Source organism: Argopecten irradians, chromosome 3, assembly GCF_041381155.1.
Source record: "Argopecten irradians isolate NY chromosome 3, Ai_NY, whole genome shotgun sequence".
In the NCBI taxonomy this organism is placed as follows: domain Eukaryota; kingdom Metazoa; phylum Mollusca; class Bivalvia; order Pectinida; family Pectinidae; genus Argopecten; species Argopecten irradians.
Window position 1 is genome coordinate 54946983 of NC_091136.1, and position 72089 is coordinate 55019071.

Below are 72089 nucleotides of genomic sequence, written 5' to 3' on the forward strand. Positions count from 1 at the left end.
AGTATTACACATGTAGAGTTGTACTAGGTTATGGCGGACTCAGTGAGGAAATCGCCACCAGCTTCTATGAAAACCCCATCCCGGAATTACATTTAATGGTATGCTGCATCCTCCATACTCCAGGGGTTCCGATCGCTTACGATCTCTACACCCCTGGACAATCTCATAATGAAATTGAAGGCAGTTCAGCAGAAAACATTTGACCAATCACAGGCCTGCAAAGATTTCTTTTGAAGACTACAGAGAGAGCGACATCTAACATCAAATCATCAAAGTCACAGTCAACCACAGTATACCGTTATACGGCTCTTTTGATGTACATCAAATGACTAAATTACCTGTTCTATTCTGTTGCCTCTAGTTTTTCTATGAGATAGTCCAGGGGTGTAGAGATCGTAAGTGATCGGAACCCATGGAATATCGAGGATGGGTATGCTGATGCCAAGTACACATCGAAAAGGCAAGAAACAAAACAAAATATTAAAGAGAAAGATAATTTATTATGGCGTTATGTCTGATTCCACGCTGACACTGATGATGATGAGGAGAGTTATAATGGATATGAATATACATGGTTATTATGAACAATGGTTATCTATTCTCTCACTACAATGGCGTAGTACTACATAATGATGATACATAGCGATACATTTATCATTTACGCAGACGCTGTTACTTCACACCAATTACACCTTCAAGGCCAAGACAAAACTACTCACTTTACACCCTTTACGAAGGATTACATTGAGTTTACGCACTTACAATACATTAAGGAGATTTATTTATCCTACTGTTTTTGAGTCTGTGTAAACTTTTGCACCTCTTGTGGCTGCTGTAATTTTTGGAATTCTTCAAATTGTTTTAATTGTTCTAATGATGGTGTATTCGGTGCCGGCGGTACACCAGGTGGAGATGCAGCTCCTCCTTGTGGCGGTTTCTGTCCGGCTGCCATTTGCTGTTGCTGTTGCTGTTGTAGTTGCCATTGTTGGAATGCTTGCCATTGCTGCATCTGTTGGAACTGCTGGGCCTGCATGCTTTGTTGGTGCATGGCCATCTCTCTCTGGTAGTTCTCCATGTCTCGCCTGCGGCCCTTGATGTACTCGGGGTAGGACACATACCCGTCCCGGTCGTGGTCGTCCTGGATAAGGACCTTGTCGATGATATCTGTAACATAGGAATGTCGGTATTAGAAAAGAATGGAAATTAAATGATTATATAGATGTCAGAGACTATTTATTGCTTGGCGTAACAAGCTGGCATGTAATGGTGGTGTCGCCACGAAATCGAGAATGGAGAACATTTTCCTTACATTCACATGGTGACCTTGTTGGAAAAACATATACAATTTCTTTATTAAGAATATCACATTGTCCGTTAATACTGCGGCAACGATCTTGACTGCAGGATTGCAGTAATTTAGTGAGAACTGAAAAACTGGGTTTCGTTTGCAAGTGCAAGTTTTATGAATGAATCAAATTTAATTATTCGAATAAACGTAAAAGACACTGTTTGATTGGAACTTTGATATATAGTTCAAGTTCACAGTGACCTAGCGGCAGTGTATTGTCCACACCTGTGAAATATTTGATGGCCTTCTCGGATCGCATTTGTTCCATTAGCTGTATCTGTTCTTCTGTCTTCCCTGCCTTTTCCTGATCACTGACTTTAGACATCGGTACCATGTGAGATAGGGCCGACAAGATCTCCAGACCGTCCAATTTTGTGTCGTTGTTTGAATCGTGTAACCTGCAATGATAAATAAATTGGTATCAAGAGTTATTGCCCTTTAACATTGCCACTAATCATAATTCAATGGCATTGTGAAATATATAGAGAATGGTTTCGCACTCCATAAGACGGACATGTAAAAACTCTACCCATTGCCTATTTTTAAGGTCTACTTTCCAAAAAGACAATGTGCATCGGGATCTTTTCATCTCCCATCTTTCTAAACGACACTCGTCTTTGACGCCAATTGAATTCAGCCTACAGTAGCTAAGAGAGGAGTGGTTCACCATTGTCAGTTCAATAGGAGGGAACGGGATGTGCTACACGGTATCTTCGACAATGTATATATTTCAGTCAGATAACGCTTTGAAAATAATAAAGGGTTCCGCTATCACAAGAAGACACAACATATCACAGTCCCCACAACGCATACAGAGGGAACGTATTGATAAATTAGGTTGATTTGACATTTAATCTAACTAATATTAACACGTACAGTAGTATACAGAAGTTCTGACTATTATCGATGCTTACCTGAAGTAATGGAACTCCATCTCTTGAGGTGTCATCTGACGGTTGGTGTTTATCTGGTCCTTCAGATGCTCCTTTAAATGGCTGAAAGTATGGAAAAGAAGTTTTTATTTGAGCAGAGATCATTAAGTTGGCTAGTTTGAGAAAAGGCATGGTGCTTCGTGAGACAATAACTTTAAATTCTCAAACCTCATTGGCATTACATGTACTATAAAATAAGTGTCGTGGCAATTAATACTAGCAAGCTCACAAATGCCGATAATCATCCATACAGGAAAAGACCGAGGCTTAGTAAACAAGAGACCTAAGGAGCCTTAAAGGTCATCTGACTGTTAACACAATATAAAGTAGAACTGAATCGAATTTTGAATGAAAAGTTTATGCACGGCGCACTACGACGGACGATGCATGATGACAATTATCCAGACCATTCGGATTATTAGTTATACTTATATCTGATCTTTCCTGTCTGTAGAACAACCTGAACATGTTTATATTTTGTGCCTGATTATCACGAAATTCAAGTATTCCTATATTGAAATGTCAATTGGAGTTATCGCCTTTCCATCGTCTAAGAGGATACTTTTTGCATGTTATTTCTTGTATAATATTCATCATTTATCAATCTTATACTCACGCTTCGTCCTGTGTGATCTTGGGATCATGAAAGTCCGTAACAGCGACACTTCCTCCACTCTGGTGACCTCTTATAATCGGGGTCAGACAAAGCAGCAACAGCACCAGTGACGTCATGGTGTCTGGGAGTCAACGTGAACAATGTTACAATGTATGTCAGTAAACATAAACAATATTATAGTGTATGTAGGTCAACATGTACAATGTTTCAATTTCTGTCAGTAAACATGAACAATGTTATAGTGTATGTAGGTCAACATGTACAATGTTTCAATTTCTGTCAGTAAACATGAACAATGTTATAGTGTATGTAGGTCAACATGTACAATGTTTCAATTTCTGTCAGTAAACATGAACAATGTTATAGTGTATGTAGGTCAACATGTACAATGTTTCAATTTCTGTCAGTAAACATGAACAATGTTATAGTGTATGTAGGTTAACATGTACAATGTTACAGTGTATGTAGGTTAACATGTACAATGTTTCAATTTCTGTCAGTAAACATGAACAATGTTATGGTGTATGTAGGTCAACATGTACAATGTTTCAATTCCTGTCAGTAAGCATGAACAATGTTATAGTGTATGTAGGTCAACATGTACAATGTTTCAGTGTATATAGGTTAACATGTACAATGTTTCAATTTCTGTCAGTAAACATGAACAATGTTATGGTGTATGTAGGTCAACATGTACAATGTTTCAATTTCTGTCAGTAAACATGAACAATGTTATAGTGTATGTAGGTCAACATGTACAATGTTTCAATTTCTGTCAGTAAACATGAACAATGTTATAGTGTATGTAGGTCAACATGTACAATGTTTCAATTCCTGTCAGTAAGCATGAACAATGTTATAGTGTATGTAGGTCAACATGTACATGTTTCATTAAGGTAACATGTACAATGTTTCAATTTCTGTCAGTAACATGAACAATGTTATGTGTATGTAGGTCAACATGTACAATGTTTCAATTTCTGTCAGTAAACATGAACAATGTTATAGTGTATGTAGGTCAACATGTACAATGTTTCAATTTCTGTCAGTAAGCATGAACAATGTTATAGTGTATGTAGGTCAACATGTACAATGTTTCAATTTCTGTCAGTAAGCATGAACAATGTTATAGTGTATGTAGGTCAACATGTACAATGTTTCAATTTCTGTCAGTAAGCATGAACAATGTTATAGTGTATGTAGGTCAACATGTACAATGTTTCAATTTCTGTCAGTAAGCATGAACAATGTTATAGTGTATGTAGGTCAACATGTACAATGTTTCAATTTCTATCAGTAAGCATGAACAATGTTATAGTGTATGTAGGTCAACATGTACAATGTTTCAATTTCTGTCAGTAAACATGAACAATGTTATAGTGTATGTAGGTCAACATGTACAATGTTTCAATTTCTGTCAGTAAACATGAACAATGTTATAGTGTATGTAGGTCAACATGTACAATGTTTCAATTTCTGTCAGTAAACATGAACAATGTTATAGTGTATGTAGGTCAACATGTACAATGTTTCAATTTCTGTCAGTAAACATGAACAATGTTATAGTGTATGTAGGTCAACATGTACAATGTTTCAATTTCTGTCAGTAAACATGAACAATGTTTGAGTGTATGTAGGTCAACATGTACAATGTTTCAATGTCTGTCAGTAAACATGAACAATGTTATAGTGTATGTAGGTTAACATGTACAATGTTTCATGTAACTAACAAGTATGTGTTGTAGGTCAACATGTCAATGTCAACTGAGTACATGACTGTTTCGGTGTATGTAGGTCAACATGTACAATGTTTCAATGCATGAAGGTCAATATGGACAATGTTTTGGTGTATGTAGGTCAACATGTATAATGTTTCGGTGTATGAAGGTCAACATGAACAATTTTTCAATGTATGAAGGTCAATAAGGACAATGTTTTGGTGTATGTAGGTCAACATGTATAATGTTTCAGAGTATGAAGGTCAATATGAACATTTTTTCAATGTATGAAGGTCAACATGAACAATGTTTCGGTGTATGTAGGTCAACATGTACAATGTTTCAATGTCTGTCAGTAAACATGAACAATGTTATAGTGTATGTAGGTCAACATGTACAATGTTTCAATTTCTGTCAGTAAACATGAACAATGTTACAGTGTATGAAGGTCAACATGAACAATGTTTCGGTGTATGTATGTCAACATGTACAATGTTTCAATGTCTGTCAGTAAACATGAACAATATTATAGTGTATGTAGGTCAACATGTACAATGTTTCAGTGTATGAAGGTCAACTTGAACAATGTTTGAGTGTATGAAGGTCAACATGAACAATGTTTGAGTGTATGAAGGTCAACATGAACAATGTTTGAGTGTATGAAGGTCAACATGAACAATGTTTGAGTGTATGAAGGTCAATATGGATAATGTTTTGGTGTATGAAGGTCAACATGTACAATGTTTCAGTGTATATAGGTCAACATGAACAATGTTTCAGTGTATGAAGGTCAACATGAACAATGTTTGAGTGTATGAAGGTCAACATGTACAATGTTTCAGTGTATAAAGGTCAACATGAACAATGTTTCGGTGTATGAAGGTCAACATGAACAATGTTTCGGTGTATGAAGGTCAACATGTACAATGTTTAAGTGTATGAAGGTCAAAATGAACAATGTTTCAAAGTATGTCGATATGAACAATGTTACAGTGTATGTCATGAACAACATTACAGTATCTGTCGAAGAATAAAGAACTATATTGTATGCTGGCAAATACATACATGCAAATCGATGCAATTTTAACTTTAGAAGTTTATTTGTATCAAGTGTAGAATATATTTGCAGGATATATATTACATGATCATTGCCTATGTTCCAAAGGTCCAACGTTTGAATAAAGCTTAATCTATACATATATTGGTAAATACTTATAAAAAGTCTGTTGGTCCGTAGCACATTTGATGTAATAAATGTCTTAATGATATTTGCTTTATTTTTTACCATAGTTTTTAAATGGTATCTTTTTAATGAAATTAAAAAAAAAAAAAAAAAAAAAAAAAAAGGTCCTGAGACTTTCTGTAAATATTTATCATACATGGTCAATTGAACATACATGTATGAGGCAAAGCGTGGTTGTCGTCACTTTATACCATAACCAGGTGATCCATTAGTAAGATTCTTTAGATATCTTCAGTATGACAAGATCGCCACATAATGAGATATATACGTGGATATCAACAGAAAATCTGTTAAATTAGAACTGATGACATACTACTGATTGTTGTTACTGGACGTTGAAGTGTGGATGTTTCTCATTACAGGCGATCTTACATCACATCAGTTGGACACAACATAGAATTACACAAATCATCACAAACGTTTACTTATCATGTTAAATGTTGATTAAACCTAGAACAACAGAATATATAAGTAAATGATTCGTCCCAGTAAAACCTTAATCTCTGTGTTAAACAACACGTCAGCACTACAAGCATGTCCCGAGGCTATGTAGTGTAGAATTAACATACAGTAACATATGGTCCTGTAAATATCTCTATTACCTCCGACATACTATAGCAAATTAATTATACAGAAAACAATCATGATTAAACAAAACAGAAAATGTGTTAATCTCGTGAGTAAAGAAACTCGGATTATTTATGAATGAGTGTTGATACACGTGGTTCGAGGCGTCGATCTTACTGATAAGACAATGACTTCAACATCCTAATTAGCCTTCGTTCCGATAATGATAATAAGTCCTTCCTTTTTGTGTCACTCTATGTGTATTCTGTGATACTTACCACCAATACCGATACACAGGGTATATGGTAATGTAAGTAAAAAGAGGATGATTTGAGGAGAAAACTTACCTTATTGTGTGTTGGTCCTAAACTGGCACTGTTTTACCTGTACAGGTGATGTAGAGACACCGGTAATCACTCTCTCATTGTGACAGGTAACAACATTATAGGTACAGCCCGGGGCCCAGGGGAGCTTACTGCTCCGGACGCACATCAATTACACAGTAATGACAACTTTATTGACTTGTCGCCTCAAACAGTGACCATCGAATGTACACGTGTAATCATTACATATTGACCAAATAGGCAGTAAACTTTATATACAATTCCAAACAAATCTGGGAAGGGGGTCATCGGTAGCCATGAGACTAATCTTTCCATGCATATTTTCGCCATCCCCCGCAGTTGCCTAGTACTTGTCATATAGGTCGATGATTTTCTGTGGATATTCCAGCTTTTCTTCATCACCAAATCCTGATTCTCAGTATGTGAATTCGCATATTACTTAAGTTGTTTAACTCTTTTTTTTTGGATTAATTACCATATACTGCAACCATGTGGTGATGTGTCAACATCTATATGGCGACTTTATCGTACCTGATGATTGCGAGAGAGTCTTGGTATTCGGACCCAAATCTCCATATTTCGACAATGTCATGATATTAAAGTTATCGCCCCTTACTTCAATCATTTCATATTAATGCAAGCTACATGTAGTCCTATATAACGACTGTATCATGATCATGTTTGTGGTCTCCTTATTTCGACTCGTGTCTTAATGCTATACTCATATCTATACATCTCTGTTTTACATCTAAATATCGACTTTGTCACGGAGTTGTATGCAAACATCCCTCTGTATTACGACCAGGCAGTTTGACTGTTTGTATGCCATCCTCGAAAACATAAACATAATTATGTATTTATCTAATACTGTGGCTATTTTATTATTTAGTAATAATTACATACAAATTTTGTGAGCCTTTACGTTACTTTATATTATAAGAATGGGTTCCATTTGTTAATTTATGTATATGTAACATCTGTGTTGTGATCTGGTTAATTACTGGAGCTCAGTGTGGCACATATCTATGTAAATTATTTTCAGTAAATATAATATTTGAATGACAGATTACAGTCGTTCATAAAAGAATGGATATACGTTTTCATAGTTATAACAATTCCGGTGTGAATACTGAATACTTTGCAATACAGTTCAAATTATAAGATTACATTGTGGAATAGGTGGACCGTAGCCAGTGAGCTACGTTTTCATTGGTTGGCGTTTACTGTTTGTTATGTAAATGATACTAGGGTAGACCAAGGCACGTGCTTTAGTCTAAGCTCTTTTGAAAACGAAACGACGACACAGCAACACGAATTGAACTGACAAAGGCAACGAGTATTTTATACCAAGCAGAGAGTAACGCCAACACAATGTACGTACATGTAATATTACTTTTCCCCTCTGTCCTTATCTATAATTGTGTTACATAATATTTTTAATCAACTTCATTAAAGTGTAAAGTTCGTGTAAAGCTGTTGGTTTTACCACGTGTGCAGTGTCACTATTTTGTTGTTTTGCAGGGTTCAGATGAAGAAATAACATTTACATTGAGAACTACAGGTTGTGGTTTTGTCTAACAAATACTTTACACAGGGATTTTATAATTTGTCTGGCTAACAAATACTTTACACGGGAACTGGATAATGCGTTATACAGTTTTCTGTTTTTGGGTACCGATTGTATATATCTCTTCATGTTTGTCCATGATAAACACATCTCAATAGTTAGTTTGTACATTCTAGGTTTTATTGTTACATTAGCAGATTAATATCAAAGCTAATTCTGCACTTTTAACGTTTAAAAACACCCATGTGATAATATATTGTCAGGTCCCTGTGTCTAAGTAATGCCTAGCTGTTGGCGCTGCTGGCAATGAGTAGAATTACTGCAAAGGTACAAAGTGTTAGGTTATTGTGACGAATCAGTTGTGGCAACTTCTAACAGTATTACAACTGGACGTAGAAGGGGGAGTGAGTACAGTTCGGACACTGAAACCCTCAATTGTGTCTTTGGAATAGTGGCCCTGATGTAAACAACATGCACAGATTGTCCATTTTATATACAATTCAATTATATTTATTTAAAGTCGCATATCAGGTACAAGTGACATTAGCTCATATTAATAGTACGTATGCTAACGTTAAAGCAAAGGATAAACATTGACCGAATATGGTGTACAAAGTTGTAATAATACAAAGCAAATGAGCAAAGACAGACCCCCACATGATATTAGGTTTTATGTAAACGAGACTAAGAGGATCTGAATGACAGAAATTGTACAGCATAACTGTAGTATTAATATGTTAATATGGCCTGTGTTGTACAATGTACAGATAAGATAATGCTTAATTGTAGTAATGTTGAGTGGGGTATATCTGTAAGTGTCCAAGAGCTATGACAAGGAAATTAGAGATTATATATTGGAAACAATTGATTAAGGACATTTTCATTTCTCATTTGCTGCAAGTAGGTAAGGAATATAGTTCTTAAGAAATCAACTAAAATTTTGTTTACTTAGTGTTACCTTGATTAGCACAACTGGGCCCAGGGTTACTGTATTAGGGAATGATGGGTTCGTGTGAGTGGAGTGATTCAGGTGTGTCGACACGTTACCACTAATATGACTAACCGTGTTCTACCTTTTCTGACATAATTGAATGAAATTTTTCTACTTACTATTTTGTAGTCATTGCAACCTGCATAACGAGGAAACCTGACTATACAGACAAAAAATATGTTGGTCCCGATGACATACTGTATTGAGTAATAATTCTTTAGTTGCATCGTAGTTTTATCATCAAATATGTTTTGTAGATTTTAGCAAGATTGAAGAAAACTTTCATAGACAAAATGCTTCAAACAAGGAAAGGATTAGGCAGGGCCGAACAAAAGGTAACGAACGCCCCTAAGAAGGTCCACAAGAAAGTCTTGACCACAAGTGACCGGGCTAAGGAGAATGTGGACGGGATGGAATACAGCCCCACTCAATGTATGGAAGCCCCAGTCCGGTGCTGCGGGGCCTTCAACCACCAAGAGAACATAACACGAGGGAAGAACAACGGCGAGAAAATTGTGGGTGTCATTCTGCTACTCATGAAAACCTGTTTGTGATGTAAATATTCACAAACAACGACATTATAAAATGTATGTAAATGCTAGAATAAATACTGAAAATGCTGTAGCACTACAAACGGAAACGATTGATCATTTTCATTGATGTGACTATTATGTGTCGTGATTGTTTAATTGCCATGTAGCTTTTGTGGGGATGATTTGTAACGTGAAAGTCTAATCCACGCAATGATTGTAATGTGTAAGCAGAAAAATCACGTTTATGTATGTATTAATACGATGTTTCAGGGGAAGAAGGTTCTGGGTTTGAAGGTTCGTAATATTCACCATCAAAACAGGATCAATGGTGAAACCGTGGATGTGATGCCCTCTGTCTACATCGCAAAAATCATGAGGGAGAAAAGCCACAAGTCGTCAAAGGTGCCCCTCATTCTGTCTGGTCCAGGCCATACACCCAGCACAGGTTCAGGTAACGTCCCCTTATTCTGTCTGGTCCAGGCCATACACCCAGCACAGGCTCGGGTAACGCCCCTCATTCTGTCTGGTCAAGGCCGTACACCAAGCACAGGTTCGGGTAACGCCCCCTCATTCTCAATGGCCCGGGCTATTACCCAGCACAGGCTCAGGTAACGCCCCCTCATTCTGTCTGGTCCGGGCCATTACCCAGCACAGGCTCAGGTAACGCCCACTTATTCTGTCTGGTCCAGGCCATACACTCAGCACAGGTTCGGGTAACGCCCCCTCATTCTCTCTGGACCGGGCTATGCACCCAGCACAGGCTTGGGTAATGCCCCCTCATTCTGTCTGGACCGGGCTATACACCCAGCACAAGTTCAGTTAACGCCCCCTCATTCTTTCTGGCCCGGGCTATACACCCAGCACAGGTTCAGGTAACGCCCCCTCATTCTCAATGGCCCGGGCTATTACCCAGCACAGGCTCAGGTAACGCCCCCTCATTCTGTCTGGTCCGGGCCATTACCCAGCACAGGCTCAGGTAACGCCCCCTCATTCTGTCTGGTCCAGGCCATACACCCAGCACAGGTTCGGGTAACGCCCCCTCATTCTCTCTGGACCGGGCTATGCACCCAGCACAGGCTTGGGTAACGCCCCCTCATTCTGTCTGGACCGGGCTATACACCCAGCACAGGTTCAGTTAACGCCCCCTCATTCTTTCTGGCCCGGGCTATACACCCAGCACAGGTTCAGGTAACGCCCCCTCATTCTGTCTGGACCGGACTATACGCCCAGCACAGGTTCAGGTAAAACCCCTCATTCTCTCTGGCCCAGGCCATACACCGAGCACAGCCTCAGGTAAAGCCCTTCATTCTGTCTGGTCCGGGCCATACATCCAGCACAGGCTCAGGTAACGCCCCCTCATTCTGTCTGGGCCGGGCCATACACCCAGCATAGGCTCGGGTAACGCCCCCTCATTCTGTCTGGTCCGGGCCATACACCCAGCACAGGCTCAGGTAACGCCCCCTCATTCTCTCTATCCCGGGCCATACACCCAGCACAGGCTCAGGTAACGCCCCCTTCATTCTCTCTGGCCCGGGCCATACACCCAGCACAGGCTCAGGTAACGCCCCCTCATTCTGTCTGGTCCGGGCCATACACCCAGCACAGGCTCAGGTAACGCCCCCTCATTCTCTCTATCCCAGGCCATACACCCAGCACAGGCTCAGGTAACGTCCCCCTCATTCTCTCTGGCCCGGGCCATACACCCAGCATAGGCTCGGGTAACGCCCCCTCATTCTGTCTGGCCCGGCTATACACCCAGCACAGGCTCAGGTAACGCCCCCTCATTCTCTCTAGCTCCGGGCCATGGCCATACACCCAGCACAGGCTCAGGTAACGCCCCCTCATTCTCTATGGCCTGGGCCATACACCCAGCATAGGCTCGGGTAACGCCCCCTCATTCTGTCTGGTCCGGGCCATACACCCAGCACAGGCTCAGGTAACGTCCTCCTCATTCTCTCTGGCCCAGGCTATGCACACAGCACAGGCTCGGGTAACGCCCCCTCATTCTCTCTAGCTCCGGGCCATGGCCATACACCCAGCATAGGCTCGGGTAACGCCCCCTCATTCTCTATGGCCCGGGCCATACACCCATACATAGGCTCAGCCCCCTCATTCTGTCTAGGCTCGGGCCAACGCCCAGCACAGCTCCCCTCATCATCTGTCTGGTCCGGGCTATACACCCAGCACAGGCTCAGGTAACGTCCTCCTCATTCTCTCTGGCCCAGGCTATGCACACAGCACAGGCTCGGGTAACACTCCCTCATTCTGTCTGGTCCGGGCCATACACCCAGAACAGGCTCAGGTAAAGCCCCTTCTTCCACCCCTCACCTTGCATCAGATTTATCCATCATACCAATGTTCATGGCTACATGAATGCTGCCAATATCGTTCCTCCTAGAAGTATAAAGTAGTCTAGTCACAGTTACAATCTTCTCTTACTTCCATGGCACTACCTATGCAAATAAGATAATTCCCACATTTTCATATTCTTCGATATTTGGATAGAAAACTATCTATCATAGTTTGGCTTGTTCCACGCGCTGTTGTGACCTCACATGATATGGAATCGTTTACAGATAAAGAAAAAAATACTTCAGATGTACCAAAGAAAGCAAAGAAAGTGCATCATCAACACCACTCCCATGGTCATCACGGCCATCACCATGGTCACCATGGAGAGTTTGGGTCTCTGGGTATGCTCAAGAAACACCACAAGTTCCATGTTAACAATCCAGAGCCATCTGCAATTATGGATGATGGTAAGTATACTAGGTAGTATAGTTAGATTGCAATCTTAATAATTTACCTGTGCGTGATACGACCGCTTGAATTGGAGTGATGTTGATGGATGGTAAGGTCAGTGTTCCTCTTAAAGTTTTGAAAATGTTTGTTGCATTATAAGCCTTATAACAATGTAAAATCGTAGATTGCACTCACAAAGCGTTGATCGTGATGCAATAGCTATCGTTGATCTCATTTACTTTTCATATCAGTCTACTTTCAGTTTCAGAATTGGCAATTAAATTGAACCAGTATTTCCTTGCAGTAATGAGTGATTTCTTAAACAATATCAGGTAGTCCATTTTTGCCACCCAAACCAATAAATACCTAGAAGCACCTTCACGGCAACACTGACCGACTACATCGTTTCTCATCATTCAGAAAAACATTTGCGAGCACCATTCAGAAAAACATTTGCGAGCACAGTATAATATCGTTATTGACACACAGGACCAACAATTATGTTTCAGTAACAAGCATTTTGCCAGACACCTCTGTTAAGATGTATCACTAGACTCACGTCAGGAGATTTTATATAAGGGACTGTTTTCTTTTTACACTTTTGTAGATTTGTTGTTTATGGAAGTAGACTGTGACCCCGCCCTAAAGATCCGGGACATACAGACCCGTGTCCCCCTGGGGGTGGAGGATATCGATATCAGTCACACGACAGATCCACTGTGTGTCCCCGAATACGCCCAGGAAATCTACCATTACTTACAGGTACGTACCACTCCTGGGGCGCCAATTCTAAATGGACATAATTATCATAGATCGGTGGTTTTCACAACGTACTCTTGTTTTAACCGACATCCATAATCTTGCACTCCCGAGCCGCCCAACTCTTGCTGTTGATTGAACTAAAACCCAAAACAAATGTAGTCTTTAACTACATGTACTTGTATATAAATACATGTACAGGTGTTTGGTTGAGGAATATGAAGTATTAACTGTCCATATGATTCTTATTTCTTAGAAAGGTCACATAAGAACACCACCATCAGGGGCGTAGGAAGCGGGAGGGGGGAGAGGGGGTATAATATACACATCTTAGCAATCATGCCACCAACAAGGGCAACAGCAGAAAGAAGCTTAGTGTTCTGAAACGCCTTAAAACCTGCGAAAACAAAAATAAACGCGGATTCTCAATGGGGGGATGCGTGCGTGGGGCAACTAGAAGGTTAATCGAAAATGTCAAGATCGAAGGAAGGATTGAGAGTAGCAAATCTTGAGGACCCCCCCCCCCCCCCTCAACAATTACGTTTCATCTTCCGCTACTGACCATTGTATGTTTCAGAGCGTTGAGAACCGTCACACCTTATCCGAGGACTTCCTCCATAGTAATCCTAAGGTCACCCCTCACATGCACGCCGTCCTCACCGATTGGCTCATCCAAGTACAGGTAAAACAAAAAAGACACGATCAGAGAAAGCAAGGAGACGGGGACCAACAAGGAATGGCGGCGGAAAGAATTCCATCCAAATAGTAGTCATGGACAATTCAAGTTGGCAATATATTCAAAACCATTAGAAGATTGGTAAAGAAGGGGCAAGTCACAAAGATGTTAAATGTCCGATAGAGGATCAGTTATTTGATAATAAAATGAAAAATCATTAAGCATTAATGAATGACATTACGATTTCTTGCACAAGATGTTTTATTTACACAGGTACATCAACAGATGTGTCAACAAACTTTACACCTGACCGTGGCACTCATAGATCAAATCCTCAACAGAGTCAAGATTTCATTGGCTGTTCTCCAGCTCCTCGGCATCACGTGTATCCTCATAGCTGCCAAATATGTAGAACGCTATCCTCCAGAGGTTTGTATCAAATATGCCGCTATATATAGCTTCTGCATATTCGCCATTCCCAGAGGTTTGTAAATCGTGTCCATACATGTATATAGCCGCAAAATGAGGAATATATTAATCAATGTTTTATGTTTTGAAACTGTATCAGTACCTCACTATATCTATTTCGAATACAAATGGGATATTCAATCTATTGTTATTTGTTTTCAGATTGTCCAACTTTGCAAGCTGACGGACAATACTTACGAACCAAACCAAGTCCTAGATATGGAAAAGTTTATCCTGAAGGAGCTTCGATTTGATCTTAACATCTGCGAACCAATCATGTTCCTTGACAGGTTTTTTGAGGTGGAAAAGTCAGATAATGAGGTAAGGAAGTAGAAATTAATTACGTTTTTGTCTTTTTGTTGCTGTTGTTGTTCAAAATAAATACCTCATGCATAATACATAATGTGCATAATTGATAGTTTTGAAAGTCCTTTGGGGCGTTCCACAAGTTTTTCCACTTCTGTTTAGTATTATTTCAACCACGATCCAAGCATTTCTTTGAACGTTCTATTTTCGTTTCACTAAAATTTACTGAGACCGTTCAGGTCTGTTAAATGTAAAACGTGTGGGCCATATTGTTGTGATTTTTGTTTTAGGTAGAAGAATGATAGAATCTGACATGGGTCAGGTGGACATAATCTCAACTCGAGTGGAAGATTTTGACCGGTTAAGACACACTAAACATAAAGACTAGACATTAGTCCATAGTGGCTCTTTGACTTACCAGCGTGCTTAATACTTATAGTCAACACAAAACTTGCCCAGTGTTGCAGTTGACATCCAAAATTGTCCACGAGTGTTGATATATCTCTCTCCATCTGTCCATATATGATTACCTCGTATACTCTGTAAGATTTTGGCCGACCAACACTCGGCATGCCTTATGATGTTCAGCCAAAATCTTATCTCTGGGGTTGCGATTTCCTATCTCGCCGCAAAAGGGTGAAAGATTCTATTAATCTTTTCCCAGAAATAATATAACTGTGGAAGATATTCACTGGAATTGTGAATATCCTCGTTCACGTTGAGAGAACACCTAGTCCATGTCTTGTGTATTTTCTATTATAGGTAGAACACCTAGCACAGTATCTCCTAGATCTGTCGCTCACCTCCGTTAACTTCACCGTGTATGTACCATCCATGATGGCTGCCAGTGCCCTGCTCATGTCCAGGAAGATAATGGGGAAGAAAGGCTGGACCACGGGACTCGGGTATTACACCATGTACGCCGAGAAAGACCTCGTCACGTGTGGCAATGCTTTATGTAAACAGCTTCTCCGAATCCCATACTCAAAGTTCCAGGTAGGTAGGACAGCCATATCAACTGTTTTGAACAGCCTTTTAGGGTTGATGTCATGGGCAGTATATGACTACACTCCATTTGTCTTATAGTGTTTGTCTAAATTTGGAGCAATAATTAATATAAAAAAATGCAGTCAGTAGGATAGCATGTGTTCGCATAGGATGTTTCTACTCAACCTTTTAGGTCACCTGACCATAGGTCATGTGACCTATCGCGATAGTCTTTTGCCCGTCGTCGTGTGTCGTGCGACGTCCGTTAACATTTCCTTGGCTTGTGAACGCGATAACTTCAGAAAATATAAACTGAGCTTAATGAAACTTTGTATGTAGACTAGCATTGGAAAGATCTCGGAAAAGATCGAAAATCTGACCTGACAGTAATTTGCGGAGTTATTGCCCTTTGCACTAATAATTATTATTTGGCCTTGTGAACGCGATTACTTGAGTAAATATAAACCGAGCTTAAAGGCCCACTACCTTTCTGGAGCAAAATGTAAAGGTGTCTTAAAAACATTAATAACATCAGAAAATACATGCCGGTGGCCTAAGATAAGGTTACAACACTAAACATATGCAAGATTTCCTGCGTAATATATGAAAACAGTGGAAAACCAATTTGCTGTTTGTCGTCTGGCGCAGTGATAGTCAACTACCGCGCGGTATTTAGGACGACGGCGGGAACATAAGACGACCCGCGTTATGGAAATTTTATTAATTTTAATTGAACTGTTCAGGAGATGATGATAAATGTAGTATTAACTTTTGCGACTCTACAAAATTATCGATATCGTTTTACTTTCCCATTTTAAAAATTAAAAGCCGTTTCGGGAAGGTAGTGGGCTTTTAATGAAACTTTTTATATAGACAAACATTGGAAAGATCTCGGACGAGTTCAAAAATTACCTCTCTGCACTAATGATTATTATTGGACCCTGTGAAAACGATAACTTGAGTAGACCTATATGCACTCAGCTTCATGAAACTTTGTATTTAGACAAAAAATGGAAAAGTCTTGGACAAATTTGACAATCGGCCTGATTAGATTGTAACTTACGGAGTTATTATCCTTTGCAATAATAACTATTGAACCTTGTGAGGATAACTTGAGTAAATATGAAGCGAGCTTCATGAAACTTTATCGGGATATGTAGACTAGTACATTGGAAAGATCTCGGACGAGATCGAAAATCAGCTTGACTAACATTGGAAATATCGCAAACAAGTGATTCCACTGTAATTGACGGAGTTATTGCCCTTTGCACTAATAATTATAATTGGACCTTGTGAACTTAATTACTTGAGTAAATATGTTCCTAGCTTAATTTAAATTTTGTATGACGTAAACTAACATTGGAAAGATCTCGAAGGGGTTCGAAAATCAGCTTGATTCGACTCTTAATTACGGAGTTATTGCCCTTTGCAATAATAATTATTGAACCTTATAAACAGGATAATGTTAGTTAATATGCTCCAAACTTAATGAAACTTTGTATGTAGACCTATTAGATCTGTGTTCCTATTTTGTGAACAAAAGACATCAGTTGGCTAGTAAATGACAAAACTAATTTGAATCAAATATCAGGTGACCGTTAAGGCCCATGGGCCTCTTGTTTAATGTAACTAACAACATCACGTACAAACAATCGTTGTTTCGTATGCCATTACAAACTTAAATTAGAGTATAACAGTTACTGTTAACAGCATTGTAAAAGAAACAATATTATCCTTTCATTCGATGTAATGAAAATGTCCTCTTTCATTCGATGTAATGAAAATGTCATCTTTCATTCAATGTAGTGAAATTTACTCTGTTTGTTTCAGGGTGCCAAGAACAAATACAGCAGCCACAGCTGTTTCGGTGCCATCAGCGACCATCCCAAAGTTACTGACAAAGAACACATCAAGAACATGTGTTGTCTAGAAAGTGAAGTTCTCTGATCAAAATGTGTGATTTTCTAGAAACTTGTGTTCTTCTATACAAATGTTGGTGATTTTCCTCAAAAATTAGTAAACATTTTAACAAATTCTATAAGAATTGTGATATTTTGATGATAGAGACGATTAGATGAAGCAATACTACAGAGAGTTTTGTCATCTAAACAGTCGACATGATGTACAGTATGTTACTTTTTGTGATTACAATACTGTGTGGCTGTGAGGATCTGCTATCGACACTGATGCTCTCTATAAAACACTCAAACATTATGGCAGCATTTGATGTGAAAGATAATAGTGATATAAAAAAACCATGGCAGCATTTGATGTGAAAGATAATAGTGATATAAAAAAACCAATGTGATACCATTGTGATATAGAAAACGAGATGTTACCATGGTGATATGGAGAACGATATGTTACCATGGTGATGAGGAGAACGAGATGTTACCATGGTGATTTGATAACAAGATGTTACCATGGTGATGTAGAAAACGAGATGTTACTATGGTGATAAGGAAAACAAAATGTTACCATGGTGATTTGAAGAAAGAATATATAGAAAGGGATATGTTTCCATTGTGATATATAAACGAGATATAAGATGTTATCATGGAGATTTTCATCAATGATAATGTTTTACTTGTGTTGGAATTATTCATATGTTGTCTATATGTTTACCAATGTTACCTTTATTTCTATACTTTTGTTGTCTTCTGTTTATTTATATACACAGTAGATACTTGTTTTACATACCTCTTATTGTTTCGAATACAAGAAATGTCATTCTGTGTCCCTGTGTAAGATGAAAATGTCGTTGTTTACATGCTACGTTAAATGCCTTGAGCCCTTTTGCTCGTTTTCAGGAAGAGCGGGTTTGTTTTACATAGTCTTGGTGTTCCGTGTGTGTAACTTGTGTAACTTGTTGTGGTGTTCTATCTTTTTGTGCGTGTCTGAGCCCTTTTGCTCTAATAAAGGGGTTGTTTTATTTACATGAAGCTAGCATCTTGTTTCGTGTGGTGTTGGATTTTACTGTACACTTCAGTCTATAGACGGAAATGGAAATACACAAACATCAGCTTTGCTATTTACGTGGATAGATCTTAATACACAGTGGCCTAAATTTTCTCTTTCTCTATGATATCGCTGGTACGTTACAAACCTTTCGTGAAATAACTGGTTAAGTGTAATACAAAAGGATTAATACTCCCTTATTATTCAGATCTAACTTCGCCAAAGAAATCTGAAAACGAACACAAAATTCAATGAAAAATCGTTTGAAAATTATTCTTGTAGTTTACGATATTTTGAAGATTCCTTAGTTTAACATTATAACAGTACAAAACTCACAAGTGTACAAGGTACTTAGTTTTCATATCCATCGTTATACATTGTCCGTGTTTTATTTGTCGAGTTGAGCAAAGCTCAATCATATTTTTATGTTTTATTGTTTACAAATAAATAAAAGAAATACACTTTTGTTACGACTTTATTTGTGTTTTGCAATTTGAAATAAGAAAAAAAATATCCATAATATAAAAAATCGCTCTGAAAAACTACACTTGCATTACAACACGACGAGAGGCAAAAGTTTGCGACAGGTCAGTCGGTTTATTTAATGGGCATTAAAGTCATTCAATAACATTAGACGTCGGTATTGAGAAACTTCTGATGGGCAATATCGACGACGTAATGATAAAGTGTATCGTCGTGCTCACAGGGAGATGGCACAAAATGTTTTAACCAACAGTATACATACATGTATGTGATATATATCATAGTATCAAGGGTATGAACTCGACCTATTTTTTAATCGTGTTTTTTTAATAAACGGGCTCTATATACCTTTGACGCACATATCTTACCTTAAAGAAAAATAATTTATCTTTCCAATAAGATCTTGATGGAAAAAATGACCAAGTATTGACCAAGTTATTGTCTGATGAATCGGAAGAAATTTACGAAAAATATGTTTCAACGGTATATATAGAGCCCGTTAAAATAGGTCCGTTTTTCTCGACCGCCGAGTTCATACCTTTGATACTATGATATATGCATGTATAGTGTTGGTTAAACAATTTCGTGCCAGGTCCCTGTAGTCAAGCTATACCTCTGATATTGTTAGAGTAGGCATTTAGGGTGACAATCATGTATTCTGACTTGGTTTTTATCGGAATGTAATGAAGGGATTTGTGTATGCTTCCACTTGGATGGACAAGATGTAACTACTGCTGTATAGCGATTTTTTTTAATCATAGGTTCGTGTTTTTCATGCATTTTCAATTTTAATATGTCGGCATACAAACCGGATGGGCGCCATGATCCTGCTGGAATCCCGAATCTTGTTTACTATTACTTTTAGCAATTTAGATTTTTCTTGTTGTAATTCCTATATATAATAGTGTATTTGTTCGTAATTTTTCAACGACCACATTAAAATTATCCGGTATTCAGATGATATTTTTTTTCGTTACTGATAGACTAAAGAGTATATAACCCAGAGTTATCTCGCTTTGTGCATTGTCTACAGTATCATGTGAAAGGTACGGGTACATTCTAGCCACGGAATCAAAGTCGAAGGCGCATCAAAATGACAGCGCAAAGATAGTATGTTTTTTTTTTATATTCCATGGTATCTTTCTAATCATATACTTGGCGACATCAGTCTATAGAAGTCATCTAAAATATAACACGGTATACAAACTACTAGTATCATTACTCACGCGATCCCGGTAATCTAGAGTTTAGATCTAAGTACAGTCGCATTGATGTATGATTAAAATATTAATGTTGATAGCACCACGTCCTGATTATTATGAACCGGATGACAGAAATTGTACTGGTGAACCGGATAATTGAAAATTAACTGGTAAAACGGATGGATGGCAGTGATGCTGCAAGTAAAACGGATAAAAATCATACTGGTAAAACGGATGACAGAAATTATGCTGGTAAAACGAATGACAAAAATTAAACTGGTGAAACGGATGACAGAAATTATACTGGTAAAAAGGATGACAAAAATTATACTGGTAAAACAAATGACAAAAATTTTACTGTTAAAACGAATGACAAAAATTAAACTGGTAAAACGGATGACAGAAATTATACTGGTAAAACGAATGAAAACAATTATACTGGTAAAACGAATGACAAAAATTATACTTGTAAAACGGATGACAGAAGTTATACTGGTACAACGAATGACAGAAATTATACCGGTAAAACGGATGACAGAAATGAAAGAATACCCGAAAAAACGGATGATAGAAATTATACTTGTAAAACGAATGACAGAAATTAAACTGGTAAAACGGATGACAAAAATTATACTGGTAAAACGAATGACAAAAATTAAACTAGTAAAACGGATGACAGAAATCATACTGGTAAAACGGATGACAAAAATTATACTGGTAAAACGAATGACAAAAATTAAACTAGTAAAACGGATGACAGAAATCATACTGGTAAAACGGATGAAAAAAATTATACTGGTAAAACGAATGACAAAAATTATACTTGTAAAACGGATGACAGAAGTTATACTGGTGAAACGGATGTCAGAAATAATTCTGGTAAAACGGATGACAAAAATTATACTGGTAAAACGAATGACAAAAATTATACTTGTAAAACGGATGACAGAAATTATACTGGTAAAACGAATGACAGAAATTTTACTGTTAAAACGGATGACAGAACTAATTCTGGTGAAACGGGTGACAAAAAGTATACTGGTAAAACGAATGACAAAAATTATACTGTTTAAACAAATGACAAAAATTATAGTGGTAAAACGGATGTCAGAAATAATAATGGTGAAACGGATGACAAAAATTAGACTGGTAAAACGAATGACAGAAATTTTACTGTTAAAACGAATGACAAAAATTAAACTGGTAAAACGGATGACAGAAATTATACTGGTAAAACGGATGTCAGAAATAATAATGGTGAAACAGATGACAAAAATATAAATGGTAAAACGGATGACAGAAATTATACTGGTAAAACTAATGACAAAAATTATACTGGTAAAACGGATGACAAAAATTATACTGGTAAAACGGATGACAAAAATTATACTGGTAAAGCGAATGACAGAAATTTTACTGTTAAAACGGATGACAGAAATTATACTGGTGAAACGGATGTCAGACATCATACTGGTAAAACGGATGACAAAAATTATACTGGTAAAACGAATGACAAAAATTAAACTGGTAAAACGGATGACAGAAATTATACTGGTAAAAAGGATGACAAAAATTATACTGGTAAAACAAATGACAAAAACTATACTGGTAGAAAGAATGACAAAAATTAAACTGGTATAACGAATGACAGAAATTATACTGTTAAAAAGGATGACAAAAATTAAACTGGTAAAAGGGATGACAGAAATTATACTGGTAAAAAGAATGACAAAAATTAAACTGGTATAACGAATGACAGAAATTATACTGGTACAACGAATGACAAAATTTGTACTTGTAAAACGGATGACAGAAATCATACTGGTAAAACGGATGACAAAAATTATACTGGTAAAACGAATGACAAAAATTAAACTGTTAAAACGAATGACAAAAATTAAACTGGTAAAACGGATGACAGAAATTATACTGGTAAAACAAATGAAAACAATTATACTGGTAAAACTAATGACAGAAATTATACCGGTAAAACGGATGACAGAGATGAAAGAATACCCGAAAAAACGGATGACAGAAATTATACTGGTAAAACGAATGACAGAAATTAAACTGGTAAAACGGATGACAAAAATTATACTGGTAAAACGAATGACAAAAATTAAACTAGTAAAACGGATGACAGAAATCATACTGGTAAAACGGATGACAAAAATTATACTGGTAAAACGAATGACAAAAATTATACTTGTAAAACGGATGTCAGAAATAATAATGGTGAAACGGATGACAAAAATTAGACTGGTAAAACGAATGACAGAAATTTTACTGTTAAAACGAATGACAAAAATTAAACTGGTAAAACGGATGACAGAAATTATACTGGTAAAACGGATGTCAGAAATAATTCTGGTAAAACGGGTGACAAAAAGTATACTGGTAAAACGAATGACAGAAATTTTACTGTTAAAACGGATGACAGAACTAATTCTGGTGAAACGGGTGACAAAAAGTATACTGGTAAAACGAATGACAGAAATTATACTGTTAAAACAAATGACAAAAATTATAGTGGTAAAACGGATGTCAGAAATAATAATGGTGAAACGGATGACAGAGATGAAAGAATACCGAAAAAACGGATGACAGAAATTATACTGGTAAAACGAATGACAGAAATTAAACTGGTAAAACGGATGACAAAAATTATACTGGTAAAACGAATGACAAAAATTAAACTGGTAAAACGGATGACAGAAATCATACTGGTAAAACGGATGACAAAAATTATACTGGTAAAACGAATGACAAAAATTATACTTGTAAAACGGATGACAGAAGTTATACTGGTGAAACGGATGTCAGAAATAATTCTGGTGAAACGGGTGACAAAAAGTATACTGGTAAAACGAATGATAGAAAATTTTACTGTTAAAACGGATGACAGAAATAATTCTGGTGAAACGGGTGACAAAATATACTGGTAAAACGAATGATAGAAATTTTACTGTTAAAACGGATGACAGAATAATTCTGGTGAAACGGGTGACAAAAAGTATACTGGTAAAACGATGACAGAAATTATACTGGTAAAACAAATGACAAAATTATACTGTTAAAACAAATGACAAAAATTATATGGTAAAACGAATGTCAGAAATAATAATGGTGAAACGGATGACAGAAATATATGGTAAACGGATGTCAGAAATAATAATGGTGAAACGAGATGTCAAAAAATGGTGAACGGATGTCAGAAATATAATGGTAAACGGATGTCAGAAATAATAATGGTGAAACGGATGACAGAAATTATACTGGTAAAACGGATGTCAGAAATAATAATGGTGAAACGGATGACAAAAATTAGACTGGTAAAACGAATGACAAAAATTATACTGTTAAAACAAATGACAAAAAAAATTACTGGTAAAACGGATGACAGAAATTATACTGGTAAAACGGATGTCAGAAATAATAATGGTGAAACGGATGACAAAAATATAACTGGTAAAACGGATGACAGAAATTATACTGGTAAAACTAATGACAAAAATTATACTTGTAAAACGGATGACAAAAATTATACTGGTAAAACGGATGACAAAAATTATACTCGGTAAAGCGAATGACAGAAATTTTACTGTTAAAACGGATGACAGAAATTATACTGGTGAAACGGATGTCAGACATCATACTGGTAAAACGGATGACAAAAATTATACTGGTAAAACGAATGACAAAAATTATACTGGTAAAACGAATGACAGAAATAATAATGGTGAAACGAGTGAAAGAAAGAATACCCGCAAAACAGATGACAGAGTTTATACTGGTAGAATTGATGACAGAAAGTATACTGGTAAAACGGATGACAGAAAGTATACCCGCAAAACGGATGAAAGAAATTATACTGGTAAAACGAATGGCAATAAGTATACTTTCAATAAAACAGATGACAGAAAATATACTGGTTAGCGACATTATTTAACAGTTTGAGAGTTTTAGTGACTTTTATCGATATTATCATTTGTTTCACAACGATATCATATTATATTATGAAAAAAACACAGAATACAGAAATAATTTCCGTAAAAATGCTTTAGCATTCATAAATTCCAGCGCATGCTCAACAAATCTTAGCAAACGACCTTGCTTTAGCTGTCTCAGCTGCTTACCAAATTACGTTACTTGTAATGTGTCTTTGTATCAATTATTTATAGTGTGATCGGCTTATTAGGGTCATCTAGTGGTCTGGACGAGTTACAGGCCGGATCCTTATACCAGGCCATGTCTGTACAACCTTATAAAGTGATAACTGTTGTGATAATAGTGGTTAATTACCGGGTGCTCTTAAAGCATATGGTACTAATCACCTTTACATGACATAATATCTCTTAATGACAATAGCCACTATACAAATATAGTAAATTACCCATCCGAACTGATCACGTGATAAGTTTTTGTGTCCCGCATTGATAAATAGATAACTGAATCTTCTTGCTAATCCAGCTCGTCTGTAACATAATTCTCAGGTTCTGTAACCTTAAACGAAACGGCTTTTATTATTTTTTAATGTAACTGTAAAACGGGATTGATAATTTTGTAGAGTCCCAAATGTTATAAGCCAACCATAAATACTACTCTTTTCATATTAACTTCCTATACAATTCTAAATAGATAAATTAAATGTTAATTTTCATAGTATAGGTCGTCTTGTGTTTCTCGCTGTCGTCCTAATTACCGCGTAGTTGTTTATTAGCACTATGTCACGCGGCATTTACAAAGGGAATCTTGCATTTGGCTGGCGATGTAACTATTTCTTGTTCTTTTTTTTCTACTGACCTTTTTAATTTGAACAATTGAAAGATAATTGTAACAGCTAGTTGCATATCACATATACTCAACAGAAATGTCAATGTATTTAAAGTTGTGTTAAAAGTATGTTCCGTTGGTATATTGGCCCTGCAGGTAGGGCGTTAGAATTGTACCTGCTGCCCCTATTGCATGATCGTAAAAGGCGACAAAATTTAGGATCTTATCTTTTCTCTTCTTCCTGACTTTATTTTTCCTACTGCCTCCCTTGGCGCCGCCTCACGTTTGGCTTTGAGTTGAGCGTTCGCCCCTGTGAGGAAGGCTCTGGGTTCTGTCCCCTGGCCGAGACACACCAAAGTCTATAAAAGTGGTAGTTTCTGCTCCTGCTTAGCGCTCAGCATACAGGGAGTGGGACGACTGGTTAGCCCGTTGTCAGTATAATGTGACCGGGTGGGGTGTGTTGCTTGGTGTCTTCGTCGGCATGCTTCAGTGATATAGTACTATAAAAAGGGCAACAGTTCCACTATACAAGAAGACACAACATGAATATACCGCAGTCTTCCAAAACACGCACCTCGCACAAGATACACGCAGCACACCACATACATGGGAGGCCGTCCTTATATGACCATAGCTGTTAATAGGACGTTAATTAATAAAACAAACAAACAAACCTTTGGTGTCAGTTACACCATTACCACCGTTCAAATGTTCGCCCAGTTGGTGGATTGCAGTCTTTACAGAACTACAGTTATGCAACAGCTTTCACAGGATGTAATGGAAGCAAACGCTAATCGTCAAGGGAGAAGGAATCTGTTTTTATTGGCAAGATTACTGGGAAGTGTATTGAAATCTGTCATTACCATTGAATAGACAATGAGTTCAAAGCTCAGTGTCGGAGGCTAAACCCCCAACGGCCTATATCACACTACGCCTACATATAGCTAGAGAAATCCGACCAAATCAGTCGTTCACTGCTCCATAAAGATAATAGTTGTTATCGCCAATGTCACCAACTACCCGCGGTGGTAATTTGCTTGGATCTGAGCTGGTGATGACCGATTTATGCCTGGACTATCAGGTTCGCGGCCTACGCTACTTATGTACTCGGCATCCATTCACCAGATTCAGCCATTTGTATGCTGACGGCTGTTCCAATGGCTACTCATGCTACCAGACGACAATTCTAAGTGTATCACATGTTTGTCGAGGTTTTTGCATTCTTTTATAGAATAAAACAGCAAACGGTTGCCAAAAAAAGATTGCCAAACTATGTCTGGATAAAACCCCACTGATTCTTGTTTCCGGAACAAATGTTCAGCGTATTGTTATCGCTATTTATATGCAGTTGGTATTTAGAATATGACAGTTTTGGTTTAATGGTCAATAGTAATGGTGTATTACTTCCTTGTCTGCTCCTCCTATCTTAGTCACATTATCATGGTGCCAATACGTCCTTCACTTAGGCGAAATTATGACGCGAGGTTATTTGATATCGATATTGGTACATGCTTCATTTCGTATTTTGACAATTGTTTGTTTAGAATATTATTTTTGTGTTTTAATTGGACCTAGCAGGTTTAGTATATTTTTCTGTGTATTTCGATAAACTGAAATTCTGACGTTATCTTCGCATAATGTGTTGTTTTACCTGCTCGGTTACTAAATGCCTCCCGAGACGATAAGATATATTGGTCTTTACTGCGTCAAAAGGAAAACACAAACACTTTACAAGAAAAACACTGGACAACATCCCCATGGGAATACCTACATACTAAACTGGACAAGTAGTCAGGACCGTTTCTTGTCCATTGTCTCCAAGGTAACGATGGACAAAAACACTGAGGTAACGACGGACAAAATCACCAAGGGAATATGTCCTGTTCTGGACAAGTAACCAGGACAACACTATCCGAAATCTCTGAGGTGATTCTGGACAAAATCACCAAGTGCAATATGTCCTATTCTGGACAAGTAACCAGGACAACGCTATCCGAAATCTCTGAGGTGATTCTGGACAAAATCACCAAGGGAATATGTCCTATTCTGGACAAGTAACCAGGACAACACTATCCGAAATCTCTGAGGAGATTCTGGACAAAATTACCAAGTGCATATGTCCTATTCTGGACAAGTAACCGACAGCTAAATCTCTGAAGTGATTCTGGACAAAATCACCAAGGGAATATGTCCTATTCTGGACAAGTAACCAGGACAACGCTATCCGAAATCTCTGAGGTGATTCTGGACAAAATCACCAAGGGAATATGTCCTATTCTGGACAAGTAACCAGGACAACACTATCCGAAATCTCTGAGGTGATTCTGGACAAAATCACCAAGGGAATATGTCCTATTCTGGACAAGTAACCAGGACAACACTATCCGAAATCTCTGAGGTGATTCTGGACAAAATCACCAAGGGAATATGTCCTATTCTGGACAAGTAACCCGGACAACACTATCCGAAATCTCTGAGGTGATTCTGGACAAAATCACCAAGGGAATATGTCCTATTCTGGACAAGTAACCAGGACAACACTATCCGAAATCTCTGAGGTGATTCTGGACAAAATCACAAGGGAATAGTCCTATTCTGGACAAGTAACCAGACAACGCTGTCGAAATCTCTGAGGTGATTCTGGACAAAATCACCAAGGGAATATGTTCTGATCTGGACAAGTAACCAGGACAACACTATCCGAAATCTCTGAGGTGATTCTGGACAAAATCACCAAGGGAATATGTCCTATTCTGGACAAGTAACCAGGACAACACTATCCGAAATCTCTGAGGTGATTCTGGACAAAATCACCAAGGGAATATGTCCTATTCTGGACAAGTAACCAGGACAACACTATCCGAAATCTCTGAGGTGATTCTGGACAAAATCACCAAGGGAATATGTTCTGATCTGGACAAGTAACCAGGACAACGCTGTCCAAAATCAACAAGATTCTGGAAAAGATCGCCATGGCAACACTGCAAAAGGTCACCGAAACCATTTCGGGCAAGACCATTAAGGTAATGCACTACAGTTTTTTTGTATATAGGTAAAGTAACCAGGACAGCACATACCAAGACTTTAATGATATTATTCTATATATGACAAGGAATAATGAACAAGGTCACACGGTCAGTACATAACTGGGCCACCAAACCAATGTTGGAAAAGGTCGATAGGGCAATACAGGGCCTGGTTACCACCACAACAAAATGTAACCAGATTAGAGCCATACTAACACACGACGCTGGACAAGGCCATCAAAGATACAGAAAAAAAAACCAGTCAGAACAAAGAAATAGAAGCTTCTAAGTTTCCAAAGCCAGTGCTTGGCTTTCAATATTTTGAACTCGATATGCACTTGACCCATGACCGAAATACTCCTGCACATCAGTGTGAACGACTTCTCCAGAAGGAAGCACATTAAAATGTTTATTTGGAGAAAATCTCTCTGTCCCGTTCTGGTGAAAACATTCAACTGATCTATAGCCATGTACAATTAAAGCTGACCCTCAATCATTTAACAGGTATGCAAAGAGCACGTGCCCGCATACTACGGAGTCATTCATTCGTTCAGAATACCTCATTATCTCTGTTCGGTCAGTACGCATGCACGAAATGACGGCTGTGGTAATTTGTTGTTTGACAAAATAAAAGTTAATTAGGAGCACGTGTGTGTACGTGTAGACTGGACGTTTGATGGTTTGTTCGGGCGGTTATCGTGACCGGAGACGAGATGATATTTTAATGACATAGCAGTCTTAGGTGACAAATCATCTATGACTTGTAAACAGATCTGACCAGTCCCTTAACGAGTTCGTGTTTAGTCAGTTTACTGTTTAGTGCGGATACCCTGTATTTGTTTGTCAATTAGAATTTTCTAATTAGACACAGTCCGTGTTTGCTCAACACAAACACGCTATGGCGGTGTACCTGTGCTGCCAGCTGCGACCCTCCATCATCTGCCGTATCTCGTCTTCAATTCAGAATTCGTTCTACTTTTAAATGCTTGTAATTATAGTCTTTCTTTAGAAACATGATTGCGTGTCTTTCAGTGTAACTGTATATCTAGACGTTACCCTCAAATCTGATAATAAAGTACGATAAATACACACTAAAATCGCCAATCACCATTCCTTAATTATGTCGCAATGTGGGCGCATTTCTCATCTTTGTGTTATCTCGGCTGTTTTCATACGTAAACCACGGCCTAGATCTCAGATATACATGCAAATTATGATAGCTTTATTCGAAAATGAATCCGATACACATTTCCTATTTTGGTATCCTTTTTTAATTACTTTAAAATCACATATAATAATTACTAGTATATTATAACAATAATGTTAGGACAATCAAGAGGAGCTATAATTAGACGGCGTAGCCACAGGTAGTGACCAAAGGGTCGGTCAGACTGGGCGAGTAGACAGTACCGAGTTCAGAAGCGGGGAAGTTTATCAGTAGTAGGTCCTAAGGTAGGATAGGGATGTACACTTTAATTGTTTTCAGGCGTATCTCGTGTTCCTCGTTCACCCGCGCCTCACCTTGACGCGCGAACATGTTGGTATCGCGATATCAGGTTGCCACGGTTATGCGTCAGAGTCGCGATAGCGCAGGCCGTGCAGATCGGGTTTTACCTATTTTATCTTGTAGGTAAAAAAAATGATAAACTTATTTATGACTTAGATTATACCGTGTAGTGATTGTCCTGTAAATGGTCGGTATACGTGTCTCATTGTCTGGACTTAAGACGCAGCTGGTAACCAGATAAACTATTACATTGCATTCGATGGATGCAAATTGACACCATGCAGGATGTCTCTCCAGCTGTAATGGTATTTAATTTCATAATATTCCACTGTGTGCTATTCTGGTCAAAGAGCTTATTTCCCGCCATTTACGTTCAGATGCAGTGCTCCACATCTCGGGATCGCGAAACCATCGATCTCGGCTGTTCTCGAAAAGTATCCAAACAACTCGACAAACATGCTTAGTGCAGTGTCAGCAGTTCCCTTTGTTTCAAGTCCTTTCTAATTTAAATGAACATAATCATCAATCGCCATCTTTCTTAGACGGCACGGCATGGCTGTCGTCTGCCGTTCATTACGCCATACTGTGTGAGAATATCAATCAGTCTTGTCTTTGTCCTCTGTTACGCATAAACTTTCGCGTCATTCTTCACGAAACACAAGAAATGTCCGATAAACAGTGCTAAAGTACAATACCCCCTATCTGGTCTGAAGTGGAAATGTGATGGCCTTCTCGTGAGGGTAGCAGTACAATCTGAGGACTAGAGGAATATATTCGTGGTTCTGAAAGAGACGACTGGGATAATGAGTGCGAACGTGATCGTAATACGGCAGATGTTGTAATGGAGCACGTGAGTGCGAGAAAGGGCGGGAACGGCGCAGACGACATGCGACAGCCGCGCATCGCACATCTCCGCGCGCTGATAATACTGTTTTTGATATTTGATCATACATATTATCCCAATAACAGGGTTCTAAATTACCATTTCAATGTGATATTGCATGTTTAATCCGCGTCCTCTAAATGTAAGCGAGAGCGATAACAGAAATGCCGGTATACATGTGTACTGAAAATCGATCCATATTTCATTTGGATGAAAGAAGGAAAGGTGTGATAAATGGGTTAAATCAATCACGATATTGCATTGAGATTTAAAGATATTTCAATTGTGGTGAACCAGTTGGAAACCAACTCACACGGGGCGGTGTGAGGAGATGAATGCCGCGCTGCCATTAACTATATTAAGATGAATGTAACACGCACGCAATGGGTTTCGTTTTCGTGCATACTTTACTCAATAGGAAGGATTTCTGGAGAGAGAGAGAGAGACAGAGACAGAGAGAGACTCCATTGTCGTTATCGATCTTTAAACTACGATATATATACATGTATATATTGAGCGTCTGTTAAGTTTTTGTAAAATTCCAATAAGTTTAAATACTTGCAGTACTTATACCCAAAGAAGTTTGTAGTTCGGCATATCCGATAGTTCGAGATTTCAAATGAAAGACCATGGTGAGACATTTTACAACAGTTGGCTTTGTTGTTTCAATTTTTTATTTGATTTTTCTAATTAGCAGAAATGAAACAATTTTCTTTCGGCTTTTTCTTTGTTATGAGTACATAATTTTATACCCTACAACTTGCATAATAGCTTCAGCCTTTAATAGACCACGCAACTATAACAAGGTTCGGGCCATCATCTTCAAACAAATTATAAACTTTAACGCCGTTAATAAAATTTAATGGCAATTTAGAGAAAAAAAGTCGAGATAAAAACCAATGAGGGGACTCACAAGATTAAAGCTGTTTGATATGTCTACAAACACTCGCCAAGTACTACAGGGTTAAAGTCGACTGGCAATCTTCGTGTCATGGTATAAATAATTAAGTTCCTGAACGTAAGACACAGCGACATTAAAGGTCAAAAATAGATCCATTACATGTGTATTCTTATACCAACGTATACGTACCATAACAAAACGAATCTCACGCGCACTTGACCAGCAATTCGTTAGACAACCAGTATAAGCCCTATTTACCTATGCGTGGTTGAAATGATGTCAGAAGAGTAGCTAGAGATATATAGTAGTAACTCAGTCCACCAAACCTATAGTTACCCGGGGTTTCGTAACTCTGTAATTACTGAACGTGGCGCCACCAACCAACAACTTATATGACATCACGACATTGTTAGGCCTTAAAGAACCATACCGAGTGATGCTTTCCAATGCAAATTCTGGATTAATTGCAGTCCAAGTAGACGGAGGAAATACAAAATTGCGTTAGGACTGTAATATGAAGATCACTAGACACTGTTAGTCGTCTCGGATGTCCAGATATTTGCATAGTCATTTTGTAGGGCACGTAAGAATTAAGTTCTGTTTAATATTTCATTGGAACCACGAAATACTTGACCTAACCTCAGTACAAAAATTACATATATATGTATAGTTTGTGTAATTTCTCCGCAGTTTTTTAGAATGCATATATGGGTTAGAGCTAACTACGTCTAAACAATGAAATGAAGGTTTATTGTTCAAAGAGAGTCCTGTATAATTTATTTGGTGCTGTAATTTCATCCTGGACTATTTATATACATGTCCTGGCGTTATAATTTAATATTGTGTATAAATTTTAATTTGGTTTTGGGAATGGAGAGGTCTTTCAAGGGGATCCTGCAAGTTTTTTAACTATAAATTAACCTTTTCATTAATATGGAAATCTGTTTGGCTAATGCTTTAAATTTGCGTCATTGGATCTGATAAATTCTGTACTTCCTGTCACTGAATATGCTACTGATCAACTTAGCATGCTTGACAACATATGTCGCATGCATCAGTAAAATATTAAATGTGGTTTTAAATAGCATATTTAATACGATATCAAGGAACATCAAATACATATAGATAAGTTATTACATTTCCTCTGAAATAACACAGGCATTTGACCACGAATTATATATGTTTTCTCTCCGGAATAGGGGCCTATATTTCCTGCTTATAGATAGATTTTCAGAGACGACCAAACATTGAATGAATCCCGCGGCGCGTAATGTTTATGCACAAAAAAATCAATACTCTGTATGAGACTTTCACGTGGATATGGCTTTGTCAAGAATCATTAAAATAGAGTTTACGATTTGGTGAAAAACTGATTACCTATACACTTTACACTGGTGTGTATGAATTCACATCGATCAATTAGGAATCTTGTGACCCGATGCGTACGGTATTTTACACTATTTGGCTCACAGCCAACTTTGCCCGGTGTTACAGTATATTGCAATGAACCAATCAGACAACGATTCCAAATGGACTAGTCCATTATGAAAGGTAATGATAGGTTAAAGACTTAAACTTTATATTTTCTAAATGTATATAAGGACGACTATAGTTTCAGGATATTATTAAAATATCCACATGCAATAGTTTTTTTGCCTTCTTTTCTGTATAATTATTCTTCATATCCATTTAAGTCAATTTGACCTAGTTTTGGTATGAGTTGCTCCCCTAGATGAATGAATCATTCCTGCAGTTGATATACACAGTGCGATATCCATTTACTACGGTTGTAGTAGGAAAACCACACGTAGCAGGGTGACAACGTGTGTAAAACTATGCATGGTTTTTAAGTGGTACAATACATACAAGGAATTAATATTATTTTTTGAAATGGATACACATGCGTTGCAGTGGTGGTGACCATTCTGTGTAGATTTCATCTTTAGCCATCTGATGCACCTGTGGAATCACAAAACGCGAGGACCGGCCTACCCGCAGCCTTCCTTGTCAGAATTTAAGTTGGACTTCCTGGGTAGGGTCGCCCGGGTGGCTAGCGGGCATCACCACCGGACCAGGGCATATGTCATCCAAACGGGATATGCTCAAGTATCTTACTCAAAAGCTCAAGTCACAGACTCTGAACGAAGTTCAGCCTTATCAAGACAAGGTGAGCCTCATATTTTAAATGGGTGGTGGGTAGGCTTAGTTTCTATTTGATTGGATTTTGTTAATTAGGCTATGGTCAGGTAAGTATTCATTAGTATATTTGTCACTTACAGGTTCTTATTGATTTCATGTTACTTGTTTTAATTGTAATTAAAGTTTCCCTCTACAGTGCATAGAGATTTTTCAATTAAAGACTTTCTACCCTTTTCAAATAGAATTAATGAGTTGTCGTGTTAAATAAAGTCTATATGTAAGACCAAACAAGGCTTATTACCCAGAATAAAAGGAGATTTACTTAAGTCTCCTTTTAATGTTGACTAATGATGGTTTCTAAGTGCACTGTACATAGTGGCACATGCCTTACTCCTTGTTAGAATTCTGGTCTAATCTACATGGAAATGCCTGTTTGTTAAAACTTCTTGTATAAACTTCCAAAATAAAGAGTTGTCCACCTGTCCATTAACTGATGAAAACATGTGTGGTAATCTGTTTCTTACCTACATTATACAATAATGTTAAAAAATGAACGACCATATACTAGAATTATATACATGTATATATTTCTAAATCTCTGTAATGACCAACAAGTATGCTGCAGAAAGAGATGGAATCACTGAAGGACACTTTTTATAAGTCATAGTGGTGATATTTTAACAAACTCTGCACCAAAGGCAATACACAAAAAGATTCAATAACTTGATGGAATCTTAGGTCCAGTAGGATTGTTCTGGATTAGGCTTTGAAGTAGGTTTGTATAAATCAGGGGAGGAGGAGGTTTACAAGGGTTTTACAGGAGACTGACATACTCAGGATAGCAGAAGTTGTACCCAGCATGGATTAGTAAGTTTGAGGATATATTCTCTTGGGGCGGTTTTAGTAAGTTATTACCCATTAACATTAGAGAAGTTCAGGGAATCTATAGTCATTAGATACTGAAAAAGGAATTGTATAAAGTACTAAAGCAACTTCTGGGGGAGAGGGGGACCACCTTGACCATGCCAGTGCATGTGTACAGGGCTAAACTTTGGTGGTGGGGTGTGGAGATAAACCTACAAGTGATTACAGATCTTATCAAGGAAGGAGTAAGCTGGGGAGGAATCTGATGATGTAGAGAATCTATAGCACATGGGCAACAGATAATCACAATATCAAATATACTTAACTACAAATAAGCTTATGTTGTACATGGAAAATGACAGACATGTATTAATGCAACAAACTCCCTAAGTACAAGTACAGATGTATATCAGGTCCTACAGACAGCACTGAAATAGCTACCTGTGTTGTTACAATGCCCCGGAGACACCATTGATAATTTAATGATCACCTATAGCCCACATTCAATTTCATTGGAAAAAATAACCGCTATTCTGTTGGAGTATAATGTATTTTTTACTGGCACTGTGCCAAGCGTGAATAATTCACTAGAAGCCAGTTATTCCTGTACACATGTCCTCCAGAGGTAAATCTGTTCAGTATCTTCTGGGTTCCCTTAAACTTTGACAATTACATAGCATTTGTGTCAGTTTAAATTTTGTAAGAGAAGTAAAATGTACACTTCAGGTTTTCTTATCTATCAAACTGGTGACGTAAAAAGAGCATTTTAATGTTTAGGGTTGAAAAATATTCCCAAAACTTATTGTAGCAGACTTTGTACATTTATTCTGGTTTATCTATAGTTTCTGGCATTGATCTTCACATTGGTCACATTCCATAATGTGTTTTGTATAACATTGGTGACTGCAGTCAGAACATGCACTAGCAATCATAATAAACCAGCATAAATTCCAGCTGGATGAGTGCATGGTTTAATAAGCAATATTAAAACATGTCTAAAGTATTAAATTAAATGAACATTAACCAAGAGTCATATTTCCATTTAGAAAATTTAATGTTTATTTCAATGTTTATTTTTGTACACAGTACAACTTATTAATTCATGAAAAGAAAATGAAATGCCTATAAATGGAACATGTTAATTGATTACTTTTAGTGCGTGACAATGCGCATGCGCCAAACTTCGACAACACAATCCATCGCAGCTTCATTTGCATATTATTTTGTCTGACGGACACCGTAATAAATCAAGGATTTCCTTCAATTTTGGATTCAAGACACATTTGTTCAATCTCAAACACATAAAGAAATTAAATTGAGATATTTTAATATGTTTTTTCATCTTTTCTTCCGCTTATCGAATTTCACAAAAAAAAAATTATTTGGTTTGGCGAAACCTACCTTTAATTGATTATAAATATGATGTCGTTGATAAAATTGAAAATATAGATTACAACTGTTGTAACATATACTGTGGGTAATAACATTTAAAGTGAGTAAAATGGTTTGTATCCTGGTGTTATAACAAAAAAAGTATTGCATTAACTATTTTATTTCAATTAATTGGAATCATTTCAGTGCCCATGGCCATTAGCCAATGAAATGTGTACATGTATAGGTACAAAGAATATGTGTACATAGTTGATGCATGTATGCATTATTGTAACATTTTAGAGTGAAATTTAAAATCTCTAAGACCGTCTAGCCATGTATGTGTAAATTATAAAGTCATCACTTTTCTCTACTGTAAAGGCAATAAATGTATATACCAGCCAGCTCTGCACCAATGGCAAATTCCTAGTTTATTTTTAGATCTGATGAAACCTCTGAGTCTAGCATTCCAGTGGCCTACACCTATCTACAAAACATGGATGTAGTATTAAAAGAAAATATTTAGTAGGTAGCACAAATTGAAAAATAAACAAAAAATTAATTCTAATGAACAACAAAGATTCTAATTGATCAGAGAGGGATACAGTGATGTTTTTAGGCTGTTGGAGAAAATGTCATACCAAATCTGTTATCATTTTTGCTTTGACTGATTACTGATGTATTAGAAATATTACTGTATCATTATGTATACACATGCAGATATCATTTGTACCATGATTACCCCTGTGACAAGGCAGTATTCAAATGGCCTGGCTTAAATTCTATAAAGATTATCTCCTGTATGTCACATTCCTAGCTAGCTATATAATACGTGTACATGGGTAGAAGGCCAATTTATCTACTAATTACAAGTAGGTCCTTTGTTTGAATGGCTTAAATAGCTTGTCAGATTCAAAACATTTATAATGTTAACAAAATATGAATATGATTTTGAATACACAGTTTGAAGGCCAATGAAGTGTACAATTTGTGTTCATATGATATTACAAATGTATCCAATAAAAACTATAGACTTTGCCATACTGCCAATTTAGTGTATGTATGGTTTGGTGTTAGAACATGTACATAGAAATGACTTATATATGTCCCTGGATGGTGATAGCTTGTTAAGTATGGATACGGGAATGTTAAGAATGCAAACAATTCAAATAACAATGTATTTTTTGGCAATTTGAAAAATTTTGTTACTGAATTATTGAAGATTATGATTGAACGATTGGCACTGGGGAGTAAGTTGTAGCAGAAATAGTGTTCAATAATTGATTGCTTTAGGGCTTATCATCGCTGTTTCAAAGAGGAGAAATTCTGCTGATTATTCTATAGGCTTGTCACGGTTTTGGTATGCTTTAATTGACATTCCTCAGGCTTTTAGCTATCTGAGCATTTTTACAGAATAATTGAAAGGTAATTGGTGTATTGGAGTCGCAATGCTGTGGTATTATTGGTATATATTTGTAATTTGATTAAATTAATATGAACAATTGATTTGACCATAGTAAATTATATATGACTAATAATTGACAGGTTTTCATGTACACTATACATATTTTTGACATCAATGGCTTTGATATTATAATTAGGTTCTATATTTATACATTCCTTACTTTCAATATGCTTTTAATAGAGTAAATAAATTCTTTGGAGAAAACATGTAAATACATAATAATTCAGAATTCATGAATTTTTAATTTGATTGGATGTTGCATTGTGTCTTTACAAAATTCAAATTTCTGTATTACTATGATGAACGTATCTGTATGATATGCACAGCCGATTGGCCGCCATTATTCATTTTTTAAATAAAAATTTTTAAAAAATGTTTTACATGGTATTTATGTAAAGTTTATAATTGGTGTTTTCTTTATTTCAGTTAGATGACGACCATGATTCTGGAACAGAATCTGACGATGAAAATCAAGACTTAGACGATGAGGAACCAAGAGGTAGGTTACTATACTGGATTTATATATAATAATAATATATAACCTCATATTCATCATCAGTATCCTTAAACATAAATGGTCTTAATTGTGTAATTGATGGGTAGGATAATTTAACAAAGTAAGTGAAAGATATATCATCATTAGTGTTTTTGTCATAATATGCTATCAAGTTGACTGGTTTGATCTGACATAGGTGACTGGCCGTATGGGTAGCTCAATTAGTATTTAGTGTTAGTTTAAAGTTCGGCAGGGTCCAAGATTTTTTTTCATTATAGATTATAGTCTAGAGAAACACATTCTGCCTATCTGGGTGAAACTTCTGTTTTTAAAAATACCTGTTACCGGTAAATACAGTACAATAATCTAACCATACACTGGTAGTACATACTGTGTAACACTGTATAACAGTGTATACATGTGGTGACCCCTGTGTGACAGAACTCCCTGTCACTGATCTCCATGTCCGATTCATGCCCTCAGCAATCATGTCAACTGTAACACCAGATCTAGATCATTACACACCACAAAACACCTTTTGAAGTATCAACAATGGTCACATGCTTGGTTGGTTATCATGTATAACTCCTCTGCTACCATCTCTGTCAATAGGCTCAGTATCGGTTTGGCAGATTTATATAGCTTTACTTTGATTACTAAACATTTAAATTGCCTATACATCATCAACTGCTTGACTGACTAGTATTGGTGTTTTAACCATTCTGATACATCTGACTTTGTGGTAAGACATACATTGTATATCTATCCTGGTCCTATCATGATCTCAACTCATATGCAAAGTTAGATTAATGTTCATATATATACAAATCTATGATGCTATACACAGCTCAACAATGTATAAAGTTATAAACAATTTATATACTTTATCTACAATGTATTACATAGAGACATACAATGTATATGTATAATGTATTACATATATATACAATGTATTATATCGAGATATACAATGTACACTTTTACATTGTATTACATATATAGATATATATATATACTGTATTACATACACATATACATTATATTACATCCATACTGTAATATGTACAGTATATACTGTAATGTGTATGTATCTTTCTTCATTTTATAAAGAAGTAGATATCCAACAGGTTTATAGGGCATTACAGACACTTATTATTATCATTTCTACCATCTACATACAGTAATCAATGGCTTGGCAGAGTTTTGCTTCCCTCAGCTTTATGCAAACAGATTACAGTCCAAGTACTTTTCATTGGTGGCTATTGATTTACAATAAATCTGTGTGCCTTGGGTCTGGCAGGTATATACCAGGCTAACAGCTCCACACACAATATCTAGCTAGCACATGCCCTAGTCATGCCTTACACCATCCTCAGATAGGGCTAGTGTACTTTGACCTACCTATCAATGTTTCTTAAAACTACAGATAATTCCAGAAATTAAAACTATCCACTGGAAAACACACAAACTTTATTTTACCTCTTTCTATGAAGAATTCCAATCTTAACTTGACCTATGAAGGTAATCAAATGCCTTTATTTTTAATCTGTCCCCACTGCCATAGTACGTGCTGAAAAAAGGGAAAAGGGGCACTTATAATTAATAACTCTCATAGTACACATATCAGCTTTACAATGGGAAGCATTATTTTCAATAAAATAATTGGCAATCATCTTCAATAATTGTATAGCATGAATTTTAGGTAATATGGGATACAATAATGATTAAATAAGCATCACACAATTGTAAAACATCATTTAATCCATGGGATGAGGGCGTTTATATAATTTCAACACCTTTTCCAGAACAGAGGAGGGGCGCTAATTATGGCAAATATGGTTTGGATGTATATATATTTATATGAATTCGCAGGTATCTTTAAGATCCCTGTGCATACGCAGTCATTAAAGTCTAATAAAGTTCAAATCCTGTTTTGACAGCTCAGTATGATTTGTGGGGACCTGTCTATCTACAAAAAACTTAAGTTATATAATTACAACTAAGTATGTTCAACGAAAGTTATAAACATTTCCATTGTGTAAGGTATGCATATGTATGTACAGTGTATAGATAAATGTCTCCTTTTTGATAAGTAGGAGTATGTAAATATGTTGTAATAAATATTAACTATACTACAGATTTTATCAGGAATTCTGGAGTCAGGAATATAATGAGTATGTATACATCAGCGTTTACTAAATGTTCTCTAAAAGCCACTTCCTGAATATTATCATATTCATGTATATATACATACTAATCCGCATGGGAGAAAACAGATCCATCTTACTAATACTGAAATCAACAAGCTTTCATTGAGATTTAAAAATGCGTAGTGGGGGTGGATGGGGGTTTGATTTGGGGTTAGTCCTACAGCTATCAATTTTAAGTGACTGTTTTATGATATTCAATATAATGTGTAACTAGCTATGTTTGTACCTTAGAGGTGTAACGATTCATCGATGTATTGCATCGCTTGGTGGTGCACCGATGTATTGCTATACTTAAAAATAAAAATTAAACATTGGATTATCTCCCTTGCCAATGTCAGCAGAACCTTTATTGTAACTAAATGGCGGAATCCCACGAGGAGCAAAATACTAATTTGTGTCAGCGCCTGTGGCCTATAAGGTCACTTGCTGGTCTTATGCAAGTTGATCTGTCTACTAAATCTAGTGAAGGAAAGTGGGAAATGAATAAAAGTTGCATCTTTTGTAATGAATGTAATCAAAAGCTAAAGTATTCCAGAAATACAACCAACCTAACAACACATTTACAATGGAACCACGACGTTCGAAGTGTCAAAATATCGTGATACGTATCATATCATGACCCCTGTATCGTGATACACATTGTATCGTCACATACCACGCGATACACAGCACTATTTAATATTGTTGTCCTATAAGTACATGAAAGGTAACGGTAATATCTCATAGTTTAACGTATTCATAGCATTTCATTTTTTTTTCATTCAAAATTGGATTATCCTGATAATTCACACAACAAGTTGGTACCCTATATAACTGTTCTGAGGGTTTTATATTACAGTTATTGTATGCATGTGTATTCCTACATGCCAAATACACGTAACAGTACTACATTATTTCGTACATTTAAAGCCCACACCCTTATATCTAGACACAAATCAGTAGAATTGAAAATTTATAGGTATAAATTAATATTGTAGTAAACATTTTATTTTATCTTGCAATGCAAAAATAGCCTTTACTGATTTGTTGGTAAACAAATGGAAACTGAAGGGTTTTTTTTCAGTATAGGAAAAGGTGGGGCAGATATCTAGGTGAATGTGTTTATGGAGTATAGGGAAGGGTGGGGCAGATATCTAGGTAGATGTGTTTATGGAGTATAGGGAAGGGTGGGGCAGATATCTATAGGTGGATGTGTTTATGGAGTATATAGGGAAGGGTGGGGCAGATATCTAGGTGGATGTGTTTATGGAGTATAGGGAAGGGTGGGGGCAGATATCTAGGTGGATGTGTTTATGGAGTATAGGGAAGGGTGGGGCAGATATCTAGGTGGATGTGTTTATGGAGTATAGGGAAGGGTGGGGCAGATATCTAGGTGGATGTGTTTATGGAGTATAGGGAAGGGTGGGGGCAGATATCTAGGTGGATGTGTTTATGGAGTATAGGGAAGGGTGGGGCAGATATCTAGGTGAATGTGTTTATGGAGGATCAAATGCTTTTGTAAATCCAATTCAATTTCAAGTGCCCTGGGAATTTTCAGATTGTCAAGAGCCCTGCTGGACTAGTACTCTTCATAGGTAAAATACGGTACCTTGTGTTCACGTGTTTACATATAGGTATTAGTGTGCACAGAAATGATTTCATAGGATTACATCATTGTATTCAATCTAATTATATTGATCATGCAATTCTAAAATTTACAATAACGATAACCTTCGGGTTGGGCTTTGTTTGTCAAGGTAATGGTGTACAACATATTCAAGAGGTGTGTACATGAACATTAGGAACACTGTCTGTGTGGGCAGATATACAGGTATATAGTATTTTTACCCATGCGTAGGTGGAACATGTACTTGAGTGGCTATAATCCTAAACAAAACATTAGTATGTGGCCTAACGGAGCGATGTCGGATCCATGCACCCATTATACCTCAAATTCTCAACACTGAATTGTAATAAACACAGGTGCAAAAATATATCTGTCAATGGAATAATACTAGAATATATCTATAAAAGTTGGTGAATGTGTAATTAATCTTGCAGGGACTTGTAACTGTCGTTGGCTGATGTATTAAATTTCCAATTTGAATACAGCTGCTTTCAGTTGAGGTGTAAATATTTCCCTGTTTTCCATGTATGTTAATTAGGAGTTAGATCTTCTACATTGTTGACTTACATCTGTCTAAATATGATACAGAGAAATGTACTTCAAATGTAGTGGTTATGGATTCCATTCTACACACATGTACATGATTTTTGACATCACAGTGTCATTGATTCTTCTGTAAAAAAATTGAGAATAAATCAATGTTAAAAAAATACTTTGTTATACTCTAAATAGGTATTTATAGGTAACATAACTCAAACCTGCTACTTATAAAGCACTTATAGACATATAAATACCTATATGTAAACGATGATTGACTCGTAGGTCTAACAAGGCTGAATTGCATTTTCATGGCAGTATAAAAAATTGCTGTTTTCTATGTGAATATTAAAAAAAAATGAATTTCGCTATAGGTATTTATATTATATAAAATTGAGGATGGCACTTAGACTGTATAGCACAGCTCCCTTGGTACTTGTGAAAGGTGATTGTTGATTAGCTGTAGGTCAGACATCATACAACTAGAGTGTTTGTAAACAAATTAATATTTCGTACTGTTTATCTAATAGTCAAGTATTGTTATCAGCAGTCAAACATCAATACTGCTTGTAGATATAATGTCATAGTTGGTTTACATACATTGTTGCTAGAGGGGAAGAGGTCGGAAAGGTTGTGGAGATCTGGAGTGTCCACGCACAGAGATCTGGAGTGTCCACGGAGATCTGGTCATTGATTACCTGTCGGACGGCATGTACTGACCACACAGATTACTCTATAATTAGCCTGGTTCTATAATCAGAGGGATGAAATTAAAGTCGGATCTAAATTAGCTTTACTGATGTTTGTCCATATAATGTCAACAGCATTAACAGTTCCCTCTAAACACACCTGTCCTGTTTCATCTGACCAGAAATGACATGTACCATGTCGTCACATATTGATCACATGATCATGACCACGCATATCCAACATTATAGATCACATGACCATCTTATTCAGTCTTTCCATATTACAGAGTTAGCTCCCTTGTGGGTAGGTATCGATTGTTACCTCATAATTTTGTGAACGCAATTCACGTTTTCTCCGAAAAGTATGAGGAGACGCAGCATATGTCACAATTAATATCTACTTACAAGGGCAGATAACTTGTAATATGCAAATACAGAATACTATAGGTCAGTCACATGATCATTTAATGTTATATGTTGGTCACATGACCATGTATTTGATGCTTGAGATACTTGATCATTCGATCATTGTACCTATATATACTACAAGTCACATGACCATGATCATCCTAAATACATCATATATTACATGCTTTTGTATCTACTACCATAAATTATAGGTCATTCTTTTACTATAGGTCACATGATCATATACTTATAATTACTATATACTATGAGTCACATGACATGTATCTAAAGGTCATGTGTCAATGTAAATTTTACATCCAAATGTGCTACAGGTCACATGATAAAAATGGCTTGTTTCTTCTGAAATTGATGATGACAACTAGTCTTTCTGATTTCTACCTGGTAACAAGCTGGCTCCCTCAGGTGGAGACATTGGGACTTGAAGGTGCTATTGTATTTGTTGAACAAAGGTAGGACATCTGTACTCTATAAACCAGGGTCAACAGCCTATCACTATAATGGTAGTACTGATGGTAGGATATCTGTACTCTATAAACCAGAGTCAACAGCCTATCACTATAATGGTAGTACTGATGGTAGACAGGTAAACAAAGGTAGGATATCTGTACTCTATAAACCAGGGTCAACAGCCTTTCACTATCATGGTAGTACTGATGGTAGGCAGGTACACAAAGGTAGGATATCTGTACTCTATAAACCAGGGTCAACAGCCTATCACTATAATGGTAGTACTGATGGTAGACAGGTAAACAAAGGTAGGATATCTGTACTCTATAAACCAGGGTCAACAGCCTTTCACTATCATGGTAGTACTGATGGTAGGCAGGTACACAAAGGTAGGATATCTGTACTCTATAAACCAGGGTCAACAGCCTATCACTATAATGGTAGTACTGATGGTAGGCAGGTACACAAAGGTAGGATATCTGTACTCTATAAACCAGGGTCAACAGCCTATCACTATAATGGTAGTACTGATGGTAGGCAGGTACACAAAGGTAGGATATCTGTACTCTATAAACCAGGGTCAACAGCCTTTCACTATCATGGTAGTACTGATGGTAGGCAGGTACACAAAGGTAGGATATCTGTACTCTATAAACCAGGGTCAACAGCCTATCACTATAATGGTAGTACTGATGGTAGGCAGGTAAACAAAGGTAGGATATCTGTACTCTATAAACCAGGGTCAACAGCCTATCACTATCATGGTAGTACTGATGGTAGGCAGGTAAACAAAGGTAGGATATCTGTACTCTATAAACCAGGGTCAACAGCCTATCACTATAAGGGTAGTACTGATGGTAGGCAGGTAAACAAAGGTAGGATATCTGTACTCTATAAACCAGGGTCAACAGCCTATCACTATCATGGTAGTACTGATGGTAGGCAGGTAAACAAAGGTAGGATATCTGTACTCTATAAACCAGGGTCAACAGCCTATCACACTATAATGGTAGTACTGATGGTAGGCAGGTAAACAAAGGTAGGATATCTGTACTCTATAAACCAGGGTCAACAGCCTATCACTATCATGGTAGTACTGATGGACAGTGATGGTAGGATATCTGTACTCTATAAACCAGAGTCAACAGCCTATCACTATCATGGTAGTACTGATGGTAGGCAGGTAAACAAAGGTAGGATATCTGTACTCTATAAACCAGGGTCAACAGCCTTTCACTATCATGGTAGTACTGATGGTAGGATATCTGTACTCTATAAACCAGAGTCAACAGCCTATCACTATAATGGTAGTACTGATGGTAGGATATCTGTACTCTATAAACCAGAGTCAACAGCCTATCACTATAATGGTAGTACTGATGGTAGACAGGTAAACAAAGGTAGGATATCTGTACTCTATAAACCAGGGTCAACAGCCTTTCACTATCATGGTAGTACTGATGGTAGGCAGGTACACAAAGGTAGGATATCTGTACTCTATAAACCAGGGTCAACAGCCTATCACTATAATGGTAGTACTGATGGTAGGCAGGTAAACAAAGGTAGGATATCTGTACTCTATAAACCAGGGTCAACAGCCTATCACTATCATGGTAGTACTGATGGTAGGCAGGTACACAAAGGTAGAATATCTGTACTCTATAAACCAGGGTCAACAGCCTATCACTATAATGGTAGTACTGATGGTAGGCAGGTAAACAAAGGTAGGATATCTGTACTCTATAAACCACGGTCAACAGCCTATCACTATAATGGTAGTACTGATGGTAGGCAGTTAAACCAAATCCAGCCCAGATAAGGCTACAAGTGAAAAAGTTCAAACTACAGCCACATGTGTTTATGTTTGATCAGCCATAAAGTGGGCACCACTGTATATATAATGATAGTGTAGCCCATGGCCATAACTAGCTATATTACAAGCCATTATATATAATTAAAAACACTATCCCTCAGTTAATTTTACTGAAACACTTGGTAGGCAAATTAGTATGAATCTCAAAGCTATACCTACAATTATGGGGGCACCATATGTTGTGGTACGATGGATGTCATGTTGAATTGTAGAGACATTAGTCCTAGAAACCTATAATGTGGATCAAATGAGTAAGTACAGATGATGTTATATTATTGACACTACAGCATGATCTATAGACTGACAAGGAATTCAAAGCTACATGATCTCCCAATAAATTTATCAAAAGTTGTATTTTGAAAAGTTTCAAGTGATGGGGATATAATCTAGTTGAATAATCAAACTGACATTCTTATGAAAAATATGGCCGTTGATAGCTCTACATGATTCATATAATATTCATAGAGAAATGTGAAATGTTAGCATAAACACATATCTCTAATTGTTATACATATTTTGCAATCTGTTTGCACAGACTTCTTTGTCTATGTACATATATATGTCTATTAATTTAAACACATATATTTATATATATTTTATACATACATTGTCTCATACAGTGCTCAGATATACATTTTCTAGCTTGTGAAGAGGACAGCAGTACTATGTATGTCACATTGACATTAAACTTAAAAGTACAATTATATGACCTAAATCTTGCAAAGCTTTTATAAATCGTTGACATTTTCACTTAGGTATAATAGGGTTTCTTTTTCACTAGTGGATTCAAAATTCATTGTAACAACAACAAGTTCTCTTCAATAGGGTTTCTTTTTTCAAAAGTTATTCAGAACTCACCAAAACAACAAAAAGTTCAAACTGAATGAAAGTGTTAGAAGTAAACAGAGTTTGAGGCTTATATACAGCTCTTGATAAGTCAGCTGGGGGTTGTGAAGGACTTAGCAGTCCAAGACACCCAGAGGTCTGGCTTGATATATATTTAGGGATTTCTTATAATTACTATGTCAATAACCTTGTCAGTCAGTTTCTTATTTTTCTGACTGGGTGCACACAAATAAAATTATAAGTTTTGCTGTGAGGCAAGAAATAAAAACCATTAGTCAAATATAAAAGCAATAGTTGTGAACATTTATATTGTGTTCCCCATTGAGAGTACATGTATAGCTAAATAGCAATGCTATTTGGTTGTCATAAACCTTTTATGTTTGCACACATTAGGTGATATTGGGAGGAAGGACACGCTTAGGAACTTAAGCTACTTGTTTATGTAAGTGCTGTGAGGTATTATTGCCTGTCTGAACTACCGGCCTATATCGTTATTGGCTGTGTTAAGATGGCCTGAGTGGTCCGAGCAATCAATCATTGTGACCTTGAAGTGTCTTTGACACTGAAGGAGCCTGCATTATATTGTGTGTACATTGTGGTGAAAATGACCTGCAATTAGATCTTCCTTGTTGGAACAATGTTCTACATGACCTAACAGCAAGTCCTTAGATTGTCTAGAAGCTTTCATCTCTACTTGTCTTCTACACACTGATATAATGTGTTATCTATTGGGTTACATCTCTACTTGTCTTCTACACACTGATATAATGTGTTATCTATTGGGTTACATCTCTACTTGTCTTCTACACACTGATATAATGTTATCTATTGGGTTACATCTCTACTTGTCTTCTACACACTGATATAATGTGTTATCTATTGGGTTACATCTCTACTTGTCTTCTACACACTGATATAATGTGTTATCTATTGGGTTACATCTCTACTTGTCTTCTACACACTGATATAATGTGTTATCTATTGGGTTACATCTCTACTTGTCTTCTACACACTGATATAATGTGTTATCTATTGGGTTACATCTCTACTTGTCTTCTACACACTGATATAATGTGTTATCTATTGGGTTACATCTCTACTTGTCTTCTACACACTGATATAATGTGTTATCTATTGGGTTACATCTCTACTTGTCTTCTACACACTGATATAATGTGTTATTGGTTCCTACTCACTACACTGATATAATGTGTTATCTATTGGGTTACATCTCTACTTGTCTTCTACACTGATTAATGTATCTATGGGTTACATCTCTACTGTCTTCTACACACTGATATAATGTGTTATCTATTGGGTTACATCTCTACTTGTCTTCTACACACTGATATAATGTGTTATCTATTGGGTTACATCTCTACTTGTCTTCTACACACTGATATAATGTGTTATCTATTGGGTTACATCTCTACTTGTCTTCTACACACTGATATAATGTGTTATCTATTGGGTTACATCTCTACTTGTCTTTCTACACACTGATATAATGTGTTATCTATTGGGTTACATCTCTACTTGTCTTCTACACACTGATATAATGTGTTATCTATTGGGTTACATTCTATGTACTTGTCTTCTACACACACTGATATTCATGGTTACATCTCTACTGTCTTCTACACACTGATATAATGTGTTATCTATTGGGTTAATCTTATCTCTTGTTACTTGTCTTCTACACACTGATATAATGTGTTATCTATTGGGTTACATCTCTACTTGTCTTCTACACACTGATATAATGTGTTATCTATTGGGTTACATCTGATTAAATGTGTTATCTATTGGGTTACATCTCTACTTGTCTTCTACACACTGATATAATGTGTTATCTATTGGGTTACATCTCTACTTGTCTTCTACACACTGATATAATGTGTTATCTATTGGGTTACATCTCTACTTGTCTTCTACACACTGATATAATGTGTTATCTATTGGGTTACATCTCTACTTGTCTTCTACACACTGATATAATGTGTTATCTATTGGGTTACATCTCTACATTGGGTACATCTCTACTTGTCTTCTACACACTGATATAATGTGTTATCTATTGGGTTACATCTCTACTTGTCTTCTACACACTGATATAATGTGTTATCTATTGGGTTACATCTCTACTTGTCTTCTACACACTGATATAATGTGTTATCTATTGGGTTACATCTCTACTTGTCTTCTACACACTGATATAATGTGTTATCTATTGGGTTACATCTCTACTGATTTCCCATACTTCCACTATCCTGTACAGCTGACCAACCCCTAGTTGACCCTTTTGTACATGCACAATTCAGCATTTCCTGTTTACTGCCAAAACTAAATCACTGGTTATACCAAAACTAAATCAGTACATCATTGATTTCATTGCATGGCTATATATGACTGAGGAAATAAAGATTGAGGGGGAGAAGTATGAAAACGTAAATGTATGTTTTGGAGATTTCCTTAGAATCTCACAGAAAGACACTGGAGCATTCTCAATTTATAGACCATACATGTAGTTTTATCCTTCAAGGTAGCCAACTTGTGTATAATATGTTGTAATGATATCATAGTCTAGTTGTTACAATGACACTCTGCTGTGGGGAAAACGCAGGTGTGATCAATGTGTACATAATACCTTTGGTCTCTGATTCTGATGTGAGATAACTAATATATTTTATCTCAGTCTGTGATATACCTCATTCGTTCTGTCTCTGATGTTCCAGATGCTATGTCCCACAATGACACGTCCAGCTATGGGAGTGTGTCCCCTGACAACCAGCCACCCAGCCCGCTGATGCAGGTACTGGACTCCAACGCCACAACACACGAAATCAGCGAACACAACCTGGACAGCATCAGTTGTACTTCAGACTTTGAGCGTCACAGTCTAGACTTTGATAGACACAGCTCTGAGGAGGAGCTGGAAATCATCCATAGGGAAGTGGTCGCTGAGAAACGAAAATGGTCACAGGTGAATAATCGCAATTGTGAAAGTGCAAGTTCTTCTGACGAGGAAGTGAAAGAACTTATGTCAGAACCTCAGCCAGTGTTATTTAGGTGTTCTCCTCCTCAAGGCATTCATAAACTCAATAACAACAGTGTAAACAACAACAACATTAGTAACCATAACAATAACTTTTCTTGTACTAACATTACGGTCATCAGCTCCAGTTATGGTGAACCGACAAATCTTAGGAGCAAAAATAGTCTAAATAATAATGTCAAGTCCCAATTACACATAAATAAGGTGACTCCTATCTCAGTTATGAGTGTGTCACCTAGGAAACGACATCGACAGACAACTACCTCTGATACTCCTCCATATACTGCCGACCTGGCACAGTCTGCTACAGTCATACGCAGACCTTGTCTCGATTTTGAAAAAATGCAGGTAAGAATATTTAAGCGATTTAAAACTCTTGTCAATTAGATATTACCTGCACGATAGATGATATTGTCCCTCTTTGTGTTTTCACTAGTTAAATATTTTTGCAGAATAGTTGTTTCTGGAAATTCTCAGGAGGCAAACATTTGCAGAATTTTCATCTTTATTTAATATTTCATATTCATGTACATTACATATTTTTTGTTGTATATATTTTCTCATGGCAAGAAAACATTTAACTGTGAAAATAAAAGAGTTTTACAATACATTGTTGCTTTGAATTATGTGATTTTTTTTTGCTTCATTGTTGTTTTTGCATGCAAAAAGTTTACATGGAAATCAGTGTGAGGTCAAGATAATAGACTGACCACCAGTATTTAAAATGTAGTACAATTATAATTCAATTTTGCATTACAATTTTAGTAACTGTATTGTAAAGCATATAACAAAAAAATGACCATTACAGTATCTGATTTCAAACATGGTGGCCAGTCTATTGAGACGGATATGAAGCAGGAATTTTATCTGTAGGAAATAAAAAGAACAAAGGAATTAAAACCAAAAACATTTTTGCACACATATCGAAAGAGCAATCATAAAGATTTTGTTTTATTAATAAGAAAAATTGCAACCGAATTCAATTGTTTCAAATAGTTCTAAAAGATAAAGAGGTGATAGCTCGGATAAGTGCAGTATTTATGTAATACAGAGTAAAATCCCTGGTACATAACAATCACCAGGCTTTTTCTGCATGCTTCTCATAGGATATGTGTTAGTAGTTCCCCTCAGTAGCATTCTAGATCCTTCAGAAGCTTGTTGATTGGGGTTGTTGCCGATGAACATGTCTGGATTGTTCAAAAGCTTTTACTATAAATGTGTTAAACTAAAATAATGAGTTTTTGATTCATTCATTGTCTTGTTTATTTTCAAATGAAAAGTTTGAAGTTTACACAAACCAGATGGCTGTATGTTGTATGTTATTTCCTTTGTTTACTGAAGGTGTTACACAAATCAATAGCCTGTTTCAACATTAGTAGGTCTGGACAGCTCCACCCCAGCTTTTATATAGGTCATCAAAAAATACCTTTATTAACATCCAAGAAGTTATAATAGCTTTCTGGGATGCCATTAATTTGAAGGACAATATGTATACTAACACTGGTGAAAGCTGTTTAAAGTAAATAAGATAGGTGTAGAGGAGTGAAGTTTAATACATAGTCGTTAGTATAAATCGTGTTGAAAGCGAAGATTTGTATGACTCATCAGAAAAGTACAGCAAGGACAAGTGAGAGAAGACATAAAATGTACACTCTGACAGTGCCATAAAGGTTCTGGGTTTATCTGCTCTAGTATCCTACTAAAATGCCTTATAAAGATTGGACCATAAATAGTCCATTTTCTGCTCCATTGTATCCAATCTCCAGAGGAAAACACTCGCAGATACATCACAACAGCTTTATGAGTTTCCAATTCATTTACAATATCATACCATTCGAGCACATTCATTGAGATTTTATACATGGGAAGTAAGGTTTACGAGTGTAATGATCACAGTTACTGCATACATATTTACTGTTATTAGGAGGAGGAGAGGCACTGTTACAAATATCAAAAATGGAGAGAATTGAGTAGAATTATGGAATTATTTACTCTTTGTTGATGATAAAGTTATCTTCTCTTGGATTGTGATAGGTTGTCTCTTGGTTAAAATGGACTGCCTTCTCTTTTATTGAGATGGATTGTCTCCTCTTGGTGAAGATAAGTTATCTGTTCTCTCTTTATTCTAGATGGTATTTTTTCCTTTTAGTTTGAAGTGGGTTGTCTTCTCTTGAATGCGAATGCTAATCTCCCCTTTGCTTGAAACGTGGTTGTTTCCTCCTTGGTGGATTAGAAACTCTTGATTGGGTGTTTTATGATTCTTCTTCCAGACAGATGAAATGAGGTGGTGACATGTGGTCATGGTATTTTCAGACAGACTGTTTGTTGTTCATTTAGACTCGAGCTTTCTAACTGTGACAGTTTAAATTTACCAGCCAGACTACTGTGATTCAATTTGTTTAAATTGTCATCCTTCTGCAATTTTTGTCCATGGTGTTGTCAAGTAGCAATGAGATTTGGTTTAATCCCATTTATTGGTTTGGCAGTCGTCCAACTTGTCCAATTTTTATTCTGTGTTGCTAAACCGTTTCTTGCCTTTCCTCTTACACTGATCTACTGACACCTTTCTACACACAAATGATGGTGGCTTTGTACCAGGGCTTACTTTGTAAACTGTTTCCATGTCCTATTTAATGCCAGCTCACTTTCAAAAGATCTAGTACTGAAAGTCACTGATCTGTTAAACAAGCTCTCGGAGATGAACTTATTGAGCTACATCTTTATTGATGTAGTCACAGTTGTATAAAAACAAGACTTTTCCAATGTGACCATTCACGCAGAATGAAATTCGCGCTAGCTTTGTATAAAGGAAATAAAGGTTTATGTCAACATAGCTCAATGATTGGACTGTATATAATCAAGCTTTTACCCCCAGCTTATGTTACATTGTAAACACCATTTGGTAATTAAATGGAAGTGATGTAAGAAAGTTTCTGTTATAGAAAAAAATCAGTTTCATAAAGCAAGGACTCATTTGTTTGATAGACATAGCTAGAGCTAAGCAACATGTACTTGATTGGTACAATGAGTTTACACACAGGTAATATTGTCACAAACAACAAGCTGAGGAGGTAGGGGGGAATGGTACAGTAGATGGTAGGAGGATGATAAATTGTGTGAAGTGACCCATCACTGAGCTTACTCTGGCAGTAGAAAACCAGTGATGCCTTGGTTTGACCCCTGAATGATTGGGAAGTGGAAACAAGTGGACACATATTGGTCAGCGGCTATTGCTTTCATTAGCATGTATTGACTAGCTGTCCATCAGGAGTGAGAGAGCCCTGTATGACCCCCATGTACTGACCAGAATGTGGAAGATGTATTATACACACAGATCAGCATTGCAGGGGGTGGGGGGCTTGATTGGATCCTAATCATATGATTGGTTCCCTACAGAAGCCTGTAATAGAGCTGATGTAGTCTTACAGGTCATTAGATAGAGCTATACCATTTGGGACTCTACAGAGGCCATGGCCACACAGATGAACACTCACTGCTAGAATAAACACTGCTCTAAAAGAAAGGTTAACACTCAATAAAGGATTTAACATTCAATACACAAATGAACACTCAGTATGTAGACGAACATTTTCTAACCTGTACTGATTGAAGGTGCTCTCGTTTATATTGATCTGCATCAGTTTTTAGTACTCTGCCTTAGATCATGTATAATTATCAGGACAGAAAAACCTCACAGTTACTTCAGTGCCAGTCAATTTCATCATGTTTTCATCATGCTAAATGGAAAGTGAGATTGGTCCAGGCTAAATGGATTGCGATTGGTCATTATAAAGCCAATTGGTATTTATAGAGACCATCTGCCTAAAGTCAACCTGCTAGGATCCAGCTGCCAGTTGGAAAATCTTGTTACAACAATCGGTCACAAACAGTGATATCAATAGGTCATTATAGTTTGATTTGGCCACAAATCAGGTGTTGTATTAGTATTAGGTATAAGACATGTCTAGTGTTGTATTTGGTGTTAGGCTTAAGACATATCTAGTGTTGTGTTTGGTGTCAGGTTTAAGACATGTCTAGTTTTGCGTTGATATAAGGTATAAGACATATCTAGTGTTGTTTGGTGTCAGGTCTAAGACATGTCTAGTGTTGCATTGATATCAGGTATAAGACATATCTAGTGTTGTGTTTAGTGTCAGGTCTAAGACATGTGTAGTGTTGCGCTGATATCAGGTATAAGACATATCTAGTGTTGTGTTTGGTGTCAGGTCTAAGACATGTTTAGTGTTGCATTGATATCAGGTATAAGACATGTCTAGTGTTGTGTTTGGTGTCAGGTCTAAGACATGTCTAGTGTTGTGTTGGTACCAGGTCTAAGACATGTCTAGTGTTGTGTTTGGTATCAGGTCTAAGACATGTCTAGTGTTGTGTTGTTATCAGGTCTAAGACTAGTGTTGTGTTGATATCAGGTTTGAGACATGTTTAGTGTTGTGTTGATATCGGGTATAAGACATGTCTAGTGTTGTGTGTGTATCAGGCCTACGACATGTCTAGTGTTGTGTTTGGTATCACGTCAAAGACATGTCTAGTGTTGTGTTGTTATCAGGTCTAAGACTAGTGTTGTGTTGATATCAGGTTTGAGACATGTTTAGTGTTGCGTTGATATCAGGTATAAGACATATCTAATGTTGTTTGGTGTCAGGTCTAAGACATGTCTAGTGTTGTGTTTGGTGTCAGGCTTAAGACATATCTAGTGTTGTGTTTGGTGTCAGGTATAAGACATGTCTAGTGTTGCATTGATATCAGGTATAAGACATATCTAGTGTTGTGTTTGGTGTCAGGTCTAAGACATGTGTAGTGTTGCTTTGATATCAGGTCTAAGACATGTCTAGTGTTGTGTTTGTTGTCAGGTCTAAGATATGTCTAGGTTTGTGTTGGTACCAGGTCTAAGACATGTCTAGTGTTGTGTTTGGTATCAGGTGTAAGACATGTCTAGGTTTGTGTTGGTACCAGGTGTAAGACATGTCTAGTGTTGTGTTTGGTATCAGGTCTAAGACATGTCTAGTGTTGTGTTTGGTGTCAGGTCTAAGACATGTCTAGTGTTGTGTTTGGTGTCAGGTCTAAGACATGTCTAGTGTTGCGTTGAGATCGGGTATAAGACATGTCTAGTGTTGTGTTTGGTGTCAGGTCTAAGACATGTCTAGTGTTGTGTTTGGTGTCAGGTCTAAGACATGTCTAGTGTTGTATTTGGTATCAGGTATAAGACATGTCTAGTGTTGTGTTGATATCAGGTTTGAGAAATGTCTAGTGGGTTGAGACATGTCTAGTGTTGTGTTGATATCGGGTATAAGACATGTCTAGTGTGTGTGTGTGTATCAGGCCTAAGACATATCTAGTGTTGTGTTGATATCAGGTCTAAGACATGTCTAGTGTTGTGTTGGTACCAGGTCTAAGACATGTCTAGTGTTGTGTTGGTATCAGGTCTAAGACATGTCTAGTGTTGTGTTGATATCGGGTATAAGACATGTCTAGTGTTGTGTTGGTATCAGGTCTAAGACACTATGACATGTCTAGTGTTGTGTTGATATCAGGTCTAAGACATGTCTAGTGTTGTATTTGGTATCAGGTATAAGATATGTCTAGTGTTGTGTGGATATCAGGTTTGAGACATGTCTAGTGTTGTGTTGATATCGGGTATAAGACATGTCTAGTGTTGTGTTGGTATCAGGTCTAAGACATGTCTAGTGTTGTGTTGGTATCAGGTCTAAGATATGTCTAGTGTTGTATTTGGTATCAGGTATAAGACATGTCTAGTGTTGTGTTTGGTGTCAAGTCTAAGACATGTCTAGGTTTGTGTTGGTACCAGGTCTAAGACATGTCTAGTGTTGTGTTTGGTGTCAAGTCTAAAACATGTCTAGGTTTGTGTTGGTACCAGGTCTAAGACATGTCTAGTGTTGTATTTGGTGTCAGGTGTAAGACATGTCTAGTGTTGTGTTTGGTGTCAGGTATAAGACATGTCTAGTGTTGTGTTTGGTGTCAAGTCTAAGACATGTCTAGGTTTGTGTTGGTACCAGGTCTAAGACATGTCTAGTGTTGTGTTTGGTATCAGGTATAAGACATGTTTGACATGTCAGGTGTAAGACATGTCTAGTGTTGTGTTTGGTGTCAGGTATAAGACATGTCTAGTGTTGTGTTTGGTGTCAAGTCTAAGACATGTCTAGGTTTGTGTTGGTACCAGGTCTAAGACATGTCTAGTGTTGTGTTTGGTATCAGGTATAAGACATGTCTAGTGTTGTGTTTGGTGTCAAGTCTAAGACATGTCTAGTGTTGTGTTTGGTGTCAAGTCCAAGACATGTCTAGTGTTGTGTTTGATGTCAGGTATAAGACATGTCTAGTGTTGTGATTGGTGTCAAGTCTAAGACATGTCTAGGTTTGTGTTGGTACCAGGTCTAAGACATGTTTAGTGTTGTGTTTGGTGTCAGGTGTAAGACATGTCTAGTGTTACATTGATATCAGGTCTAAGACATGTCTAGTGTTACGTTGATATCAGGTATAAGACATATCTAGTGTTGTGTTTGGTGTCAGGTCTAAGACATGTTTAGTGTTGCATTGATATCAGGTATAAGACATATCTAGTGTTGTGTTTTGTGTCAGGTCTTAGACATGTCTAGTGTTGTGTTGGTACCAGGTCTAAGACATATGTAGTGTTGTGTTTGGTGTCAGGTCTAAGACATGTCAAGTGTTGCGTTGATATCAGGTATAAGACATATCTAGTGTTGTGTTTGGTGTCAAGTCTAAGACATGTCTAGTGTTGTGTTGATATCAGGTATAAGACATGTCTAGTGTTGTGTTGGTACCAGGTCTAAGACATGTCTAGTGTTGTGTTGTTATCAGGTCTAAGACTAATGTTGTGTTGATACCAGGTTTGAGACATGTTTAGTGTTGTGTTGATATCGGGTATAAGACATGTCTAGTGTTGTGTGTGTATCAGGCCTAAGACATATCTAGTGTTGTGTTTGGTGTCAGGTCTAAGACATGTCAAGTGTTGTGTTGGTACCAGGTCTAAGACATGTCTAGTGTTGTGTTGGTACCAGGTCTAAGACATGTCTAGTGTTGGGTTTGGTATCAGGTCTAAGACATGTCTAGTGTTGTGTTGTTATCAGGTCTAAGACTAATGTTGTGTTGATACCAGGTTTGAGACATGTTTAGTGTTGTGTTGATATCGGGTATAAGACATGTTTAGTGTTGTGTGTGTATCAGGCCTAAGACATGTCTAGTGTTGTGTTTGGTACCAGGTCTAAGACATGTCTAGTGTTGTGTTGGTACCAGGTCTAAGACATGTCTAGTGTTGTGTTTGGTATGGTATCAGGTCTAAGACATGTCTAGTGTTGTGTTGTTATCAGGTCTAAGACTAATGTTGTGTTGATACCAGGTTTGAGACATGTCTAGTGTTGTGTTGATATCGGGTATAAGACATGTCTAGTGTTGTGTGTGTATCAGGCCTAAGACATGTCTAGTGTTGGGTTTGGTGTCAGGTCTAAGACATGTCTAGTGTTGTGTGTGGTATTAGGTCTAAGACATGTTTAGTGTTGTGTTGGTATCAGGTCTAAGACATGTCTAGTGTTGTGTTTGGTGTTAGGTATAAGACATGTCTAGTGTTGTGTTTGGTATCAGGTCTAAGACATGTTTAGTGTTGTGATGGTATCACGTCTAAGACATGTATTGTGTTTGGTGTCAGGTCTAAGACATGTCTAGTATTGTGTTGGTTCCAGGTCTAAGACATGTCTAGGGTTGTGTTGGTATCAGGTCTAAGACATATCTAGTTTCCTTGGTAGTTTGATGTCAGGGCTAAGAGTAAGATACATGTCAAGTGTTGTGTTGGTGATTTGGTGTTAAAGAGAAGAAAGAAGTTATTTTGGTTGTTCTGGGTTCCTGCTTGTATTTTAGAGTTATGTAGTATACTTATGGTACAGGTAGATATGACATTGCTACCAGTATTTTACCTCGGAGTTGATAAGTCACTAGTGGTCAGCTTTGTGTGTATATACCACAATCATGTCAAGGCAATATACACATTCTAATATTTACCTTGCTATATAGCCTGTAGTGACCTTTGTGGATCCTCAAGGTCATCTGTATTGTCTAGTATTATGGTGGAAACCTATATTATATTACCGCTAGTGTGATAGGACAAACACTCTATCATATCTCCAACCTGTATGTAAATAACACTCTATTATTGAATTTTGTTGGCAATGGCCTCATTTAACACCTGATCAAATTTATCATGATCCTGGCAAAAATATTAACAGTCATTGTAACATTGATATACATAGTGAGGTGGTGGAGAAGGTGGCCAGCCAAACATAGCTAAAACTTTAATATCACTTTGGTCTATATATCTTATCAAATACAAATACATGCAAATAATGTTGTGACAAAAAGTTGACAAATTTGAAATTCTTCTAGATATGCATGTATATAACACTATATGATATCTGTATATGTGTAACACTATATGATATCTGTGTAACACTATATGATATTTGTGTAACACTATGTGATATCTGTGTTACACTATAATATCTGTGTAACACTATGATATCTGTGTAACACTATATGATATTGGTGTAACACTATGTGATATCTGTGTAACACTATATGATATCTGTGTAACACTATATGATATCTGTGTAACACTATATGATATCTGTGTAACACTATGTGATATCTGTGTAACACTATATGATATCTGTGTAACACTATATGATATCTGTGTAACACTATATGATATCTGTGTAACACTATATGATATCTGTATGTGTAACACTATATGATATCTGTGTAACACTATATGATATCTGTGTAACACTATATGATATCTGTATGTGTAACACTATATGATATCTCTGTAACACTATATGATATCTGTGTAACACTATATGATATCTGTATGTGTAACACTATATGATATCTGTGTAACACTATATGATATCTGTATGTGTAACACTGTATGATATCTGTGTAACACAGTATGATATCTATGTAGCACTGTATGATATTTGTGTAACACTATATGATATCTGTGTAACACTATACTATATATACTATATATCTGTGTAACACTGTATGATATCTGTATGTGTAACACTGTATGATATCTGTATGTGTAACACAGTATGATATCTATGTAGCACTGTATGATATTTGTGTATGTGTAACACTATATGATATCTGTATGTGTAACACTGTATGATATCTGTGTAACACTATATGATATCTGTATGTGTAACACTATGTGATATCTGTGTAACACTATATGATATCTGTATGTGTAACACTATATGATATCTGTGTAACACAGTATGATATCTATGTAGCACTGTATGATATTTGTGTAACACTATATGATATCTGTGTAACACTATACTATATATCTGTGTAACACTGTATGATATCTGTGAAACACTGTATGATATCTGTGTAAGTGTAACACTATATGATATCCTTGTATGTGTGACACTATATGATATCTGTATGTGTAACACTATATGATATCTGTGTAACACTGTATGATATCAGTGTATGTGTAACACTATATGATATCTTTATATGTGTAACACTTTATGATATCTGTGTAACACTGTATGATATCAGTGTATGTGTAACAATATATGATATTTGTGTAACACTGTATGATATCTGTTAAACACTGTATGGTATCTGTGTAACACTATATGATATATGTGTATGTGTAACACTATATGATATCTGTTAAACACTGTATGATATCTGTTAAACACTGTATGATATCTGTGTAACACTGTATGATATCTGTATGTGTAACACTGTATGATATTTGTGTATGTGTAACACTGTATGATATCTGTGTAACACTGTATGATATCTTTATATGTGTAACACTGTATGATATCTGTGTAACACTGTATGATATCTTTATATGTGTAACACTGTATGATATCTGTGTAACACTGTATGATATTTGTGTATGTGTAACAATATATGATATTTGTGTAACACTGTATGATATCTCTGTAACATTATATGATACCGGTGTAACCCTATATGATATCTGTGTATGTGTAAAACTGTATGATATCTGTGTTATAAATCCTATTGTTATGTGTTGATTTGAGGGCCTTTTGTTTTACACCAATCCTATTACATATTATTACCTCAGGCTATCTATAGTCAAAAGGAGAAGGGGATGTTGGCTAGCTGCCAGTGTAACCAATATATTCCCAGACCTAGTGCTGATTTACTGGGAATTCAGTGTGTTGTGATATTTAATAATGGTGGTCATACCCTGTATAAGTGTTATTAAATGCAAACCTTTGTCAATCAATGTCCCACTAATTAACATACATTGGTATCAATTGCAGAAAATTTTCATTGTTAGCAAAACTTGACTTTTCAAATAGCAAATGCATTTCCATTGTTCATTAGTAAAGGTGTATGTAAGTAAATGAACATACTCACAGGGATGAGAGGTGGGATTAGGAGTGCAATGAGGGGTGGGCGGTTGCAGAGTGAGGGCTGGTGAAATTGAAATCTGATGTGTATAATAAATACTGGAACCAATCTGATGCATAGCTGATAGTTATTTTTGATAAAGCCTATGTCACCTTTCAGTCTGTACAGGTCATCTCCACCTGGACATTACAGTCTGACCACATTCTACATGTTAGCTTCAAACATAAAACTTGTTAGCATGCTTCAGGATAAATGTGATAATTATATGTATAGGTGTATTCACTGATTGTCATATTTACGATCTAATTTTCTGTATTTTGTTTGTCACATTACCTCAGGCATTGACAAAAACACACAGAATTTAGCTCCTCCAATCATTAGCACCCTATTTACAACATTTAACAAGCTGAAAACACTTGTGTCCGGAGTAGTGACCAGAACTGACCAGTCAGCATGTCCAGCAATCCATCACCTAGTCAGGTAAACAGACAGTGTACCTGTTAGTTAATTAGCTGTAGACAATATGGTCACTTTAGAGTGGTTTACAGGGAATGAATCACAGACTATTGTTCACAGCTGTCGTGGAGAAATGTCTCCCGCTAGATTGTCTCCCCTGAATACCTCCCACACACATACTAAATCAATCTGATTAAAATACATAACCTTATTATCACTAGTTTGGATAAGAGGATCTGAGAACATCCCATTAGGGGTCACGTCAAGATGACCTTTTGAAATGGCCAATCAAATTGGCACTGCCAGAATCTTGACTGGGGACGAAAGAGTTTGAAAAAGCTGTCCAAATTATTTTCATGTATGTAGTCATCTCGCCCGAAGAGCACAACAAAGCTAATTGCATATGTATACTGGGGCGAAAAGACGATTTCAACTGATGTTTTAAGGTGTAGAAACTGCATTTGCTCTGAAGTACACGTGGTATAAAGGTCATCTGGACGTGACCCCTTATGGGATATTGTCAGATCCTCTATTGAATGGAGTGGTTATAAGGATCTGTGTTTTAATCAGATTGATACTAAATGAACTAACTATACCTACAATTATACAAAACAGGCAGATTATCTACACACTAATCCCTCCCTATCTGTTATGACAATTTTAACTGATCATTTAGTATTAAACTGCAGGTTAATTGGCAGTTAAGTCTAATGATATCATACCTGTGTACACTATACACCTGTCTATAATATCTACTTGTATACACTGTACACCTGTCTATAATAACTACCTGTGTACACTGTACACCTGTCTATAATAACTACCTGTGTACACTGTATACCTGTCTGTAATAACTACCTGTGTACACTGTACAGCTGTCTATAATAACTACACTGTATACCTGTCTATAATAACTACCTGTGTACACTGTATACCTGTCTGTAATAACTACCTGTGAACACTGTACATCTGTCTATAATAACTACCTGTATACACTGTATACCTGTCTTTAATAACTACCTGTATACACTGTACACCTGTCTATAATAACTACCTGTATACACTGTACACCTGTCTATAATAACTACCTGTATACACCTGTCTATAATAACTACCTGTATACACTGTACACCTGTCTATAATAACTACCTGTGTACACTGTACACCTGTCTATAATAACTACCTGTGTACACTGTATACCTGTCTGTAATAACTACCTGTGTACACTGTACAGCTGTCTATAATAACTACACTGTATACCTGTCTATAATAACTACATGTATACACTGTACATCTGTCTATAATAACTACCTGTATACACTATACACCTGTCTATAATAACTACCTGTATACACTGTACACACCTGTCTATAATAACTACCTGTATACACTTTACATCTGTCTATAATAACTACCTGTATACACTGTACATCTGTCTATAATATCTACCTGTATACACTGTACACATGTCTATAATAACTACCTGTATATATTGTACACCTGTCTATAATAACTACCTGTATACACTGTACACCTATTTATAATAACTACCTGTATACACTGTACATCTGTCTATAATAACTACCTGTTTACACTGTACACCTGTCTATAATAACTACCAGTGTACACTGTACACCTATCTATAATAACTACACCTGTATACACTGTACACCTGTCTATAATAACTACCTGTATACACTGTACACCTGTCTATAATAAGTACCTGTATACACTGTACAGCTGTCTATAATAAGTACCTGTATACACTGTACATCTGTCTATAATAACTACCTCTATACACTGTACACCTGTCTATAATAACTACCTGTGTACACTGTACACCTGTCTATAATAACTACCTGTGTACACTGTATACCTGTCTATAATAACTACCTGTGTACACTGTATACCTGTCTTTAATAACTACCTGTATACACTGTACACCTGTCTATAATAACTACCTGTGTACACTGTACACCTGTCAATAATTACTACCTGTGTACACTGTACACCTGTCTATAATAACTACCTGTATACACTGTATACCTGTCTATAATAACTACCTGTGTACACTGTACACCTGTCTATAATAACTACCTGTATACACTGTACACCTGTCTATAATAACTACCTGTATACACTGTACACCTGTCTATAATAACTACCTGTGTACACTGTACACCTGTCAATAATAACTACCTGTGTACACTGTACACCTGTCTATAATAACTACCTGTATACACTGTATACCTGTCTATAATAAGTACCTGTGTACACTGGACACCTGTCTTTAATAAGTACCTGTATACACTGTACACCTGTCTATAATAAGTACCTGTGTACACTGTACACCTGTCTATAATAACTACCTGTGTACACTGTACACCTGTCTATAATAACTACCTGTGTACACTGTACACCTGTCTATAATAACTACCTGTGTACACTGGACACCTGTCTATAATAACTACCTGTATACACTGTATACCTGTCTTTAATAACTACCTGTATACACTGTATACCTGTCTATAATAAGTACCTGTGTACACTGGACACCTGTCTATAATAACTACCTGTGTACACTGGACACCTGTCTATAATAACTACCTGTGTACACTGTACACCTGTCTATAATAACTACCTGTGTACACTGTACACCTGTCTATAATAACTACCTGTATACACTGTATACCTGTCTTTAAGTACACTTGACATACCTTCCTAATCTGAATGCAGTTTTACACACAATGAATACATTGAAACCTTGTACAAGTGACTGATCCTAGATACCCAACTCTCACAGGCTTTCCCTTTATATGTGTAGTTTGCTTGTTACCATTAGGAAATCTGTAAGGTATTGATTGTGTAGCTGTTGATATTTAATTTAAAAGTTGTCACCTATTTGTTCCATTGGTGGTTGCACATTAGTGAACAGTAATGAGTTATATATATAAACCACTAGTGGGATTACACAACCCATCTGTACCAGCTTTATAGCTGTTGACAATATTTTGTGTCGACTGGATCAATGTAACAATTTTCCCATTTTTCTTTTACTTACGAGTAATGTGCACATATCTTCTAATTGCAATTACAGTCTGTTCCTGGTGAATTAATGCCCTGTAATTATATAATTTTGAATTCCTCTCTTCCTTAGGTATGGATTTGATTACTCCTAGGTGATTGAATCAATAATGGTGAAAGCTTTAATTGTGCTTGTTATATCAGGCACATTATAACTAACTGGGATGTGATGGTTTATACATTATAGGAAAACATCCCTATGGAATTATTCTTATACAGTTTCTCCTAATCTAACAGATTAATTTCAATGAAACTTCCCAGCAATGATAGTAAGGACAATGTGTAGCTGATTATGATGAGCTTTTTGGAAAGGCTTGCCAGGCTGATTATTGAAAAGCTCTTTGAAAAGGTTTGCCTGGCTGATGGCTGATGTAGAAGAACAAGGCAAAAAGTTTACCAGGAGCTTGCCTGATCACCATTGAGAAGATCACTTTTCTCATAGGGCCAGGTAGAGTCACTGGTCATTTCTTTCTGCCACGTACTAGTGGGTTTACCGTTAACTGGGTGGTCAAGAGAAATAAATATGAATTGGTCACCAACTTATTCCTAAGTATTTAACAATGGAGGTGATGAAGAGTTTGACAGAGCCATTTTGATGTGAGTATCAGTGTGTTTGTCTGGTCCACTGGTCACTGGTGTAAAGGCCCGTTCACACAGTAAAACAAGACACATACAATTAGTATTATAAAACTTGTGATATATAAACCTTCTATGTGCACACTGTAAACCTCAAGCTGTATATACCCCCTGCTGGAGTTCCTGTAACTTAATGTTAACACAACACTCTGACCAATGCAGTCAAGATGGACAACACCAAGGCAGACAGTTTTACTTCTGCAAGTTCACATTATTAAAATGTGTTGATATAAAATATTGAACATTTACTCTTGTAATATTCCTGCAGTAATTAATAAAACTTATATTATTCTCTCTAGTACTATTGATCTGCCATCTTATATATAATTCTGATTTGATAAGTAATGATAAAAATTAGGCCTTCCATAGGTTCATTGTCCAGAAGATGCCTTTTGTATTCTTAGTATCTATTATCTTTGTAAATTTGCTAATATGTGTATCAGTTTTTATGATGCTATGCCCTATCCCTATCCCTGCCAGCTGTGAGCTGGTCACTGATTGGTCAGTCTGGCCGAAGTTGTAGGTTTTGGTTTACAGGATAGAGCATGCTCTATTCTAAAATGTGGTTTATCTTCCTGACAGAAGGATTATGCTACACAGGAATAAGCAAGTTCACACAATGATATTTGCTTTATGCAACAAGGTTGATTATCCTTGATCTACTGTGTGAACGGGCCTTAAGGGGCGGAGGTTTGGCCAGTATTGTAGTAGACAGAGGTCACTTCCCTATAGTGGTAAAACATCATACAGGGACATACACACTTTCTGTAGTAACCGGTCCCTTTAATACATCTCAAATATCTCTGTACAACTCAAATATGCCTCAAAACTCAACATCCAAAACACACACTGTACCTTTAATACTCTGTACATTACAAATACTTTCAGATGGTCTGTACATCTTAAGTATATCTCTCTATGGTCTAGTATTCTCTAGTACTCTGTACATCTAAGTATATCTCTCTAGTACTCTGTACATCTTAAGTATATCTCTCTAGTACTCTGTACATCTTAAGTATATCTCTCTAGTACTCTGTACATCTTAAGTATATCTCTCTAGTACTCTGTACATCTTAAGTATATCTCTCTAGTACTCTGTACATCTTAAGTATATCTCTCTAGTACTCTGTACATCTTAAGTATATCTCTCTAGTAGTACTCTGTACATCTTAAGTATATCTCTCTAGTACTCTGTACATCTTAAGTATATCTCTCTAGTACTCTGTACATCTTAAGTATATCTCTCTAGTACTCTGTACATCTTAAGTATATCTCTCTAGTACTCTGTACATCTTAAGTATATCTCTGTATATCTTACGTATATCTGTACATCTTAAGTATATCTCTCTAGTACTATGTACATCTTAAGTATATCTCTCTAGTACTCTGTACATCTTAAGTATATCTCTCTAGTACTCTGTACATCTTAAGTATATCTCTCTAGTACTCTGTACATCTTAAGTATATCTCTCTAGTACTCTGTACATCTTAAGTATATACTCTGTATATCTTAAGTATATCTCTCTAGTACTCTGTACATCTTAAGCATATCTCTCTAGTACTCTGTACATCTTAAGTATATCTCTCTAGTACTCTGTACATCTTAAGTAGATCTCTCTAGTACTCTGTGCATCTTAAGTATATCTCTCTAGTACTCTGTACATCTTAAGTATATCTCTCTAGTACTCTGTATATCTTAAGTATATCTCTCTAGTACTCTGTACATCTTAAGCATATCTCTCTAGTACTCTGTACATCTTAAGTATATCTCTCTAGTACTCTGTACATCTTAAGTATATCTCTCTCTAGTACTCTGTACATCTTAGTATATCTCTCTAGTAGTATATCTAAGTATATCTCTCTAGTACTTGTACATCTTAAGTATATCTCTCTAGTACTCTGTACATCTTAAGTATATCTCTCTAGTACTCTGTACATCTTAAGTATATCTCTCTAGTACTCTGTACATCTTAAGTATATCTCTCTAGTACTCTGTACATCTTAAGTATATCTCTCTAGTACTCTGTACATCTTAAGTATATCTCTCTAGTACTCTGTACATCTTAAGTATATCTCTCTAGTACTCTGTACATCTTAAGTATATCTCTCTAGTACTCTGTACATCTTAAGTATATCTCTCTAGTACTCTGTACATCTAAGTATATATCTCTCTAGTACTCTGTACATCTTAAGTATATCTCTCTAGTACTCTGTACATCTTAAGTATATCTCTACCTATACTCTGTACTCTGTACATCTTAAGTATATCTCTCTAGTACTCTGTACATCTTAAGTATATCTCTGTACTGATCTATATCCTCTTAGTACTCTGTACATCTTAAGTATATTTCTCTAGTACTCTGTACATCTTAAGTATATCTCTCTAGTACTCTGTACATCTTAAGTATATCTCTCTAGTACTCTGTACATCTTAAGTATATCTCTCTAGTACTCTGTACATCTTAAGTATATCTCTCTAGTACTCTGTACATCTTAAGTATATCTCTCTAGTACTCTGTACATCTTAAGTATATCTCTCTAGTACTCTGTACATCTTAAGTATATCTCTCTAGTACTCTGTACATCTTAAGTATATCTCTCTAGTACTCTGTACATCTTAAGTATATCTCTCTAGTACTCTGTACATCTTAAGTAAATATCTCTCTAGTACTCTGTACATCTTAAGTATATCTCTCTAGTACTCTGTACATCTTAAGTATATCTCTCTAGTACTCTGTACATCTTAAGTATATCTCTCTAGTACTCTGTACATCTTAAGTATATCTCTCTAGTACTCTGTATATCTCTTAAGTATATCTCTGTATATCTTATGTATATCTCTCTAGTACTCTGTACATCTTAAGCATATCTCTCTAGTACTCTGTACATCTTAAGTATATCTCTCTAGTACTCTACATCTTAAGTGTACTATCTTAAGTATATATCTCTCTAGTACTCTGTACATCTTAAGTATATCTCTCTAGTACTCTGTACATCTTAAGTATATCTCTCTAGTACTCTGTACATCTTAAGTATATCTCTCTAGTACTCTGTACATCTTAAGTATATCTCTCTAGTACTCTTGTATACATCTAGTAACTCTGTACATCTTATATCTCTCTAGTACTCTGTACATCTTAAGTATATCTCTCTAGTACTCTGTACATCTTAAGTATATCTCTCTAGTACTCTGTACATCTTAAGTATATCTCTCTAGTACTCTGTACATCTTAAGTATATCTCTCTAGTACTCTGTACATCTTAAGTATATCTCTCTAGTACTCTGTACATCTTAAGTATATCTCTCTAGTACTCTGTACATCTTAAGTATATCTCTCTAGTACTCTGTACATCTTAAGTATATCTCTTTAGTACTATATACATCTTAAGTATATCTCTCTAGTACTATGTACATCTTAAGTATATCTCTCTAGTACTCTGTACATCTTAAGTATATCTCTCTAGTACTCTGTACATCTTAAGTATATCTCTCTAGTACTCTGTACATCTTAAGTATATCTCTCTAGTACTCTGTACATCTTAAGTATATCTCTCTAGTACTCTGTACATCTTAAGTATATCTCTCTAGTACTCTGTACATCTTAAGTATATCTCTCTAGTACTCTGTACATCTTAAGTATATCTCTCTAGTACTCTGTAATCTGTACATCTTAAGTAATATCTCTCTAGTACTCTGTACATCTTAAGTATATCTCTCTAGTACTCTGTACATCTTAAGTATATCTCTCTAGTACTCTGTACATCTTAAGTATATCTCTCTAGTACTCTGTACATCTTAAGTATATCTCTCTAGTACTCTGTACATCTTAAGTATATCTCTCTAGTACTCTGTGCATCTTAAGTATATCTCTCTAGTACTCTGTACATCTTAAGTATATCTCTCTAGTACTCTGTATATCTTAAGTATATCTCTCTAGTACTCTGTACATCTTAAGTATATCTCTCTAGTACTCTGTACATCTTAAGTATATCTCTCTAGTACTCTGTACATCTTAAGTATATCTCTCTAGTACTCTGTACATCTTAAGTATATCTCTCTAGTACTCTGTACATCTTAAGTATATCTCTCTAGTACTCTGTACATCTTAAGTATATCTCTCTAGTACTATGTACATCTTAAGTATATCTCTCTAGTACTCTGTACATCTTAAGTATATCTCTCTAGTACTCTGTACATCTTAAGTATATCTCTCTAGTACTTGTACCTTAAGTATATCCTCTAGTACTCTGTACATCTTAAGTATATCTCTCTAGTACTCTGTACATCTTAAGTATATCTCTCTAGTACTCTGTACATCTTAAGTATATCTCTCTAGTACTCTGTACATCTTAAGTATATCTCTCTAGTACTCTGTACATCTTAAGTATATCTCTCTAGTACTCTGTACATCTTAAGTATATCTCTCTAGTACTCTGTACATCTTAAGTATATCTCTCTAGTACTCTGTACATCTTAAGTATATCTCTCTAGTACTCTGTACATCTTAAGTATATCTCTCTAGTACTAATGTACATCTTAAGTATATCTCGTCTAGTACTCTGTACATCTTAAGTATATCTCTCTAGTACTCTGTACATCTTAAGTATATCTCTCTAGTACTCTGTACATCTTAAGTATATCTCTCTAGTACTCTGTACATCTTAAGTATATCTCTCTAGTACTCTGTACATCTTAAGTATATCTCTCTAGTACTCTGTACATCTTAAGTATATCTCTCTAGTACTCTGTACATCTTAAGTATATCTCTCTAGTACTCTGTACATCTTAAGTATATCTCTCTAGTACTCTGTACATCTTAAGTATATCTCTCTATATCTCTCTAGTACTTCTGTATCTACTTAAGTATATCTCTCTAGTACTCTGTACATCTTAAGTATATCTCTCTAGTACTCTGTACATCTTAAGTATATCTCTCTAGTACTCTGTACATCTTAAGTATATCTCTCTAGTACTCTGTACATCTTAAGTATATCTCTCTATACTCTGTAACTTAGTACTCTGTACATCTTAAGTATATCTCTCTAGTACTCTGTACATCTTAAGTATATCTCTCTAGTACTCTGTACATCTTAAGTATATCTCTCTAGTACTCTGTACATCTTAAGCATATCTCTCAAGTACTCTGTACATCTTAAGTAAATCTCTCTAGTACTCTGTACATCTTAAGTATATCTCTCTAGTACTCTGTACATCTTAAGTATATCTCTCTAGTACTCTGTACATCTTAATATATCTCTCTAGTACTCTGTGCATCTTAAGTATATCTCTCTAGTAATCTGTACATCTTAAGTATATCTCTCTATTTCTCTGTAAATATCTCAATATCTTTAAAACTGAATATCTAAAAATACCTGTATATCTCAAAATACTTCTGTATATCTCAAATACTCTGTATATCTCTAAATACTCTGTATATCTCAAATACTCTGTATAAACTCAAATATCTGTTTAATAATACTTGTAAATCTCAAATACTCTGTTTATCTCAAATACTCTGTATATCTCAAATACTCTGTATATCTCAAATACTCTGTACTTCCTAAATATCTTTAATAATAAAACCTCAAATACTCTGTTTATCTCAATATCACAAAAACGCTCAACATTACAAAACACAAACTCTCAGTACTTTGACAACCACCTTTACATCTTGTTTCCAAACATATTGCAGAATAACAAGGAGATAAGTCTTCTTGTAGCCCCTATGTGATATCCTATCTTTTATCTATATCTTACATGTTTGGGGCTGTATACAACCAGTGCCCACAGGGACTTTGGTCTGGGACCAATGTAACACATTGCAAGTGTCCGTGTCCTACTACACATATTTGATTTAAAGCCTTCTGGATCTCTGTTTCTGACCTGGCTTTGTGCCAGTTTATATGTAAAACCTGTATTTTTTGCCTTCAGCTAAAAAACGGTCCGTAAACAGATTGTGCATTGCCAATGAATTAATTGCAAATCATGCATTAAATTTGTGTGTATAAACAGTATGTTGACCTTTATGGGTAACCTTGACCTTAATGTGCTGGTTAGGAACATGTGACTTCCTGACGGTATAGGTTTGTATGATACCAGGCTTCCTGTATAAATTAACAATCAATCTAGATTCATTCATCATACATGTTGTCTACACTTGATTCATGATTCATCGAAATATACACAGTGTCTGGATCTGATACCAAACACTTGTACTGTTAACTCAAAGCCAGCCTAACAGTACAAGTCAACACCACATAGCGGTTAGTAAAGTCTGTTCTAACAACTTCAACACCATATAGTTAGTAAATTCTCTTCTAACATGGTCAACACCATATACAAGTTAGTAAAGTATGTTCTAATACCGTCAACACCATATAGTTAGTAAATTCTCCTATAGCATGGTCAACACCATATAAAAGTTAGTAAAGTCTGTTCTAACATGATAAACACCATATAGCTAGTAAAGTCTGTTCTAACATGGTCAACACCATATAGTAAGTAAATTATCTTCAAACATGGTCAGCACCATATACAAGTTAGTAAAGTATGTTCTTATATGGTCAACACCATATACAAGTAAGTAAAGTCTGTTCTAACACGGTCAACACCATATACAAGTTAATACCATATACAAGTTAATAACATAGTCTCACTATACACTATGCCTGGTAGTAAAGTATGATTTAGCATGGTCAACACCATATACAAGTTAGTAAAGTATGATTTAGCATGGTCAACACCATATACAAGTTAGTAAAGTATGATTTAGCATGGTCAACACCATATACAAGTTAGTAAAGTATGATTTAGCATGGTCAACACCATATACAAGTTAGTAAAGTATGATTTAGCATGGTCAACACCATATACAGTTATTAAAGTATGATTTAGCATGGTCAACACCATATACAAGTTAGTAAAGTATGATCTAGCATGGTCAACACCATATACAAGTTAGTAAAGTATGATTTAGCATGGTCAACACCATATACAAGTTAGTAAAGTATGATTTAGCATGGTCAACACCATATACAAGTTAGTAAAGTATGATTTAGCATGGTCAACACCATATACAAGTTAGTAAAGTATGATTTAGCATGGTCAACACCATATACAAGTTAGTAAAGTATGATCTAACATGGTCAACACCATATACAAGTTAGTAAAGTATGATCTAGCATGGTCAACACCATATACAAGTTAGTAAAGTATGATTTAGCATGGTCAACACCATATACAAGTTAGTAAAGTATGATTTAGCATGGTCAACACCATATACAAGTTAGTAAAGTATGATCTAGCATGGTCAACACCATATACAAGTTAGTAAAGTATGATTTAGCATGGTCAACACCATATACAAGTTAGTAAAGTATGATCTAGCATGGTCAACACCATATACAAGTTAGTAAAGTATGATCTAGCATGGTCAACACCATATACAAGTTAGTAAAGTATGATTTAGCATGGTCAACACCATATACAAGTTACTTAAAGTATGATTTAGCATGGTCAACACCATATACAAGTTAGTAAAGTATGATCTAGCATGGTCAACACCATATACAAGTTAGTAAAGTATGATTTAGCATGGTCAACACCATATACAAGTTAGTAAAGTATGATTTAGCATGGTCAACACCATATACAAGTTAGTAAAGTATGATTAGCATGGTCAACACCATATACAAGTTAGTAAAGTATGATCTAGCATGGTCAACACCATATACAAGTTAGTAAAGTATGATCTAGCATGGTCAACACCATATACATTAGTAAAGTGATCTAATTACATGGTCAACACCATATACAAGTTAGTAAAGTCTGATCAATAGCATGTCTAATTCACCATATACAAGTGTTGTAAATATGATTATACATGGTCAAACCCATCATACAT

The 72089-nt window shown here is 36.3% G+C and overlaps 3 protein-coding genes across 3 annotated transcripts; 2 read left to right on the top strand and 1 right to left on the bottom strand.

Annotated features, from left to right (window-relative positions):
• Window positions 1-480: 480 nt before the first annotated feature.
• On the bottom strand, window positions 481-7088 carry LOC138320092 (putative cyclin-dependent serine/threonine-protein kinase DDB_G0272797/DDB_G0274007). Its single transcript, XM_069263167.1, has 5 exons — window positions 6772-7088; window positions 2897-3017; window positions 2263-2343; window positions 1574-1746; window positions 481-1164 (listed from the first exon to the last, which is right to left on the bottom strand). Exons 2-5 carry the CDS (start codon window positions 3010-3012, stop codon window positions 788-790), a joined length of 747 nt encoding a protein of 248 aa, XP_069119268.1. The 5' UTR covers window positions 3013-3017; window positions 6772-7088; the 3' UTR covers window positions 481-787.
• Window positions 7089-8015: 927 nt separating this feature from the next.
• Window positions 8016-19221, top strand: LOC138319123 (G2/mitotic-specific cyclin-B-like). The gene is made up of 10 exons (XM_069262053.1): window positions 8016-8141; window positions 9584-9841; window positions 10130-10310; window positions 12436-12618; window positions 13209-13363; window positions 13938-14042; window positions 14310-14465; window positions 14667-14825; window positions 15573-15806; window positions 17628-19221. Exons 2-10 carry the CDS (start codon window positions 9620-9622, stop codon window positions 17742-17744), a joined length of 1512 nt encoding a protein of 503 aa, XP_069118154.1. The 5' UTR covers window positions 8016-8141; window positions 9584-9619; the 3' UTR covers window positions 17745-19221.
• Window positions 19222-33301: 14080 nt separating this feature from the next.
• On the top strand, window positions 33302-50172 carry LOC138319124 (serum factor response D-like). The gene is made up of 3 exons (XM_069262054.1): window positions 33302-33697; window positions 37796-37868; window positions 49238-50172. The coding sequence occupies exons 1-3, from the start codon at window positions 33611-33613 to the stop codon at window positions 49942-49944; spliced, it is 867 nt and encodes a 288-aa protein (XP_069118155.1). The 5' UTR covers window positions 33302-33610; the 3' UTR covers window positions 49945-50172.
• Window positions 50173-72089: the final 21917 nt, after the last annotated feature.

What these genes read in the sequence shown, in the direction of transcription:
- LOC138320092 (XM_069263167.1), bottom strand. Translation starts at nt 3,012, where the DNA reads ATGACGTCACTGGTGCTGTTGCTGCTTTGTCTGACCCCGATTATAAGA. An exon ending in AAGATCACACAGGACGAAGC is followed by an intron (nt 2,344 to 2,896) that starts GTGAGTATAAGA and finishes CCATACTTTCAG; the next exon opens with CCATTTAAAGGAGCATCTGA. An exon ending in GGCCATCAAATATTTCACAG is followed by an intron (nt 1,165 to 1,573) that starts GTGTGGACAATA and finishes CCTATGTTACAG; the next exon opens with ATATCATCGACAAGGTCCTT.
- LOC138319123 (XM_069262053.1), top strand. Translation starts at nt 9,620, where the DNA reads ATGCTTCAAACAAGGAAAGGATTAGGCAGGGCCGAACAAAAGGTAACG. An exon ending in TAGAACGCTATCCTCCAGAG is followed by an intron (nt 14,466 to 14,666) that starts GTTTGTATCAAA and finishes ATTTGTTTTCAG; the next exon opens with ATTGTCCAACTTTGCAAGCT. An exon ending in TGGAAAAGTCAGATAATGAG is followed by an intron (nt 14,826 to 15,572) that starts GTAAGGAAGTAG and finishes TTTCTATTATAG; the next exon opens with GTAGAACACCTAGCACAGTA.
- LOC138319124 (XM_069262054.1), top strand. Translation starts at nt 33,611, where the DNA reads ATGTCATCCAAACGGGATATGCTCAAGTATCTTACTCAAAAGCTCAAG. An exon ending in TTCAGCCTTATCAAGACAAG is followed by an intron (nt 33,698 to 37,795) that starts GTGAGCCTCATA and finishes TCTTTATTTCAG; the next exon opens with TTAGATGACGACCATGATTC. An exon ending in AGACGATGAGGAACCAAGAG is followed by an intron (nt 37,869 to 49,237) that starts GTAGGTTACTAT and finishes CTGATGTTCCAG; the next exon opens with ATGCTATGTCCCACAATGAC.